Source organism: Lissotriton vulgaris, chromosome 2_1 (assembly GCF_964263255.1).
Source record: "Lissotriton vulgaris chromosome 2_1, aLisVul1.2, whole genome shotgun sequence".
Taxonomy (NCBI): domain Eukaryota; kingdom Metazoa; phylum Chordata; class Amphibia; order Caudata; family Salamandridae; genus Lissotriton; species Lissotriton vulgaris.
This window is the reverse complement of record NC_141687.1, coordinates 1,889,813,818-1,889,885,906: the sequence shown is the minus strand read 5'-3', so window position 1 is coordinate 1,889,885,906 and position 72,089 is coordinate 1,889,813,818.

The window sequence follows — 72,089 nt, the reverse complement described above, 5'->3', positions numbered from 1 at the left end:
TACGACAAAAGGATTCGTGCTACATCTTGAACTTAAGAACTTTGCATCCACACGGCATGAACCAATCGGAAGAATTGTATATTCATCTGTAAATGAAACCACTCTAGCTTTGAGCAGAAAATGGTCGAACAAAGGGAATAAGAATTAGCCCCACTGGAGGGGAAAACCAAAGAACACATGAACAAAACAAACAGACATCTGTGAATAAGGGATCTAAAATTTATGATTTCAAAGGGAGTCCACTCTATCCTTGAGCAGGAAACGGCTAAATAATGATTAGTCCCACTGGAGGGAAGTACAAACAATGCAAGTATAAAACAATAAAGTTGTTGTTGAAGTTGTGGATAAAATCGAACAGATACCTGTTGATAGAGAATAAAAAAACGTAAGAATTAATAAATCAAATCCCAACCATAAGAAACTCAAAGTCTTATTTTGGAAATGAAAACTTGGGAGCAACTACAAGCACCACAATTCCTGAGGCCAGAAAGATGACAGGAAATAATGTCATGAACTTTTGAATGTTTTTAAGGCTAGCCAATGGAGGGGCCAATTGATCGTGACCAAAGTGTTGTGTAACACTGAAACGCGTTGATCAGACACGCTATCAGCCCTTTCATAATGAAACTTATGTAAAAAATAAAAATTGTTAAATCCCACTTCGGGTGTGCGGCCCGTTTTTTCCTTTGAGGAGGAGAAGTGTTCGAATATAAAGAGGAGTGGTTCAGCCGCAGGAGATCGCACCGGCCAAGGGCTGCAGTATCCGGAAAAAGGAACCAAGAGTGCTGATATATATATATAGACCGCCTGCAACCTGCTCAATAAATGCGTTTGCATTGAAGTTTCGTGTGCGGCTCACTTTTGTTCCTAAACAGGAAGAAAACTACAGACATATATATATATATACATATATCTCAAAGCTCCAAGTTTCTCACCTGTGGAGATGTACTCTGACATCCACTGCAGTAACCTTCATGAGGTTAAAGCTGTATCGGCGGGCGGATCCAGTTTACAGCATGCCTGTCGATTCACGCCTGATGCGTTTTGTGCTCATTGCAGTCTTCAGAGGCTCGACAGTCATTTTGGCATAGAGGCCACACTTCCCACTTAAAAATATGAACTCTCCACTGGGCGACTCAAATGAGTGGGCGTTGGTTTAAGGGTCTTGTAGTGTGTGCCTCAGTTAAGTGCCGCTGTCTGAGATGTTTCAAGCTTACCAATGGGACTCCACTCTCACATCCGGCTTATCAATCCTCGAAGTATGCCTCCACATTGAGACTCCATGATTCAGAGTTCCGTGGCCCCAAATTTCCAGGTGGTGCATCTCGCGTGGCTGGGAGGCTGGGTATGAATCAAAGCTCCAAGGTTCCGACCTGTGGAGACGCACTCTGACATCCACTGCAGCAACCTTCATTAGGATAAAGCCGGATCGGCGGGCGGATCCAGTTTACAGCATGTCTGTCGATTTACAACTGAAGCGTTTCGTGTTCATTGCACTGTTCAGATGCGCGACAGTCATTTTGGCATAGAGGCCACACCTCCCACTTAAAAATATGAGCTCTCCAATGGGCGACTCAAATGAGTCCATGATGGTTTGTGGGTCTTGTAGTGTGTGCCTCAGTTATGTGCCTCTGTCTGAGACGTTTCAAGCCCACCAATGGGCCTCCACTCGCACATCTGGCTTAGTAATCCTCCATATATATTGAAGCTTCCGTCCACCGAAATGTGCAGTCAACACTCCGGACTATATAAATATATATATGTATCCTCGTTCCAACTTGCCCATGCTTGAACAGCACACAAACACAAAGGTCGGTGGCAAACCTTTATTTCCTGGGTACAACTGGTCTATTGCTGGCAGCTTTAATCCGACAGTCAGTTACGCGATGAGCCTGACGCGTTTCAAAATTTTCTTCTTCAGAGGCATTCGCTTGGCTGATTGCGTGCACCTGGTTCAGTTTTTCACACAATGTTGATGCCACGCCCCTGGATGGGCCTGTCTGATGACAGTGGGGCATTGTGGGAACTGCAGTCCCGGTTAATTAGGTGTCCTATGGTGGCACTAATGTCTGTCATTCTTTTCAAGCCCTCAGATGGGCCCCGCAGCAGTGACCAGTTTAAATCCCTCCTTTGTGTTCCTCATTGCAGCTCGATGATTATCAGCCACGAGGCTCCCGATTTTGGGGTGGTGCGCGTTCGGCGGCAGGACAACCACCCAAATATCCTCGCTCCAACTTGCCCATGCTTGAACAGCACACAAACACAAAGGTCGGTGGCAAACCTTTATTTCCTGGGTACAACTGGTCTATTGCTGGCAGCTTTATTCTGACAGTCAGTTACGCGATGAGCCTGACGCGTTTCAAAATGTTCTTCTTCAGAGGCATTCGCTTGGCTGATAGCGTGCAGCTGCTTCAGTTTTTCACACCATGTTGATGCCACGCCCCTGGATGGGCCTGTCTGATGACAGTGGGGCATTGTGGGAACTGCAGTCCAGGTTAATTAGGTGTCCTATGGTGGCACTAATGTCTGTTATTCTTTTCAAGCACTCAGATGGGCCTCGCCAGCAGTGACCAGTTTAAATCCCTCCTTTGTGTTCCTCATTGCAGCTCGATGATTATCAGCCACGAGGCTCCCGATTTTGGGGTGGTGCACGTTCGGCGGCAGGACCACCGCCCAAATATCCTCGCTCCAACTTGCCCATGCTTGAACAGCACACAAACACAAGGGTCGGTGGCAAACCTTTATTTCCTGGGTACAACTGGTCTACTGCTGGCAGCTTTAATCCGACAGTCAGTTACGCGATGAGCCTGAAGCGTTTCAAAATTTTCTTCTTCAGAGGCATTCGCTTGGCTGATTGCGTGCACCTGGTTCAGTTTTTCACACAATGTTGATGCCACGCCCCTGGATGGGCCTGTCTGATGACCGTGGGGCATTGTGGGAACTGCATAGCTGTTAGGGTGCTTGCGCTGCATGTGTCTTATCATGGAATTGTTCCCAAATGAATATTTTTTATTTGGGTTACCCCTTGAGAGTTCTGTGTCACAGATAAGGCAAGTCACCTTTGCCGCATTCACTTTCTTTTTTCCCTCAGGGATGGAAAAAAACTCCCATACAATGTGTGGCTTGGGTTGGTATGGGGTATTGTGTTCTTCCAGCCACCTCCTCCTCGTCCCCTCCTCCTCTTCCTCCTCTTCCTCTTCTTCTTGACCACCAATGTGATGTTGTGGTAGTCCTCTTGGTGGTGGTGGTGGTGGTGGAGATGCTCCAGCTGATGCTGCAACTGTAGCAATTTCAAAGTACAAAATATACCTAAAAGATTTCAAAACTGGTCTTCCTCAGTCAAAGGACAAAGTCAGAATAGGGAAAAAAGGTGAAGTCTTTCATCATTTGGAAAAAAAAAATGTCCTGACCAATCAGAAGTGTTATTTTCAGGTCACAATACTAGGGATTTCATCATTATGAAACCAAAACTGTTCTGCACCAATTAAAAGTTTTATTTTCAGGTCACATGACCCGACGCGCTTACGTGATGCGCCTCCGGGCGCGCCCGTAGGCGCGTCCCGGGTCGCGTCGTGTAAGCACGTCAGATGTTTACGTTGCGCGATTGTATTCGCTCGAGTGCTTCCGGGTGCGCTTACGCTGTGCGTATCACGTGGACCCGGCTACGCGATACGTCACAATGTTGTTTTCGTTCGCGGCAATAGCCCTAACGGGACGCTCTCCGGAGCGCTACCTGGGGCGCTTCAAAAAACTACGCTTTCTGGGGCGCTCACCGGGGCGCGCCCCGGCAGCGCTCAAGGGCAAAAAAAAAATATGTACATTAAAAAATTTTTTAAATACAAATATAATATAGGATTCATTCATTTTCGAAAATATTACATTTCATAGCTATAGACATTTGCTATTAAGAAAATTGTGAAATTTACTGAAAAAAACATAGGTTTGGGGCCTTATATATAGTTAGGAATTAGCATTTAAAAAACCTATGAAATTCACTGAAAAAACCATAGGTTTCACACCAGTTATAGTTAGGAATTAGTATTTAAAAAACCTATTAAATTCACTGAAAAAACCATAGATTTCACACCAGTTATAGTTAGCTGGATATTTTACTGACATAAAACCATTGAAATTCCCACGTTATAGTTAGTTGGACTCACTATAACTTGCGCGACTGCAATGCACTGCTGATGGCGTCACATATTACATCACTCATGACATGGTCAGTATGTATGTATTGTCTCTTGCGTTCTTCTACTCTGTGGTTGGCTGCTACCATTTTTGCAAAGCATAATATAGGCACTATGTCGTGACACATGCTATGTTGCTTTCTCATTTATTTTCTTAGCCAGCCACTTTCTCTCACTTTTTTTGAATGCTCTCTCTGATCCTTGTTAGTATTTTACAATATACTATTTTCAGATTGCTTTGATCACTGATTCAAATGTGTAAACATGCATGGTACATGCTGCTGTTCATGTGATATTAACATGTTAAAAATTCAGACACTGTTGCTTTATTTCCTGTTTTACTTTTAGGCGTGTTTTCCCCAATCAAGCCCCTCCCCACACTTTGTATATATACCATCACTTTTCTCTGAGTGCATTTGTGTGAACAAGCTCCCTAGTGGAGTGAAACGCGTTACTTCCTATTAAACGTTTGAACCTGCTACTCACCTGAGTCTGTACTATCTGTGAGCTCTACATTTGGCTGTCTGCCGTGGCGCTTTGAGGTCTGCACCCTGCTGCTGCCTGTCACTCATTGACAGGCTGGGATTCCTTTTCATCTGTTTGCCGGGATTAGCTGCTTCTGGCTTGTGGACCCTCCCGCTGACTGAGGCACAGCGCCGGCGCGGCTGCCTGCGTTCGCCTGGAACGCAACTCTTCTTGGATTCTACAGAATCAGCTCTGCTGTGCCCCCCCGCAGGACTGCATCGCTCTGACAGCTATCTACGCCGGCTTCTGCGAGGTGAGTGTGTCCGATCAGGCGTGGTGCTTGTGTGCTCGGCTGATTGATTTTCTCGGCTGAACCACGAGGCGCCGATTCCTGCGGATCGCCACTGCCGTGTTGCCGCTTATCTGTCATTTACTTGTCTGTCCATTACATAGCGGGGTGTGGGATTTGCCGTATATGTCAAGACAGCTTGCTCCTTTTATACAGCAGGATTGGGAAACATATTCTGTCCCTAACATAAAACGTGACTGTGCATTTAAACACAATTATTATGTTATCGAGTGACGCACTCAAAACCAGTGAGTTTTGAGTGCAGTATCCCCTTTGGCGAATTTATTCGTATTCACAGAATCTGCAGAGATCCTGATTCCTTGGCAATGTGCCTCGAAGAATCTAAACAACGCTTCCTGCAAAGAGGGTACTCAAGAGCCATACTTGATCAAGCTTTAGCTAAAGCTTCGTCATCAGACAGGGCCACACTACTCAAGCCCAGGGAGCCCCGTACCACCAACACTAATAACAACCAAGATGATTCCCAACGCACTGTCAGGCTCATAACTACTTTTAGCTCACAGGAGCGCAAAATCAGGCGCATTATTGGCACGGAATGGCCCATCATTTTGACGGATCCTATTCTAGATCCGATGCTAAGTGAAACACCTACCATTACGTTCCGGCGTGCGCCATCCATGCGTGATGCTCTTGATAGGATTGCACCTGAAAAATCCTCCCAAACTCACTAAGACCACCAAAATGGGCTTTTTTAAATGCACCTCCTGCCGTGCTTGCAACTTTGCCATGAATGCCAGTCACTATGTTACAGCATTCAGTAACACGCCCATCCCCATCAAGGAACACCTCACATGTAGATCTGAGTTTGTGGTCTATAAGCTCAGGTGTACATGTGACTTGGAGTACATAGGTAGTACCAAGTTGCCTGTCCATCAAAGAATATTGCAGCACATAAGGGCCATTGTAAATAGTGACAGCAGTTACCCAGTGGCTAGGCATTTTGGAGCAGTCCACAACAAAAAACTTAAGGACCTACAATACACAGTTCTTTGTTCAGTGCCTCAACCCAGCCGGGGTGGGGACCGTGAAAAACTGCTCAGGCAGCGGGAATCCCAACTCATTCTGTCCCTCGACACCAAAGCCCCTAACGGTCTTAATTTGACTGAAGATCTGAAAAGCTTCCTGTAAAACACTATTTTTACAGTCTAGGTGGTCTGGTCTCTGTAGAATTTTTTAATTTTTTGCTTTTTTCTTCTCTAGCTTAGTCTTGGTGTCATCTATTGTTTCTGGCGCATTGCCAGATGTTCAATATGGCGTTTACCCTATAGTCATGTTTCTTGATCTATTTGTTCAGACTAGGATTTTTTTGCCATTGTTTCATTTGTATTTATGATGCCGATGTATTGACTATTTGTTCTGTTGCTTTTCCCTTTTGACCTTTTAAGTTTTCACATTTGTGGTTGGGCTCTTGCATCTTTTTTTACTTTTTCACTTTCTATAATTTATTGTGTTTTTCTTATCCTCAAGCGATTTGACTCACATGTTCCTTGTAGTATTTTTACTTGTGCCATTTGCATTTACTTTCTATCGTGATGACCTTTTCTCCGCATCTGAGAAATTGTGGCATTGTTAGATTTTTCAGGCACTATGTCTTGATTGTCTCTTGCGTTCTTCTACTCTGTGGTTGGCTGCTACCATTTTTGCGAAGCATAATATAGGCACTATGTCGTGACACATGCTATGTTGCTTTCTCATTTATTTTCTTAGCCAGCCACTTTCTCTCACTTTTTTTGAACGCTCTCTCTGATCCTTGTTAGTATTTTACAATATACTATTTTCAGATTGCTTTGATCACTGATTCAAATGTGTAATCATGCGTGGTACATGCTGCTGTTCATGTGATATTAACATGTTAAAAATTCAGACACTGTTGCTTTATTTCCTGTTTTACTTTCGGGCGTGTTTTCCCCAATCAAGCCCCTCCCCACACTTTGTATATATACCTTCACTTTTCTCTGAGTGCATTTGTGTGAACAAGCTCCCTAGTGGAGTGAAACGTGTTACTTCCTATTAAACGTTTGAACCTGCTACTCACCTGAGTCTGTACTATCTGTGAGCTCTACATTTGGCTGTCTGCCGTGGCGCTTTGAGGTCTGCACCCTGCTGCTGCCTGTCACTCATTGACAGGCTGGGATTCTTTTTTATTTATATATATATATATATATATATATATATATATATATATATATATATATATATATATATATATATATATATATATATATATATATATTACGTACTCTGGACCTAGTTTCCATAGGAAAATAGTTTGTTGACTTGCCTATATATTTATATAGGACACAACTACATCCCGAACTGCTGGACAGAATTACACAACATTTTTTAGAAAGCTAGCTCCTTGTCTGGAAAGAGTGCTTTTTGTTATTTGGTGAAAATCCATTCCATAGTTTTTCAGATATTAAACAAAAACAAGATTTGCATATCTAGAGTGGTGGATCCTTTGAGGATCCAAAAGTCCACCAGTCCCCATTCTGATATTTGTTGGCTGCCAACACTTAAACTAGGAAGTGTTAGCAGCAATTTTGGGGCTCGGCTTCATCCCAGTTCCCCCCAAAACATTTTTTTTAAAGAAAAAGGGGCAGGGTACGTACACCCAGAACCTCTATACCTGGAACACACCAGGGCAAAAAATAACTTATATAAAAAATTGCCTCAAAATCACGATGGATTTGTGAATTTGTGCAAAAAGATTTACAAAATGAGCACTTGCTTCTAGTTGAGCCCCTCAGTGGGAGAAGACCTGGGGACATATAATTATATATATATTTTCATTTAGTTAAAAATGGAGAAGTGAAAAAAAACAATTTGAGCTTGCACATTTCTAGCATGATCCGAAGTGTTCGATCCTTGCACCTTACTCAGATGCCAACACTTGAGCAGCACTTGACTTGAGATGTTTCCTGCATCTTCAAACAGCCCACGGTGGAGACGCCCCAGTGTGCCTCAGCCTCAGCCTAGTGCTGCGCTGCAAGGAGGCTGCATGCTGTGGTTTGATGTAAGTGAGCTCAGTGTGCAGAGGCCCGGGTGCAGTTCCTTGTGCATCCAGTAGAGGACTTTGGTGATTACGCTTCGCCCAGAGCATTGGCTTTTCCCCATTTGCTACATGATTTGTTTCTCCATGAAGGGATGTTTATCCGCTGCTATAACAGGAGCATCCCCGAGCAACAGAGGACGCTAATTGACCACACCTCCTCTTGCCAATGCGAGCATCGCTGGAGCACCTGGGCAGTGGGGAGGGCAACTCTGGACTGCAGCTGGTTTTCTGTGGGTCCGAGGGGAGTTCCCCTTTGAGCTACAGTTACCAGGGGAGCGTCCCTTTGAGTTACAGTTCCACAGATGGCTTCCTGCCAGGACATGCAGGGTGTACACGTCCAAGCCCAGAGATGGCTCCCCATGAGGCTGGTCTAGGTGCTGCACACCATCGGGCACTACCTGCAGCATGGAGTGGTGTATGAAGGCAGAGGATGGCATCATCTGAGAAGCCTCGCTTTGGGCTGCTGGTTCTCTGAGGACTGGAAGCTGGTAAGACACCTGCGCTGGCTGTTCATCCTCTCTAGCAGTCTGACATAGATACACTGCGGCTGTGCCAGGGATGCACTAATCATGGACAGCGCCGTGTCCAACACCCGGGACAGGGATGTTGGTATGTGGACACTGCTGACAGCATCAGCTCAGCCTGTGATACCCTGGGCAGTTGCATGCTAAGTGCACAATGTGATTCACAGCCCTCTTCAGAAACATGAATGAGCATGCCAAAAAACACACTCAAACAGCTTTCCAAAAATCACAAATGTGTGTGCATTTGTAATACCCAGTCATCCAGTCTCTCTATGTCGAGTGTTGGAAATGGTGTTATGACATCCGCGGTCGATGCATACATGCTATATCTAACGTTATCATGTCCCTTTGATGCATTTGAGAATATTGGCTGCAGGTTTATTCAAGCGTGACGGTCAAATGGTTCCTATTGTGCATAAAACCTTATCTCAGTTTCTGTGTCAACATAACGTGCGAATGCAGTGGAGGAAGGGGAACAAGAAGGTGAAATAAACATGTCAGAAAATGTCAGAACTGCCATTACTTTAAAACTAGCAGACTACGGAGTCACAGCTAGGGGTGGGTCAGTAACATTAGTGATTGAGGCACACAAGAACTGAGGTATTCTATTCATGTGTTAAATTCCCACAAGCAGATGTACGCACAAATACATTTCATTCTTACACTGAAGATGAAACACCAGAGGAATTCTGTCCATATGAGGACATTGAATTCCGCTCACCTACCAGGAGAACATAAACTGGTTTAAAGACGCCCTCCCACAAACCACATAAAAAGTAACACTCGGTCCACTTGGCAGAGACGGAGCGATTTGGCCGGTCCTAGCGGCTTACACACCGCATCCAGACATTGATACAATGCCTGTAGCAGACTTATTTCCACTACACAAAGAAATAATAAAACTTTACAGACACCTGACACAGTTTGTGATGAGAATACTCACACTTCAGTCAACAAGGGCTACAGAAGTAGGCCAAATTCAGGGGTCTCCAACTAAAATAACTCCACAAATGCTACACAAAGTTATGGGTAAAATGCCCACCAAATGTGAGCAAATGCCATTCTGGATAGCCCAGAAAATAACACAGTTAGGCAGTATTTCCACACACAAGCCCTCAAGAAAAACACAATATGCTAACAATCTGCTTACCAATGAGGATAACTCCCCAGATAGAGGATCATACCTATTGGGGTACAGTTTTTTCGCTGCCATATATTCCAGAACTCATGGTATCCCTTCAAAGCAGTAATACCAGATGTATTAAGACAAATACAGAATGAGTATGGGGTAGAACCTACTCTGAACTATAAACTATTATATTAGCAAATATAAAAGGGGGGGCAGCAGCAGTAGCAATACGACAACAGCTGAGGGATTCCACTCCTTTACAACAGGAGCGTGAATTATCTGTAATTATCAAAGATACCTATGCTGAATTAGGTAGAGATAGTTTTGGAGCTAGAGCAGAAAAACCTCAACGGGTGGTCCTGAAAAGGATAACACCAAGCAGGCACCTGATTCTTCCAAGAAGAAATGGAATAATAAAAAAAAAAAGAATAGAGAGAATAGGTCACAATCCAGGAGTGGGTCTCCTCAACAGGAGCCCTCCGAAAGGAGGTACAACCTTTGGAATCGTGATAACATTAAAAAACCTGACAGGTATCAGAATACTGATACACGCTCCTCTCGTTCCTTTCAGGGCTCATCAAAAAACTAAGAGAAAGAAGGACGGTCAGAACACAGACAAGTAGAACAGACAATGTCCAGAGACACACATCGTACTTCGGACTATAATATCAAAAAATAAGATGAACCAAATTTAAATCCTCAATTTGAAAAGAAGGTAGCAGGTCTTAAAGTCAGACATGCCAAGGAAACTGAGGACTCATGTTCTGAATGGGAATGGGCTCTGACAATGTTAGACAGTGCAGCAGAAGTAACAATAGCTCGCCAGAACCTGATGTAATTCCTGGTGACAGCGGTGTTGAATGAATATATCACTGTTTAAACACCTGATACAAGGGTAAGTGTCCCACACCTGTTAAATGAAATAACACTCCAAATGGAGGGGGACAAACTCAGGAAAATTAAAGGGCTCTTTTGGGAGAACCTGACTTTTGGCTATGACATCCTTTTGGCTGCCTGATATTGTTATGGAGTGCCCAAAGGGAGAAATGGTGATTTTATCAGCTTTTTCTAACCTTGTCCCAATATACTTAAAACACACATATACATAGGAGTGGGCAGTAGCACTTGCTCCAGCATTATATCGCACCCATGTAGGGTGGGATGCTGGGTCACCTCACCATGTAACCCTAGTAAAAATTACTCCAACTCCACAGAGGCAATACCTTATTAAACATGAAGTGAAGAAACAGGTCAGGGAGATCTTAGATCAACTTGAATACCAAGGTGTAATAGAAACGTGCACCTCTTCAATGAATAATCTTTTGTTTCCTGAAATGAAACCTGATAATTCATATGGCTTAGTGTTAGACTACAGACATCTGAACACATGCATAAAGACATTTGCAGTACAGAACATACACAGTGCTACATTAATGAATAACATTGTACAGAAAAAATACAAATTGACACTAAATATCTCAAATGGATTTTTGCTGCCAAAATATAGCACCTGAAATCAGATATTTGACAGCATTCTCAGCACTCTGGGTCAATTCTGTAGACTGCCCCAGGTGTATAAGAATAGCTTGGGTAACTGAGTTACTTCAAAATTTAGATGAGGAGGCATTGTGCTATGTAGATGATATTTATCTAACAGATGAAGATTTAAAGGATCATTTGACCAGGGTGAGCAACAAAATATTGGCGTTCGCGTCTGAGGGCTATAAATTCAGCTTTAAAAAATAAAAACTAGCCCACCACAATGGCCTATTTAGGGATACGAGTTAACAAGTGAAGGGAAAAGCTCAGCAGCTAATTTTATAGAAAAGTGTGCGCTGCTCCAACCTCCAAAACTCTGAAAAATGTGCAATCCATATTGGAATTCCTATATTTTGGCAGAACATACATTTTGGGTTATGCAGAAAAAGTAAAACCTTTTTTATTACTTAATCAGACCTGATTTTTCAATTGGATACTGGACACAGGAACACACGGATATCCTATGTTCCTTACAAGCTGACATGATAGCTTCAAAACACCTACACACATGTGTAAATACCCCAAATTTGGTGATCCCTGTAATCGCGGTCAGTCAGGGTACACTTACCTAACCTTTAATGAAGGCGAAACAGTGCCCATAGCACACAAATCACACTTGTACACAAACGCTGCAATGCATTTTGCTTCCACCGAAAAATTCTGACAGCATAACAGACTGCTGTAGTGAGAGAAAGAGCACTGGCTTAGGGGAAACGAATAATTGTCATAACTCCAGTACCGGCCTTAGAGGCTGTTACAAAGGCAAGTTTTCCCAATGCTAAAGCTTACCTCCAAGATGGATACAATGGGCTAATTCAATCTCTGCAACAGATGTAGACTACATATTTGATTCAACACTAAAAACGCAAGCATTCCTGCAATACGAACAAGAATATCCTCACCCGAATGAAATAATGTCTCTGGATCAGTATAAATACATTATTTACACTGACGGTTCTGCAGAGCGCAGCTTGAGCGATTGTAAAAGGATGTATGCAGGACGGCAAGTTCCATCCAAGCAGAACGAAGATGCAGTCTCTAGGTGATTGCACAGCTGGCAGAATTATAAGCCCTATTACTGGCACTAATACAAATGGATCCGAAATTCCCCACACTTATAGTGTGCAATTCGTTTTACTGTGTCCAGTCATACAATGAATATTTTCACAATTGGGTTCAGAGTGGGTATAAAGACTCAAAAGGTTGCACAAAAAAGCACTAAATGCTTTGGTTGGGAAAAGGTGGGAGAGTTGAAAAAAGACTTGCCAATAGCTCACATGATATATAAGCTGAGTCATCAATGTGATGGTATTCCTTTGAAGGGAATTCATTGGTTGATAAAGCCACAAAAGGGGCAGTACAAAATGATGCGATAGCTGCAATCATTCGTTCCAGCATGAGAATAAACGGAAGCACAATGGTAGATGTCATTAATTCACGCAAAAACAGCAAAACCTTGCCAAAAGGTCTTCCACTCAAGCAATCCTTCAAGTTAGCTGCAAAAAATATTCTATATGCTCAAATTCCAGGAATGGGGGATAGAGTAATACCAAACATGGATCGCAGGTTAGGTTTAATTGTAGCTGCACACAAGGGTCTGGGTTCTCTACACACAGGGATTACTGCGACTATTTCATTGCTGAAGCAATGCTATTGGTGGTCAAGTCTAACTAAATAGATGAAAGCTTTTGTACTTAATTGAGATATCTGTTAGTAGATGAAGGGTTCGACTGTTGCATGCCTACCACAAACACCATTACTGATATCAGACAGACCTCTCGCTTGTGTCTATTTGGACCACTGTAGTCCCTCACAACCAGATGGGGCTTACAAATACATCTTGGAGGCAGTGGATTCATGTTCCAGATTCCTGTGGGTTTGGACTCAGCACTCGGCTGAAGCTTCAACTGTTAGAAAAGATATGCGAGTCTTCTCAGGGACATACGCAGTTGGTACATTACATTCTGACCTTGTCCCCACGTTTAGCTCTAGGACTTCAAGAAAGCCATGGCAAGTTTGGGTGTTGCATTGCGGTGCTCCTCTTCCTACCTTCCCAAGGTAAATTCGGTAGTGCAGAGGAAAGACTGGGACTTAAAGCAATCTTTAACAGCCAGGGAAGTAGATCCGGTGGGTAGTTGGCTCAATCACCTATATGGGGTCCAGAGGGCACTAAATAATATGCTAAGAAGTTCCCTAGGAGCTGGCTCCCCTTATGAAGTCCTTTTTGGGATGAGAATGTGGTCTCTGATCTCGATTATAAAGCACAGTGGCAGATGAAAAACATTTTGACACCAATAAACGTTTGGCCATTTTACAGGATCTTAATGAATTGAAGGCACTACAGAGCAATGTGCAAGTAAAACACACAGCCATTGGACAAGTGAAATCAGTCATGGAAAGACCTACCTAGATCCCAAAAGTCGGGGATCTGGTTACAGAAAAGATTGGGGACAAGAAAGAATTTGGGCCATCATACAAAAAGACTGTACCTGTCTTGGCTGTCAAAGGAACAAGACCAGTACTTCTTCTGCCTCTTGTGTGCAAGAAAAAAAAGGCATTCATCTCAATAGATCTGATCAAATATTTATTCATTATTTATTTATTTATTTTGCATACTTATATAGCGCTAAAATCTGTCACCCAAAGGGCATCCTGGCGCTTTGACTCAGTAGGCCGAACCATCGATGCAGAGCTTAGGCTACTCTAGGAAACAAATGAGTTTTCAGCCCTTTTTGAAGGCTGGAAATACACCCTGACTTCCTAACGAGAGCGGGAAGGAGTTCCAACCAAACCACACTATGTGGCCGATCCTGAATAGCAAGCCACGTGGGCTCCTGGGTAGCCGCCGCTCTCCTCTTGCTACCATACAGGAAGTTCAGACAGAAAGACCAATAACTAACCCTGGGCGAAGGACTTCGCTACGCCCACGGAGTGGGCATAGTGTTGCCTACTTCACCCTTTGCAAAGTAAGCGTAGCAGGCAACACTACGCCCACCCCGTGGGCGTAGCGAGGCTGCCTGCCACCCGCCTCCCTCCCACCCTCCCCTCCATACCTAATTTTTGAAAATAATGAAAGAAAAGTAAATAAAAAGGCACTTACCTTGTGCGCTGTGTCCCGGGGCGCCCTCTGCTGGTTCGCGCCGCCGTCGCCGATACCAATGCGCATGCGCAGCAGTCCGCTACGCATACTACGCCCAGGGTTCCCAATAACATTTAAAGAATCTACAATTCAAAGTAATGGAGTTACCAACAATGAAATGAAACTTGTTTCTATTGAAATTGAACAACAAAATTCAAGTGAAACACAAATATCAATTCGGTCTAACACTGAGATCTACATCAATATGCCGCTAGACGAGATATCTGCCAGCTCATCAAAACCTGGTGAACTACCAAAGATAGATCGAACTGCACCTGGCTACTTCATCAATTTCTACACATTTTCTCTGGATTCACAGGAACCTGAGTCATCGCCATTTTCCAGCAAAAAATAACTTCATGAGTTCTACATTTTTCTGAAAAAGACATACCTAGTTTCACCATGGCTACGGCTCTGGATAATCACTGGAATACTGTTCCTACTCTTCTGGATAGGTTTAGTGACTGTCTTTTCCTTGATCATGAATGGACACTATCTCCCAGAACGCTCCGCAGTATCAAAGTGAACTGAAACTTCATACGTCACCTCATTGTGAACAGAGACCTGCCCTATATGAACATTACAGTAGTTTCCAGTTCCTGATGAAATAGTTCAGGATAGAGTTTCACATGATGTATTTGGTCCCACAGAACTTTTGAAAATACTATACATATTAAAAATGTATTAAAATGATATAATTGCTTCCAGTACATACTTCTGAGGATTGAGATTTTGTAACTGTTAATAATATGTTGTCTGATCTAGAACTGTCGGCAGCATTTTCAACAAATTAATTTTTTGATGATTCTTCTGATTTTAATGCAGTGTACTGTTATCAGCATTATGATCATTACGTTTTGCATAAAATGAGTGCACCACATAATGTTTTCACATACCACCAATGGGAAAATTGCCCGACACCACCTAAAGGTAGTTCACAAACTTTTGCACAAAAGTTTGCTTATTTTTCTGGATTTAATACATCAGATCCACGCTCATATTATTATAAGCTTGCACCTACATCTGCAAGGAAAAGTATTCTTTCTAACACAAAACAGATGCATCCTTTATTGCCCAACTGTCTGAACAAGATTTCGGCTTATGGAAAGACACTATAGACATTAAATCAGTCTGGGAGACAAAAGAAGGGCAGGTTCAGGGAGCCAAGGCACCATTTAAAGAATGCCTCATACCCCCAACAAATGATTTTTCTGAACAACACTGTTCAACAGATTTTCTGTATTGGGTTAGCCAAGACTAAGGACTTGAACACACCGGTATTCCCTCACTTTCACACTTGAGGAAGGGAAAAACTATACAGAAAAGGGTGAGGGTATACTAGATGACATCATGCATGGTGTTTCCTATAATTCAACAGACCCCAATTGGAAGGGATGGTTAGTTTGGCCTATCAACACAAATAGGTGTCAGTCAAGATTCAGGGATACCGTCAAAGGGTTTAGTATCCATAGGCCTGACTTACGCTATGTACAATGAGAACACTGGGGTGGTGAAATCATACGGTGTTGGGAATTTATGCCTGGACTGGCTAATAACCTCAACACTGTCTCAGGTGAAACAGCATTTGTCCTAACTCTCAGAAGACATGGATCTTCGGGATTTTTTGCCCGGTCCACGAATGCCATGCTGTTTATAATGAAATTTGTAAAATCTCTCAACAGGAAGCGACTGAGAGATTACATGAAATTGACAGAATTCACTTAGAACAAAAAAAGTGCGCCAATGGAAAAAAGTGAATTCTGAGACCCTAGCCAAAGTCCTGCCCAAATACAAACAGAATTTTACAACCCCTCCTGATAGTACTGACCTAGACTCAAAGTATGATATGATAATAACCACCCTTAGGCAATCAATCGATGAGCTAGCTCCTGAAAAGACACAAAAAGTAAAAGGTGCAGAGAAAGGAGCCCCCTGGTTCACCGAAGGTCTACGTGAACAAAAAAGAAAGCTTCGCTACCTCGAAAGATGCTGGAGGAAATCCAAAAAGGATACCGACAGGGAATCATATAGAACATCGTTTCAATTATACAAAAAGCTTATTATATCAGCTAAGAAGGATTATTATGAGACACGCATTAACAATGCTACTAACATTCAGAGAGAGACCTTCCAAATCCTGAAAGAGCTGAGTAAGAAGGAGGAAAAGGCAGATATCCTGATTGACTGCGATACCTTTCAAGGTTATTTCCTCAAAAAAGTAGCGACCATCTTGTCTGATATCAAGAAGGATAACCCAGTCTCCCACATCGAACAACTGCCTCTTCCAAACTCTTCAATCCCTGTCTTCACCAGCTTCCCCGAAATTGATTCCACCATTCTGAGACAACTTGTAGTATCCACCAAATCAGGTTCCCCCGCTGATCCCTGCCCGCCCGACATGCTTCGGCTAGCAATACCGATTCTAGAAGACCAGATTTTAGATCTTTTAAACACCTCATTAGCCACTGGATCATTACCATCTACCTTCAAAGAGGCACACGTCAGACCCCTGATAAAAAAGCCTGAAGCTGATCCAACTAGCCTGAAGAACTACAGGCCAATCTCCCAGCTGCCATTTCTGTCAAAGGTACTAGAACAGCATGTACTAAAATCCCTGTCATCCCTCCTGGAATCTCACCACCTTCTCCAGGAGCGGCAAGCTGGTTTTCGTGCCCACCATAGCACAGAACTAGTAATGCTGTCGGTACTGGATGAGCTAAGATGCATGGCTGACAGTAAAAAGCCAAGCGCCCTGATATTATTAGATCTTTCAGCGGCGTTTGATACTGTCAGCCATGCACTGCTCCTGGACAGACTGGCTAGGTTTGGGATAGGAGAGCAAGCCCTCAAATGGTTAACAGCTTTCTTGGCAGGAAGGTCGCAGAAGATCCAGTTGGCAGACCAGGTCTCAGACGTGGGCATGTTAGCCTGTGGAGTCCCGCATGGATCAGCGCTCTCTCCGCTCTTATTTAACCTTTACCTACAACCATTGATAGAGTCCCTGGCTAACATGAATTGTAAAGTTTTTAACTATGCCGACGATACTCAGCTGTTGCTGAGTATCGACAATACACCATCGGCTCAGTCCATGGCCCAAGACATACTACGATTTACAGTGAACTGGATGTCGTCCAATTTGCTGAAAATCAAACCAGATAAAACGGAAGTCCTCGTAGTCTCAACCTCTACTTCCCCCTGGAATGATTTGTTTTGGCCACAAGAACTAGGACCTACCCCAAAACCGTGCCCTAGTGTCAAGAGTCTTGGGATGAAAATCGATCAGGAACTCTCGATGGCCAACCAAGTATCCGCTGTAGTTGGTTCCTGCACCAACCTGATCAGGCAACTACGTAAACTCGCCCCCCTGCTCTCGAGGAATATGCTGCGAACCATCGTTTCAGCCACAATAGTGTCTAGAATAGACTATGGCAATGCGTTGTACCTCGGCCTTCCAAAAAACTCCATCAACCGTCTTCAGGTTATCCTGAATGACGCAGCACGCTTGATCTTTGGAATGCCGAGGAGGACTCATGCCTCCTCTCTGCTCTATAGGCTACATTGGCTGCCTATAGCGCAGAGAGTCGAATTTAAGAGTATGTGTATCTGCCACAAAGCAATTCACGGACAGGCGCCAGCCTACATAAAAGAAAGGCTCGAAATATACGAACCTAAGCGCGCCCTGCGATAGTCCGGATCTTTTCTACTATCCTGTCCACGTTTCAAGTTAACAACAAAAGGAGGCAGATCTTTTTCAGTTCAGGCTCCTACCATCTGGAATAAGCTACCGGAGGCGCTTCGCAGAGAACCCAATCTTCTCCATTTTAGGAAGTCCCTGAAAACCTTACTCTTTAAAGACGCATTCCCATCTCAATAGTCGGCTACTAGATCAGACACCTCTATATTTTATTTCATCTTTGTTGCTGTACTTGGTCAGTAGCGCTTTGAGACCTGTCGGTGAGTTGGCGCGATACAAAACCCAGTTACAAATTACAAATTACAAATTACAGAAAAGGCTTTAGTTGACCATGGCATGACCACATTGACATCCAAGATTTATTCACTGGGCAACATTGCATCTTCTGCTACAGACGTCATGGAACAGGATATGTCCATCTTACAACACGGACAATTACAGTTAAGTTCTATTTTATCATTAAGCTACGTGCCCTGGCGATATTTCAACAGTACGTCTCTGTTCTCTGCATATAATTTGACTGAAAAGCAGACAACAATGGCACAAAGGGATGCAAAATGTACAATTCTGTGCAATGAAAACTAGACCCCTCACTTTTCACCGTGGCAGGGTCACCATCCACAGCATGGTTAATTCATGGCCATATAGCATTGCCAGTAGCAACTTTCCAGTTTCAATATTGCATAGAACACCACGAGGTGGGCAGGTATAAAGCAATGGGTAGGGAATTCATCCTTGAATTTTGGGAACTACTATATAGATTTAGATGCGGGAACAGGGACACTGAAGTGTTTCTCAGCTGTAAAGACTGCCAGAATTCTTTATTGGGATCTCTCATCTGCCATAAAACTATGCTGCACAGGGCCTGTAATGGTTCAGTAACTAACTTATCATGTCATTTGAAAGCTGCTGTGATTAATCCAGTGAATGGGAGTTACTTAATGCTGAATAATCAATGTTCTTGTAGGATGCTTCTGAGCATCACATATGTTGTCATTGTAAGTTACAGGGTTACTTGTTGTATGCAAGTATTGTTTCCACCGACCCACACAGTGAGGGATGCGCCTTTATGGCCTTTGTTGAATGTTTCCTTTATATGGTTTGATACTCCGAGCCGAATGAAAGCCCTGCTTTTACAGAAAGATGTGCCCTGAACCTCAGCCTGAGAGACTTTTGATCTCCAGGTTGCAAGGTCTTCAGGTGAAATACAGGCACACATCTGAACTAACTGCCCTTTCCATTTCAGAGACATGGTACAGCATATCTTTAACATGTCTGATATGAAGGGTATGGTACACCTATTTAAGACCCTAGGATCTGGACTCTTAAGCACCTTTCAGACATTCTTCAAAGTGGTTCCAGCCTTCATACACTCCGTATTTGCATTTTTGGAGGGCTTCTGCTAATCCTGCTACTGGTAGTGGAAATCCTGATTTGAATTTTTCTGCTACGCAATGGGTGTCCCATTCACCAAGGAACTGAAAAAAATGCTCTTGGAACGACTTTACCGTGATCGAGCTCTTGGAACGAATTTACCGTGATCGAATGATACTCCATCTTGGCACACCTCGACTTCGGGAGCTAAGTGAGTCGTGATTCATATAGTTTCGACCAGTCTGGATTTACTTTTTTTGCCTGTTCTCCACTGCTTGTTCTGCAGCTATGAATGCGTGTTGGACCTCTATCTAACACTTCCATTGGTTGTGCCATCGGACATGGATGCATTGCTGGATCCTTTAACAGCCCACATACTGCAGTGTCCCAGGCATATTCCATTGTTGATGTTGGCATTCTTAGAGCCACCACGGGACGTTTCAGCTCCTGTTGGATCTGATATTGGTTCTACTACAGGTACATAGGCTTCGGATACTACAAATGCTTCCCAGGCATCGGCTGTGGGAACTGAGGAAGATCCTCTTTGCTCAATTGACCTGATCAGTGAGGTGCTAGAGGGACCGTCAACCTGCGAAGGCAAGCAGCAGTGATGTTGCTTCTTCCACACAGGACACATAAACATTTGGCTCTTCGTGTGCTGGGAAGAATTTAGCGTTATTCTAAAACAACCGAAATTGGAATTTAAACAAACAATTTATTTTTTATACTAATACTGAGCTCCATGGCTTTCAGATGTACTCAGTGGCTCAGACTATATATATATGAACACATTTTAATGACTAATAGAGTTTATTTTTTAGAGATTTTGTGAATTTGTAAAAGGTTTTTTAATACCGTTTTAACAATGTTTAAAGCTTGATTATAAGGGCATTCTCTTTTTAGTATGTTGTCCAGTCGGATGCGGAGTGGGTTTTATGTTTCATAGGGTACCCCAATATAGGCTTGAGTAGTCCCCTAACCCTTCACCTACATTTACGGTACCATTACACTACACAATGGGTTTTGGTATTGACTTTTTAACCTAGTTAGGCGCTGCATAAATGTTGTGTGGTTTTACCCGAAAACTAGCCTCCTTACTTATGCATGAATAATCTCAGAATCACAGCAGGAGTACTATTTTCTGCGTAATAATTATGTAAAAGGGTCATCCCTTCCGTCATTTTCGACAGACATTACACAGCAAGGTAGAATCCCCTGCGGGTACCTTTTTTAGGGTTATACACACCATATCTTTGCCAAGGGGGAAAGAGGAGAAAAGAATTCCATGCTGACACACAGATGTGCGACACTGAGGTACCTGCACACAGACACTCTAGTTCGCAGTGGTCTGACATCCCTTGCGGGGTGTCCATCTCGAGACCAAGACGGGGTCCCAAAGTCTGTCACTTCAGGTAATGGGGTTGGCTTCAGCCTAGTGGTTTTCCTGGCTCTACACCTACATACATGCTAGGTACATTGAGATACATCTAGCTAGGGTTGCACTGTAGGAATAGCGCACTATTATTGTCATGTATTTGTATGCTTGCATATATTCATTGCTTTTAGCACTATGGTAGGAATCTACCATCCTTTTACTCTGTTGGTCCTTATAATCATTTATATCTGTATCTGTCTTATGGTTGTTTCAGCACACCTATTTTATGCTAGAATGACACTGGTTCAATAAATGCTTATTGAAAACGTACCCACTGTTTATTCTGTGTATCTCTCTGAGACAAAGTGATCACGAGAGACTGAGCAAAAAGTACTGAACTGTTTCCACGATCCCTGATGGGACAGAGTTGTCATGTTCGATAGTTGCCAAGAACTATAGTCTCCTTGGCAAGAGGAGTTTACAGGGGCACTGTGAGCTAGCTTGGTATACAGGCGAACATACCCGGTCGGGGTGTCTGGAATCAGTCTGGACACCAATCCCACAGTCTATGTTGTCTAAACATGCAGATACTATATAGAAATATGTGAACTACACAACATTTTGCGATGCAGGGTGCGTTACGAAATTCGTTTTATTAATTAAATTGTTTACTTACCTTCAATTATCCATACTCCAGTTTTTAGCACCCCCCCACCCTGTCCCTCAATCAATCAATCAATCAATCAGTGACACTTATAAAGCGCGCTACATACCCGTAGGGTCTCAAGGCGCTGGGGGGGGGGGAGGGGGGGGTGCCGCTACTGCTCGAACAGCCAGGTCTTCAGCTTCTTCCTGAAGGAGAGGTGGTCTTGGGTCAGGCGCAGGTCGGGAGGGAGGGAGTTCCAGGTCTTGGCGGCCAGGTAGGAGAAGGACCTTCCTCCTGTAGTCGCTCTTCGGATGCGGGGGACGGCGGCGAGGGCGTGGTTGGCTGATCGGAGGTGGCATTTGGGAGCGTAGAAGTTGACTCGGCTGTTGAGGTAGCTCGGGCCTTGGTCGTGTAGGGCTTTGTGTGCGTGGGTGAGGAGGCGGAAGGTGATTCTTTTGTTGACGGGGAGCCAGTGAAGGTCTCTCAGATGTCCGGAGATGTGGCTGGTTCGTGGGATGTCGAGGGTGAGTCTGGCTGAGGCGTTCTGGATCCGCTGGAGTCTCTTCTGGAGCTTGGCGGTGGTACCGGCGTAGAGGGCGTTGCCGTAGTCCAGTCGGCTGGTGACGAGGGCCTGGGTGACGGTCTTCCTGCTCTCGGTGGGGATCCACCAGAAGTCCCTCCCCCACCCCGCCTCTCCGCCCCACCGAAACTCCCTCCACGGGCCGTGGCTGTTCTGCATTTCTCAAAGAAAAGTTACATGCCAAATGAAGCCAGCACAAGAACTCTCAAGAGACATTCTGCACTATTAACCCTCCTCAATTTTAAACAAGGCATGTTTAAAGAAATACGTCCCCATATACATAAAATTTTCAACAGCAGTAAAGAACATAGATCCCTATGTAAACATATATGTGATTTCATAATAGATATACACCTTCAGGCCATCTTTCCAAAAATATATAGGATCCTAGCATCTTTAAGTAAACTCAATGAGTGTCATTCCACATATAAATATCTGCAACCACAAAAACCATATCTCACCATCTTCGTGTACGCAAACTGGTCATATAAGTTAAAAATGACATTGACAAACACTTCCTAATACTTACCTAACAAGTATTACTACTTCAATTTATATACAGACACAGCACATTTACTTATCTTTTATTTCTGACTACACTACTCCTGTTTAATAATGTGACTAAAACTACCACAACTGAGAGGCGTGCCTGCAGAGTGGTGGAGAAAGGGGGTGTGGCCTATGACCACATGTCAGCAATCCCACTGAGTGGGTATTACTGGAGGAAACAGGAGGTCTTGTTGACCCCTAAGGGCCCTCAGCAGAGGAACCGCAGGAGGAATATATTCCGAGTAGTCGAGAAAGGGGTCAGGGCCTTTGGTGAGTTGCTGGCTTTTTGATTCTTCTTTTTTTATATTTAATACGGCCCCCCTTCCATGGACCATTTGGTCCCCCGGGGAACCATTCAAATAAATGGGAGGGGCCCCCATCCACTGGGGCCCAGCCTTTATTTTAATTTTTTTATAATTAAAAGGGAGGGGGCAGAGCAGCCCCCCTCCCAAGGGCAATTTCGGGCAGAGGGACCCCATCCTCTGGGGGCAAGCCTGTATATATTTTTTTTTTAAAGGGGGAGGAGGGCAGAGCCATTTTTGGCCATGGGGATCCCAGCCATTCAAAGGAAGGGGCTGGCATGGCTTTACACATAGGGAGCTGCTGACATGCAGCTCCCTGGGTGTAAAAGCAAAGTGCTTTGCTTTGAGCAAGCGAAAGCAAAATGCTTAAAGCAGAATAGAGTTTGCTATGGTATGGCAGGAGCAAGATATAGCAAACTGCAATGTCCCTGGAGTGGGCACCCCAGGACATTGCTGGAGCCAGCACTGCCCCAGGGGGACTGCTATCCCCTCCAGGAACCCTATATGGGGGACTGCCATCCCCTTATAGGGTTCCTGGAGGGGTGGCCATGCAGCCCCCCTTCTTTGGACAAATTTCGGGGAGGTGGTGGTCCACAGACCTGAGCATCCACAATGTAGGGGTGGGCGGAATTTGCGTAGTCACGCTACGCAAAGTTCTGCAAAACGGCAAAAAATCTCCATGAGGACGCAGAATTCCGTGAGCTGGCGGAATTGCTTGCGCCGCCAGAAGAATTTGGTCTCTCCAGTGACCATGTGTGTCTGTAACTTTGCCACTGAGCCGAAAGGCATCGGGCTCCCTTGAGTGAGCTGTCCATCATAGTGGCTAAAGGGCAGGAAGGACGTTGCATACCGCTAGTGTGTGTGGGGCGGGGCTTCTAAGCAAGTTCACATGCCTCTTGTTTATAAAAGGTCAGAGACCGATCAGAGCAGCAGATGAGGAGAGAGAACCTCCTAGTCACAGGAACTGCCACTGTTTTGTGCAATACCTCTACTCAACTGGAGTACTACTGGCTAATCAGTATGTGCTACCTCGTTAGGTAAATGTATAGTTCCTTTCCTACACTACAGCTTCATAAAGGGCCAGAAGAGTTGTCTCCAGTGACCATGTGTGTATGTAACTTTGCCACCAGGCACGTCCTTAGAGTGTGCTGTCCTTCATAGTGTGTAAAGTGCGGGAAGATGTTGCATATCGCTAGTGTGTGTGGGGCGGGGCTTCTATGTGAGTTCACAGGCCTCTTGTTTATAAAAGGTCAGAGACCGATCAGAACAGCAGATGAGGAGAGAGAACCTCCTGGTCACAGGAACTGCCACCGTTTTGTGCAATACCTCTTCTCATCACCATGCCTCCGAATTCCGCTATGCCACGGTTTGCAGAATTTTCAGCAATTCCGTGTTTCGAGCGGAACACGGAATTGTTGAAATTTCAAAAATTCCATGAGCGGAATCGAATTTACCCCCCACCCTTCCCACAATGGACTCCTTTAACTACTGCATTTGTGGGGAGGTGGTGGTCCTCGGGACAGAGGGGGCCAAGATAATTTTAATTGGGCCCCGGGAGGTGGCGGTCCCTGGGGCAGGGGGGTCGTGAGCCTCCCCCACATCATTGCAATTAGCCCCGGGGAGGTGGCAGTCCCATGGCCATGGGTGGGCCCAGTGGGTCGGCCTGCATTCATAATTAAAAATCCTGCCGGGAGGTGGCTGTCCCAGGAGCTTTGAATAGCCTGAGGAGGGAGCCTGGGTGCCCCTCCTATATTTATCAGATGCCCCTGGGACCTGGCCCACCCAGGGGTTATTCTGAAACATGCGCTGGAGTCCACAATTGCTTTTTAAAAAAATGATACAGTGCATTTGTGCGTCCACCTGCAAGTCCGGGGTAAAATAAACAAAAATTCTTTACAACTGGCGGAGTCCCTGGGAGGCTCCCCCACCATATCTTGGGGATCAGGGTATGCCTACCCTGCCCCCTTTTCCATATTTGTAACTTGTTTTCTGGGACTCGGCTCCAGGACGAGTGCCAAAATGACTTGCAACACTTCCTGGTTGAAATGTTGGCAGCCAATCAACTTTTAGTAAGGTCTGCAAGTTCACTGTAATGACTCGCGTCCTCATATATCTATATTGGGGAAAGGAGTTGGCCTAACGGCTAGGGCGGTCGACCTCAAATCTAGTTAACTGGGTTCGAGTCTCGGCAACAACGCTAAAAATCCTGTGACTCTGGGCAAATCACTTAATCTCCCCGTTCCTAACAAAACCAAAAAGAAAACAATGTGTCCTCATGTAACGCAACTGGTGCTATATGAAGCAATGTGATACCCGATACCTTCGGGCCAAGTTTGCGCTTCATAAAACTCTGTAAAATATATATTTTTTAAATATACATATGGGGTGTGGCCTGAAGCGTCAAGATGGCGGTCACACTCTAAGAGTGCTCTGGACCCCTTCGTCATCCGCTTCACATCTCAACACTTCTGGCTGCCACCTATCCCTCAAAACTGACCACCGGCATCCCCTGAAACTGGCACTGTGCTGGGTGATACACATGACTGCCTTATTGGGCAGGGTACCTGCTCTGCCATCTAGATCCCGAGGCCTGTGGGCCACAAGATGGTGGCTCCCACTGATTGAGGCATTGGTGAGTGCTGGGGGCCGGGCACCCTCCACCGACATGGCCCCTTTGTGGTCGGGGGCCCGGCGTGCTGGGTGACTTGCCTGAGAAGTGCGAGGAGGTAGCGAGGCCCACGGTGGCTCCGGCTTCCTGACGTCCTGCATTGAGGAGCACGTCCTGCTGTCAGAGGTGGGACCGCGTCTCCTCAGGCAGGGCCAAATGCCGGGACGGACTCCCGCGCCTCAGGATCATTACCAACCTGGTAAGTGGAGCCGGGGCTGGGGTTTCGCTGTCGTCTCGGTCAGCAGGGGAGGCATGTGACATGGCCTCCCGCCCGGGAGCTGAACACGCACTTAAATGGCTTGCCTGCGGGGAGAGTGCAGAGGAGTGGCGTAATCCCCGGTGGCTCTGGCTTCCTGCCGCCCTGCCGCTGACTGAGATGAGACTTTGTTTCACCTGGCTGGGCCCTGGGATCGGGATAGACTCCGGCGCCTTGAGATCACTGCCCAACTTGGGGTGGCTTGTGGCATGGGTCTCCCCCCATGAGTGCTGAATGGCGCTGATTGTGGTGATCTGGCTGCGGGCCTAGAGGGAATACACTGGCCTGAAAGCAATCTGCGCGATCCCCTGATAGATGGACGGTGTGAGTGCTTGGCCTACCGCAGCGGGGGGGGGGGTGGAGACCCTCCCAGCCTGTGCATACTGGGCAGTTGTGGCGCTGCCCCAGAAGTTGAAACTCTGCTTTGGCGACCATCTGCTGTGACTAAGCAGCGGGGGCCTCGAGACGTGCTCTCTGGTCTCTCTCTCCCCGTCCTATCCTTCCCACACCTGCGACCTACCTCCATGCCTGGCATTAAGGGTGAGGCGCGGGCTGATAGGCTGCTGAAATCGAGCAGGGGTGCCTTGAGAGTGGCTGCCCAGCCCTCGCCCACCCTCCTTCTCTTCTCGACATATTCTTAACCCATACTGACCCTGGGGCTGGGGACGGGCCGTTCGGCTGTGGTAATCGAGCGGCGGGCCCTGGGGGTGACTCTCTGGCCCCCCCTGTACATAGTTGCCAGCCAGTGCACTAGTTTGGGGCACACCAGCCTGCCCGCCTTCAGGATCTTGAGACCCACGGAACCCTGCAATATAGCCTTAGCCGCGCACAGAGGGAGGTCTCCCTGACCCCATACCTGAGCAGTTGGGGCCTAGACCAAGGCAGAGAGGCTTCTGGCAATCCAGAGCCCTGGAATAATTCAGCAGATGGGACCCACAGAAATATCTTGCAGGGCTGGGAGAGATCCCGCTGTAGACAGCATTCCGCTGCCGCTCTCTGGCCCAACTCAACATTTAGAGCCCCCTTGGCATTGTGCTCCCCAGTCGCCTGACCTGTACCAAACGCACTTGAAGTTGGGAGAGTATGCCCGGCCTGAACCAGACATAAGATACCATTGCGCCAACATTGAAACAGATGCGCACTCCCCCACCCCTCTTCTTGGAGTCCAAGATAGGGAGAGACTGTGTCCCTAAATCGACCGCGGCACCGACGCAAACCAAAATGGACAAATACACCACTAGTGATCAGGGCCTGATAGAGGGGCACCGGGGGACACCCCTTTCCAGGGTCTAACCTCTCGACTATCCTGCAGATCATTGGCGCATCCCAGGCCTCGGTGGTGAACAAGACCGGTGAGGTCCGGTTTGATATGGAGCTTATTTGCCTGGACTTGCATAACACCACAGCTCGTATTTCTGAAGTTTTTCCAGGACTATACTAAGGAGGCACAGGCACAACCTCACTTTTACAATGAGGTCAAGCAGAAGCTTTGTAACTTGGGCTCGGGATACGGTCGCCTCTTCCCGGCCCGTCTCTGTGTTGTCTTTCAAGACAATTATGACAAGTCAGAAAAGGCTAATTGAAAAGTACGACCAGTAGTGGCGCCTGCTGTGTGTCACGTGTTATGATTTCCGTAATTCAATCTGCGACGGTGCCCCAGAAAGGAGGAATAGCCTGAAACTCCCAAGTTGGACCTTGGTCCTAAATACAACAAAACATGGGATCTGTGCACACGTCAATTATTAAACTGTACAATATCGACAGTTGAGTTACACAATTCAGAGACAAAACATTTTGATTCAGTCTTGATTGTTGTGATCTTCAATTTTAATTTGCAACGCCCAGCCAACACGTGTTTCGTCAGGGTGGTATACCCTCGACTTTGTCAGGGCTCCAAGTGGGCAGCGATAGTCCAATAACTGTTGCAACAAGTTTGTATGCTCTCCGCCGGTTGCACTTCCGTCCCGGCTGCCAGGTTCAGACGAATAAAAAGATTAACACCGCTTGATATCCAGCAGGCTAAAATCAGTATCCAAGTTTCTGAGTAGTAAGGCACTTGTGTGTGTGCAAGGTAAAGTTCCGAATCCGACGCCGCAGCTCCAGTACTGCTGAGGACGCAACCAGCAGCCTCTTCCTCGCGCGATATGGTTTGGAGCACACCAGCCTGCCTGCCATCAGGATCTTGAGACCCACGGGACCCTGCAATTAAGCATGGGCGAATTTTGCGAATCTCGCGTTCGCGAATTTTGCGGATTTGCGAACTCGCAATCCGCAAAATCCACGAATTCTCGCGAATTTGCGGATTTTTTTTGTGTGTTCGCGCGGGTTTCTGCCAGTTCGCGAGGGTTTTGTACAATTTCGCAAACACGAACTTACCTGTCGGGTCGCAAGTTTTGCGAACTTGTTGTTTCTACGTGTCCAGCCTGTTTGGGACACTCTTCTTCATCACTGCCACTCTCTGTCACCACTGCCACTCTCTGACTACTCATGCCACCCTCTGTCCCACCCATGCCACCCTCTGTTTCATCACAGCACCCTCTGGTGTACATTATTGTGTCAAAGCAAAGCACACCTTCCCTGCCTCAAGTGACCTGAATTAATTTGGGGCTGATTAATGTGTCACAGAATATTTTTTTAGCTGGCACCTGCTTCCTTAGTGCTTCCTGATTAGTGATCTTTTGCACTTGCTAAGGGCTTTCATTGTTGCAAAATTAGTTACAACACCTGCCCTGCCCCAACTGACAATAATGAATTAGGGGCTGATTAATGTGTCACTGGATTTGAACTTCCAGCCTGGCTCCTGCTTGTCTGCCTTAGCTGTAATTCAGGACCTTTGTGTAACTATTCTGAGGGTCAGAGCAGGGTCACATAATAGTTGCAAGTAGGCAACTGAACTCTGGAGGGGCCCCTCAGGAAGAACTACAGGAAATGGCTACTAATGATGAGCTTGAACTTTTGAACCTGGTAAGTAGTTTCAGTTTTGCTAAGATCGTATGTCTGCAATTTAGCGCTTATTCGCGGGGCGCAAAGTTGAACTGGGAAGCCGCGAACTCACGCGAACAGTGCGAGCAAGCCATAAAATCCGCTGCTCGCGGATTTTGCGGGAAATTCGCGAATCTCGCGGATTGCGAATTTACCGAAAATCCGCAAAGTCCGCGAGCGTAACGGATTTTCCGCCCATGCTTACCTGCAGTAGTAGTAGTTGGGGCCTAGACCCAGGCAGAGAGGCTTCTGGCAATCCAGCGCCCTGGAATATTTCAACAGATGGGTGGCACTCTGGCTTAGAATCCGGTTCGCAAGGGGTTGCAATCCTACTGCGACGGGAACTCCCCTTCACTCCTGACCATGTTGTGATGGATACCCAGGGCAGGTTTGTTACTATATCTGGGAAGCTAGATTGAAACGTGCTCAAGCTGGCATCCATATATGTCCCACTCGCCACGCTCGCCTCCACCTTACAGCACTTCACAGTGCACTCTCATCCCTTTCCCCTGGACATACTGTGATTGGGGGTGACTTCAATGCCGTTATGTAACCAACGATCGACGCAACGGGCATCCCTTCCCCAACAAGGTTAGCCCATGCAAAGAAGTTGACAGACTGGGTGGCTGCCCTTGGCTTGTGTGATGTTTGGAGGACCTGGAATCCCCACAGCATCCAACTCACCCATACCTCAGCAGCCCACCTTACGCATTCCAGCATTGATCTGATCCTCCTGCCATCCTCTGAGTGTCATAGGGTATCCAATATAGCCATTCTTACCCGGGGAATATCGGACCACTCTGCCTTGTCCATCCACTTGGGTGGGACCTCAACCACAATCTGTGAAGTCTGGAGACTTAACGCGTGGTTTCTGCAAGATAAAAAATTTTAAAAGGCAATAGCGGTAGAATTGCAACAATACTTCCTCACCAATCAGGAATCGGTCCCCTCCCCGGGCACCCTCTGGGAGATGAGCAAGGCCACTTTCCGTGGCATAGCCAGGGGCTGGGTACACTTGAAACGCTTGGCACCAAATGATCGCCTGACCCTCCTTGAGGTGCAGGCCATACGGTTGAAAATAACCCAAACTGAGACCTCCAACAACCACCGAGACAGGCAGCTCATGCTCATTCTGTAAGAGATCAGGCAGATCTCCTTGGAGTTGGCCCAGATGCTGTGGTGCTCGTCCATGACCCGAGTAATTGGCTGGGGCGACAAAACCGGTAGTCTTTTACACAAGTTGATTTCCTACACACTAGCTAACAGAAAAGTCCCCGAAATCCAAGACCCCTTGGGTTGCACTCATCAAGCCTCACCGGCAAGCGCACAAGCATTTGCCGACTATTACGCCCGGATGTCTTGAACAGCCCCATTACCTCAGAGGAAATCCATGGTGCTATCTCCCTGTTGAAAGCCGGGAAAACACCGGGACTGGATGGCTTCCCACAAGAATACTTCGCATCGTACCAGGACTTATTGGTGCCCCAACTAATGCACCTCTACTATCACATTGCCAAGGTCAGCTCCTTCCCCTCTGAAACCGATGTGGCGACTATCGTTGTTATCCCCAAGACCCAGCCCCCTTCCCCTAGATGTGTGGACTATCGTCCGATCTCCCTGATCAACACAGAGATAAAAATATACGCCACAATCCTGGCTCAGCGACTTCGTCCCTTTCTCCATAAGTTGGTCCATGTGGACCAAAGAGGCTTCATGCCAACGTGAAGTACCAGACACTGCTTGCAACGTCTCCACCTGGCCTTTGCCAACCGCCAGACTCTTACACCCTATCTCGCACTCCTCCTTGTTGACTTTGAAAAAGCTTTCGACATGGTGGACTGGAATTACCTGGTGGAGTCCTCTACTTCAATCCCAGAGCCAGGGTGCTGACCAATGGAACCATCTTTAGGGCCTTCCAAATTCAGAGAGGCATGCAACAGGGTTGTCCCATTGCACCCCTTCTATTCATGCTGGCGATGGAACTCTTGGCCTGTCTCATGTAATCTGACCACCGGGTCCAAGGCTGGAACTGGGGAAGCCACCACACCAATAAAATGTTCCTATACGCAGACGATGTCCTGCTTTATTTGTCGGACCCGGCCAACTCCGGACCTAGATGCCTTAAGGTTCTGCAGGTCTTTGAGAGTGTCTCAGGCCTCCGATTCCGGGAAGTGCTTCGACTGGCAGTCCACCATCCCCATTAGGAGACAGTCATTGAAATACTTGGGGATATGGGTCGACCTGCTTCCAGAGCTGGGGTGGGCAATTAATATTACCCCGCTGGTCCATACAGCTAAAGCAGATCTTAAGTGTTGGCAAACCCTGCCCCTTAACCCCCTTGGGAGAATAGCACTGTTTAAAATGATGGTCTGCCCATGTTTCCTATACCTCATTCAAAACACCACCTTTCACTTCCTGCGCAGCTGGTTTAAGGAGTTATACGGGGCAATCACAAGATTTTTTTGGGGTGGGGTGAGGTCCTGCGTAGCTCTAGCCCGTTGCAGGATCCCGCCCTTCAATGGAGGCATGGGTATGTGTTGTATTCACTTATCACCTGTGTAGGGTCTTTCCCTTTAATGTGAATGTTCCACTTAAGATTCTTGCATCAATTGTATTCCATATATGCTGTTTGTCGGATACGTTTTCCTGATAGCTTTTATGGGAACATCAGCTTATCTCTGTAGCTCTTATTAAATAGCCCATCCTCGTCGCCATGTGTTGTAGGGGAAGATAAATCGTCACATAAGACTTGTTGCTTGAATGAAAGGATATTTAAAAAGAGCTACAGAGATAAGCTGATGTTCCCATAAAAGCTAACAGGAAAACTGATCTGACAAACAGCATACATGGAATAGAAGTGACGCAAGAATCTTAAGTGGAACATTAACATTAAAGGGAAAGACCCTACACAGGTGACAAGTGAATACAACATGTATGACCGACCTCCGTCTACATTATATGGCTACCCGACTTCTTGTGGTTCACCGTGGGATTGTCTGACCCAGCCTACATGACGGAACTCAGAGATATGGAACTCCTCCAAGTTCAGGCATACCTGTATGGATTCCCCATACCCCAAGCGATTCCTCCTATCATCAGGGCAGTCCTAGTGGCATGGCGTACAGCTCTGAAACATACGGGCTGGGATGCCCGACTGAGCCGACACATGCCTCTCTGGCAGGGCACATGGTTGGGGGAGGTGGCGGAATTCTTGGGGTTCAAGCAATGGGACCTCATAGGGATCTCTCTGCTGGGGAATGGTTGGACTAGTATACACATTAGGACATTCCAGGACCTACAGGGACGCTATGTTCTCCACACTTCGGTTTATAAATATTTACAAATTTGTCACTCTCTCAACACACATTCCAACAGGCACGTCCCTTCCAGAATTCAGCCTACTAGAGGCCCAAGTCATGATGGGGAACATGGGGAGGGGTGGGGTCTCCCGAATATACCGTATACTGGTGAACAATGGACCAGCGACTCTCAATTCCCTTTGGACCCGGTGGGAGGGGTGGGTGGGTCCTCTTGTGGAGGAAGATTGGTGTGACGCCCTCATGGCCCCTAAGACCATCACAACCTCAGCCAGGCTCCGTCTTACTCAACTATACTACCTCCACGTGGCATATATCCCCCGGCACGCCTCCATAAAGCAGGGCTGCGTTCCTCCCCAAACTTTGCACGTTGCGGTCATGCACCCACAGGCTTCTATCACATGACATGGACATGTTCCAGCCTCGCCCCATATTGGAAAAATAAAGACAGAACTCATACAGTTCTTGGGCTGGTTGTTTCCCCACGATCCCGTGCATCTTATCCTGGGAGTGATGGACGGCCTAAATGGGTCATGAGCAGACAAAGCATTTCTTGGGATGGCGGTCACGGTGGTCAAAAGAGACATTGTTGCTTCCTGGGCGCAACCCCCACCATAGCAAAATGGCGCAGGGGATTGGACTGGTGTGCTGCACAGGAGAAACTTTTATTCAAAGCCAGAGGATGTCCACCAAATACAGCAGAGTCTAGGGCAAATGGCTGAACCAACTTGACTAGGAACACTGAACCTCCCCTTTAGGTGTGGGTGTAGTGCTGGCGAGCTAAGATGGTGATTCTATTCAATACTGTATGTACCCACATTTGGTGTAGGTGGTCAATGTCTGTAGTATCAGTCAAATGTCTTATGCTGTTATTGAGTTTGATCTAAAAATCAATAAAATTGATTATAAAAAAATATGTATATATATATTTTTTTTGAAGTTAGATATCTGAAAAACTGCTAAACAGATTTAACCAAATTACAAAAAAGCATGCTTTCTAGACCAGCATCTAGCTGTCTGCCAAATTTGGTGTAATTCTATTCAGCAGTTCTGGCTGTAGTCATGTACAAAACATTTTTAAAACTCATAGAATTAATATTTGGAAAACACATTGTGGGGCCCTCCCTTTTTCTCAACCCTGCTTGACGGATCACCCTGAAACTTTTAACCTTGCAGCTGAACCAAAAAGGGGAAGTTTTGGGGAAATTCCGTGGAGATTTGTCAAGTGGCACTAAAGTTATTGGCAAAACAAAAAACGCTTGTAGGTAATATGTCATGTTATGTTAAGGTATGATATGTTATGTTATCCGACCTTTATAGCACGATACTCAGGAGTGTCCCGGCGCGAACATATATATATATAAATATATATATGTGTGTGTGTGGCCTCCGCTCTTTCCTTGGGAGGAGGTGTTTTGGATGTATTTCACATTTGCCAGTAATGTGATATGGAGGCCCCGGCTTTTCAAGTTTGCCACAGACTTTGCTGGCTGCTGCTTTGACAGGTTTTGTTGTTTCTCCGAGGGATCGGAAGTTCAGTGGCCTGCCACTACCACTACAATCCAGGACACCAGATGGCGTCGAAACGTAGGGCAGGATGTATTCACACTCCAGCCTCTGCCTACACAGGTACCTGGAGTGAGGGGCTGAAGCTATGTTTGGGGACTCGAGGAGATGCTGGGAGTTTACTTCACGTAGGAATTTGGCATTTTCAAAATCATCGTGTGTCCAGCATCCCGCTATTTCACTGGGACAGTATATCCCCTCTGTAGTATCAGGTTACACTCCAAAATGCATTGCAGGCACCATCAGGAGAAAACGGACTCTTCAATATGCTGGTTGCTGGTGAAATAAATTCTTTTATTTTGAATCAATCGGTGCAAAGTGGTAAGACGCGTTTCGGCGCTCCCAGTCACCTTGCTCACATAAACACTGTATATATATATATATTTTTTTTTTTTCACAAATCAAATCTGTCTGAAATGATAGCCCGGACACCTCTTCTGTGCAAATATGATAGATTTAATGGCAACAACAACGCGTTTCGGCGATTAAGCCTTAATCGCCGAAACGCGTTGTTGTTGCTATTAAATCTATCATATTTGCACAGAAGAGGTGTCCGGGCTATCATTTCAGACAGATTTGATTTGTGAAAAGAATTAATTGGGACCGCTGGTGCCCGGCTCGGACCGCCCGCCGACAGTGCTTCTCCACTACCAGCACTCGTGAAAAGGATATATATATATATATATTTATATATATATATATATATATATATACTGGCAGTCGCGAGTAGGTAGTTATAGTTAGGACCACGTTTCCATATGAAGAGCATTTTTTGTTTTGCTTATAACTTTGGCGTTGTTTGATGAATCTTCATGAAAGTTTCCAAACTAATTCTTTGTTCATATCAGCTCCTATGTTGAAAGTTTGGGGGCGATTTGTCAAGGAGGCCCGAGATAAAAGTGGGTTTCCAAAACATGCTTTCTCCATGCAATTTCCATAGGAAACTTTAGACAAGGCTACATGTCGAACGGATGAACGGAATTAATACCCCAAATTTGGCAGGGAGAAGGGTCTTGGTCTAGAAAACACTCTTTTGTTTATTTGGTGTAAATCTGTTCAGTAGTTTTGGAGAAATATCAAAATTTAGAGTATCAATATTTAGGAATTCTGCCATCTGATTGGCTGGCGCAGTACAAGCACAAGCTTGCTGCTTATTGGTTGCGAGCGCTGCAAGCGTTTGCAACTTGGAAGTGTTGGCTGCCATTTTGTGATTTCATTGAAATGAGTAAGGGAAAAAAGGGCAAAAAGAGGAGGAAAGAGGAGGATAGGAGCACTGTAACCTCTATGGGGGAGTGCGAAGCGAAGTAGTCACTCCTACCATTCTCAAAGTGCGGTGTTACTCAGAGTGAAATGATGATGAGAAGCTGCTACACTCGGTTATGAAACCAAGAGCCTAAACTGTGAGCTCATTAATGTAAAATGATGTGCTCTGGTCTTTGTAGCAAACGTGTGCAAGTAGTGTTAGTAGGCGTTTATACCATATATAGTGTGGGAAGCGAACTATTGACCACTACTGTGCGTTTATACTATATCGGAAGTGAAGTACTCACGCCAACAGGCGTGGAGACTCGGGAATCAAAGTGAGCTGATTGCTGTAAAATGATGGGCTCTGGGTGCTATAGCATACTGGCCGCTGTAGCATAACTGTGTAAGTAGTGATAGTATGCCTTTATACTATACAGGGAGTCGAAAGCGATCTACTCACCCTTACTGGTCTAAAGCCTCGGGGATTAAACTGTGAGCCTAAATCGTGAGCCCATTGCTGTAAAGTGATGTGCTCTGGGCACTGTAGCATACCTGTGGAAGTAGTGTTAGTTTGCGTTTATACAATACAGGTAGTGGGAAGCGAAGCACTCAGCCCTACCGGTCTCAAGACTCATGGATAAAACCTTGAACTCATTGCTGTAAAGTTATGTGCTCTATGTAGAATTCTAATGTAAGTCATAGTAGAATGTTAGTATGTAATGATAGTAGAAAGTAAGTATGTAATGTTAGAATGTAGGCCTGTCATGATGGGAATGTTGGGGAGTTTGTACACGGTGCTGGAGAAGACTGTTGCCTTGCTGTCTGTGCATGTGGGTGTCTTTAAGCTGGTTTGTTTTCCTGCAAAAAATCTACTTATGGGATCCACTGCTGTCTGCCTCTTCAGTACATAAAGTTGGCGACGAGCGGGAGAAGGTAAAAAGAAGGCAGCACTCACCAATATTTCGAGCTTGCTTGCGTTGTGCTGAAGAACCATTTGCCTTGTGAAGCTGTTTCTACTCATCCCAGGGTCGTCGGATCATTGAACTATGTCATCCGAACTCTGGTAGGATTTATATTTTTAGATTTTGGGCTTCCTCCGCTTTTTCAGTACACTCTGGTTGCTGCACTACACGTGTGCATGTAGTGTTAGTATGGGTTTTACTAATTCTTTAGTTATGCAGTAACCAATGCACCTTCCAAGCGCAGCTCATACAATGTCCCGGGGTGTGCGTCAGAGGGACAATTTTGTTTGCTATTAGAGGGCGGGAGCATGGCTTCCACCCTTTGATAGCAAATCCTTGTTTGCCTCGTTGAAGCAAGGGGAGAAAAACCTTGTAGGGCTTTAATAGAGCAGTAAAAATGGATAGAAGAAAAGAAGCGGGGTCTCACCCGTTCATTTAAATGAGCCCTCTGGTGGATAATGTTCCGGGGCCAATCCTATTATTACATTGGGGGGTCTCTGCAGCACTGGGGACCTTAATCTCACAGGTAAATTAGGTGCCGTAGTGCACAGAGACGTTTCACAGCCTAGGGGATCACCATGGGTATTGTTTACTAATCTTTCGGGGGGCTCCGAGGCCAACTGAAGTCCGGGGGTCGCCTCCCTTCGGGGCTTTACTTAAATATGCAGGGTGGGCCTCACCAGTCTCTGAAGCCTTGGTGGTCCTAGGCAGTGCCTTATTGGTTCTGTAATCACACGGGCATTACTCATGGAGTTATAAAGTGATACACGCATAGAACCCTTGCAGCTGTAGAATTACGCAGGCTTCATTTATGTACTAGTCTGCTGGTTTATATGTGGGAGGTGCACCACAAAATTACAAATGTTTTCCCTCATAACCTCCTATAAACAGCCAATTTTCACAATGAACTACAGACAAGTGTTGTCAGAAAAAGAAGAACTATACACGCACTTATTTATTGGTAAAAAAATAACCTTTATTAAAACAACAAAAATAAATGGAAATGCAAGTTGATTAGAACAACAACAGTATAACATGAAATAAGGGGGTGGGACTACTCCGAAAGCAGCATACAAAACCTGCAAGACAAAAAAGAAACATAAGTATGTGTGCATGTCCAAGAGAAAAAGAAAGGTAGTGAGAATGAAAGGAAGATAGTGAGAATGGGACAGAGAGGGAGTCGGTGGAAGGGAGAAGGGGAGGGAGAGTCAAAAGAATAGAGGGAGGAGGAGAGCGTTCGCCTACTGCACCCAGCCCTCACTGTTTCGCACCCGTCACCAGTGTGTCTAGGACACTGGGGTCTGCGAGAAAGAGTGCGGTCCAGCAAGTCCTTAAAATAAAACAGATACGAATGAGGCCAGAGATTACATTATTTTCTACTGCAACATCGCTTGTGTACCCAGGCTGCTGCACCCCAGCCCCTTCCCTCACACTGTGCTGTATTGCATCTCCTGCGCCCCCAGGCTTCACTGCTCACCTGCCACCACTGGTGTGTCCAACAACATGCCGGTGCAAGCTCCGACTCCGGGGTGCCTCTCTAGGGCGGCACAGCAGGTCTCCGTTCTAGGACGGTGTCTTGATACCACGATGGAAGGCGTCAGAATGCCCAGGGTATCATCACGGGGTGAGCACCCACTCTGCCCATTTTGGTGCAACAAATTTAGTGTCTCAAAAAGGAGAAATAATATAATTGTGGAAAGGTCTGGAGGTATATTCAAGCTTAATAGAGAACACCAGTTGAGTGCATCCTTCCTTCTTGAAGTACGATGTACCAACTGCTAGTGGTAATCGTGCTTCAAAATGGAGTTGGAGTGCACGGGAATACACAAGGTTAAATAATAATATGTTATGCCAACGTTCACATACAAAGGAACAGAGCGCATGCTAGAAGCATAATGTGCGCCTGTAATGCAGTGGTGCAAGCCTGTGCGCCAGTACACTTAGTAATCAGCTCACTACAGTGTTCCAAAAGCCAGCACCACTTGTCTGTAGTCCACCGGTGCCTGCTGGCTCAGGCCTACAGAACGGTCCAACAGATCCTTAAAATGAGACATAGATGTGACTGAATGAGGTCAGAGATCACATCATTACGTACGGCAACACCGCTTGTTTGCATCTCCACACAGTAGGGATCGGTGGTAGAAGTAGCTGCCGGGCAGTGACGTATAAATAAATGAAACAAATGCGATGCAGTGCATGCAACGAAATTAGTTTCATTTATTTATATGTTTACTGACCTGTAATCCTCTGTACCCCATAGATTACTACCCCCCACCATGCCCCTCCCCAAATCACCGCCCAGCAGCTACTCCCACCACTGACCGCAACTGCCTGCCCACCCAGACTAATGCACCCAACCCTTCCCGCCGCACCGTGCTCAATATCAGCCCCTGCGTACCCAGGCTCCACTGCTCACCTGCTGTCATTGTTGTGTGTCCAAACACAATGGGCAGCAGTGTTCACACTTCATGTTCAGTGTTGATTGCAGGATGGTGTACACCTCATGGATCCCTTTCGAAACACGACGTCCAATAGGGTTCACAATTCATGTCCAGTGTTGATTGCCAGGATTGTGTACACCTCATGGATCCTTTTTTTTTATTGCGCATTGTGATATGCGAGGTGGATGCAGCTATATCATCTGAGGCAGTGTGGAAGAACTGGGACATGTGGTGTCGTCGTTACCCTATTTATACGTACGCAAAGTGGGCTGGGCTTGCGTACGCCAGGCCATTGTAAGGGTGTGACTAATTGTTCCGGGGACCTGGGCGTTGTTCAGATCCTGCCTGGCCAGGAAGTATACTTATGTGTGTTTCTCTTGCAGTTTTCATGTTGCAGAATGCGCAATTTACATTAATGTAGCATGTACCGGGAGGGCGGCAACTATCGCTAATGAGATGCTGTTCGAAAACATTGAATGGACAACATCACATGTCGTTGTCAAGCTTGTGGATATGCGCAGACACGCATCTAAATGGTGTGCGGTATTATTGAAAGTGTTGCTATCACGAAGAGCACACATGTGAATGTGCTCGGATGGAGGGAGGATCAGCAGTGAGGCTACGTCATACATAGTGATAACGCTCATTGCAGTCAAGCAATGCATGTCAATCGTGAATCTGAATGTCTCACATATGACACACTATTACAGTGGTAAAGCATGACATCAGAGCATACAGCAAAACAAATGTACACATTACTCTTTACTGTTTGTCACATATGATCCAGGATGTGCACTCTGCCCATGGCTGACAATACCCCGTCGAGCCACCAATACCAAGGCCGAAAGGCAGCACAATAATACACACACACACACCAGGGGCATCATGTAACACACATTTGTTTTTTAATATAACGTTTCAGATGCATGGCCATCTCACATGGAAGGCTAATGTACAGACCATGAATATTGATCAAGATGAACGTTGCATGTTGTGTGTAGTACAAGATATGTGTACACATCAAAAACACTTTTCAAAAAAGGTGTCTAAGCAGAAGGGGTGTGTCTCATCAAACACTGTAGAGAGAATGACTAAAATGGATGGGGTCCTCCAACTGTTACAATGGGAAATGTTATGAACTAATCAAATGCTTTTTTTAAGGTTACATGGCAATTGAGCATCGAGGGCGCAAGGAGGCCGTACCCAACGCGATTTTGAGAAAAATATATTTATCATGATATAAGTTTATTACAGGTATATATATATATATATATATATATATATATATATATATATATCCGAAAAGCTGCTGACACAGATTGGGTGCAACGACAAAAGATCCAGCCAGCACCAAAGAAGCAGACACGAGCCCAAAGTGAGTGCAAAAAGCTTGTAGCGTTTATTCCTTCAGAAGTCCGCCATAACGCGTTTCACCACCGAAGTGGCTTGATCACATGACAACGTCAATAGATTTTACTGGACCTTTTAAACAGCTAGCACTTTAGACACGTGATGCTAGTGTGAGTGACATAGAAAAAAGTGTGACTTAGCAACATTTAAGCGCTGTTTGGAAGATAGACTGCGCTTTGTAAAATACCACAAAAGTTACAAAGTTGCTTTGACCAAACACGTCGAAGGGCAAACAGTTAATAGTGTACATCAATGCCAGTAATGTCATAAAAGAAATTTTGCATTTAAAACGAAAAACGGAAAATTAATCTTATTTTCACAAAAATATATCCGCATAAATGCATGACTTTCGGTATGAATACCCATGGAAAAATATATGTATAAATATAAATGTGCATATATTTTTGAGGTAAAAAAATATATATATATATGTATGTATATAAAAACATATAATTACATTGAACCATATTTACAAACTCACATAATCGCGTATATGTGGACAATGTCAAAGTTCATATATTTACACAATGCATATTATAACATTTACGGGACACTTGGAAAAATATCGGCATAATGCCGTTTAGTCAGACAAAAACCCTTCTGTTATAATGTAAGGCAATCAATTGATAAACATAGTTGGATAATGTTGCAAATAGTGCATAAAGTGCTGTAAGTGCTCAAAATAACAGTGAGGATAATCCTAAAAATAAAATGCAATTCTTAAAAAATCCTAAATAAGAAGGATTGGGTGAGAGGCAAGGGGCAGTTGCATAGGGCAGTTGGTATAAGGTCTATTTCTAAGTTAAAGCGAAATGTAGACCTGGGTGTGGGGTGCCACGTATCAGTAAGGCACGCCCGATGCGAATGTGATGCATCTGAAAATTGGAAAAGGATACAGGGGGCTGGTTAACAAAATTGGTGGGGTAACACAGACCGAATATATATATATATATATTCACTGAAAAAACCATAGGTTATAGACCATATATAGTTAGGAATTCGCATTTACAAAACCTTATTTTACTCACACAAAACCATTGAAATTCCATATATAGTTAGTTGCACTAACTATATATCGCGCACCCGCAATCCACTGCTGATGATGTCACATATTACATCATTCATGACATGGTCAGTGACATCACTGATGACATCTCAAATGACATCACTGATGACATCTCAAATGGCATCACTGATGACATCTCATTTGACATTACTGATCATATCACTGATGATATCATTCATGTGATAATACGATGAACCTCTTCAGACTCTAATATAACCTTAGATACAATCAGTGTAAACAGACACTCACAGACTGTCACTCATCCATGGAGTTACTCACACACCTAGTCAGTCATGCAAAGAATCAATCACACCTCCATTTCCTCAACTACACAGTTATACAAACTTTACTTATTCAAACATATACTAACACATATTTACTCTCTTATACAATCCCTGATACAAGTTCACAATGATCCATACAGCCACTCACACATTCACTGGCTCTTATGCACAGTTATTTATATGTCAACTCTCACATGTACTGTGTTTTACATATGTACTTACTTTGACATGTAGCACTGAGATATCCATTCACTCACCAATACACTCATGCACACAGTCAACCGCCCATACAGCTGTTTCCACATGCACTTTTGAAACCATACATCTAGTGAATCAACTGCTCACACATCTATGCACAGAGTCATACACCTCCCAGCCACCCACACACACACTCAGTCTCCCATACAAATACTTGGGCAACCAATCAATAACCCATATAGTTACTCATATAGCTACTTATCAACACATGCAACAGTTTACAGAACAACAGACATAATGATGCACAAATTATGACAGTTTAGTCACTAACCCATGCACTCAGTGAGACACATTTAATCACTCACTCATACAGTCAGTCATGCACCTACTAAATCCTTCATCCAGACACTTATACATCCACTCATTCTTCAATATGTAAGACATATTTTAACTTTACAGAAACATACAGTCACTGGATGTTGTCATCAGTGATGTCATCAGTGATGTCATTTGAGATGTCATCAGTGATGTCATCAGTGATGTCACTGACCATGTCATGAATGATGTAATATGTGACATCATCAGCAGTGGATTGCGGGTGCGCGATATATAGTTAGTGCAACTAACTATATATGGAATTTCAATGGTTTTGTGTGAGTAAAATAAGGTTTTGTAAATGCGAATTCCTAACTATATATGGTCTATAACCTATGGTTTTTTCAGTGAATTTTCAAGGTTTTGTAAATGCTAATTCCTAACTATATATGGTCTATAACCTATGGTTTTTTCAGTGAATTTTCAAGGTTTTGTAAATGCTAATTCCTAACTATATATGGTCTATAACCTATGGTTTTTTCAGTGAATATATATATATATATATATATACATACATATATAAACATATATCATCTGTATATCTATATAAATACAAACATAAATGCATGCATACATATACTTATATGCATACAGATGCATGTTATTTACATGAAAGTTGAAAAAACACTAATAAAAGCAAAGCTAAAAAGCCACCTCATTACAAACAGAATGGCTTTAACTTAAACGAGGGCGAGATCTATTGCATTTTCAATGCTTGTTTACTTTGGTTCCATCAAGAAGGCATTCAGATGTGTCACACATTTGCCATAAATTCTGAATGTTAGCACTCTAGTTGCACATTAGATCACTGTAGTAAAGCTACTGCTCACCAGGGACGTCTGCTGCTGGTATTCAAAGTGCATGTTTCAGTCTGCATGTCAGAATTTTTTTAATGAAATAGAAGAGGATTTGAGAAGTCACTCAAAATGATCCCTAATTTTTCTTTCTGAAGCACTAATCATACTTTCTATGGCAAAATTAACCCCCTCATGTTGTTCCTTTTTAAATTGAGTGTTTTCAGACTTACCACTTCATTCCAATCAAGATGGCTTCTGGTGTGCCATACTTTTGTCATAAGTAAGACTGTTAGCGCTCTAGTTGTTCTTTAGAACACTCTGGGACATTCTGTCATTGGGCTATACTTGGGGTACATCTGGGTGATATTTGGGCTACATTTAGGCTCTTTTGTCTCTGGTGGCCATCTTGGGAGACTGTATGTCAGAATTTTTTAATGAAATTGAAGAGGGTTTGAGAAGTCACTCAAAATGTGCCCTAATTTTTCTTTCTGCAGGACTAATCATAATTCATATGGCAAAATATACCCCCTCATTTTGTTCCTTTTTAAATTAAATGTTTTAAGAGTTACCACTTTATTCCAATCAAGATGGCTTCAGGTGTGCCATACCTTTGTAATAAGTAGGACTGTTAGCGCTCTAGTTGTTCTTTAGAACACTCTGGGACATTCTGTCATTGGGCTATACTTGGGCAACATCTGGGTGATATTTGGGCTACATTTGGGCTCTTTTGTCTCTGGTGGCCATTTTGGGAGACTGCATGTCAGAATTTTTTAATGAAATAGAAGAGGATTTGAAAAGTCACTCAAAATGTGCCCTAATTTTTCTTTCTGCAGCACTAATAATACCTTCTATTGCATAATATACCCCCTCATTTTGTTCCTTTTTAAATTAAATGTTTTAAGAGTTACCACTTTATTCCCATCACGATGGCTCCAGGTGTGCTATACCTTTGTAATAAGTAGGACTGTTAGCGCTCTAGTTGTTCTTTAGAACACTCTGGGACATTCTGTCATTGGGCTATACTTGGGCTACATCTGGGTGATATTTGGGCTACATTTGGGCTCTTTTGTCTCTGGTGGCCATTTTGGGAGACTGCATGTCAGAATGTTTTAATGAAATAGAAAAGGATTTGAGAAGTCACTCAAAATGTGCCCTAATTTTTCATTCTGCAGCACTAATCATACTTTCTATGGCAAAATATACCCCCTCATGTTGTTTCTTTTTAAATTAAATGTTTTAAGAGTTACCACTTTATTCCAATCAAGATGGCTTCAGGTGTGCCATACCTTTGTAATAAGTAGGACTGTTAGCGCTCTAGTTGTTCTTTAGAACACTCTGGGACATTCTGTCATTGGGCTATACTTGGGCTACATCTGGGTGATATTTGGGCTACATTTGGGCTCTTTTGTCTCTGGTGGCCATTTTGGGAGACTGCATGTCAGAATGTTTTAATGAAATAGAAAAGGATTTGAGAAGTCACTCAAAATGTGCCCTAATTTTTCATTCTGCAGCACTAATCATACTTTCTATGGCAAAATATACCCCCTCATGTTGTTTCTTTTTAAATTAAATGTTTTAAGAGTTACCACTTTATTCCAATCAAGATGGCTTCAGGTGTGCCATACCTTTGTAATAAGTAGGACTGTTAGCGCTCTAGTTGTTCTTTAGAACACTCTAGGAGGCTGCAGTAGAACACAAAGGAATCAACTGACAGTCTCTGTCCTTGTTGGATGTACATGTTTTACTGAGAATGTCAGACTTCATTTTCACATGACTGAGAAAGATAATGTGAATTTACAGAAAATATGCTTTCAGTTTAGCTTATAGATCCCCTTCCAAACCACTGTGGGAAAATCATGAGATATTAGTTTTCTTTCAAACAATATTCATGATATCACAGCAGAAGTTTTTTTCACATGGTAAAATCCCCTTAGAACCCACCACAATTCCTAAAACGAGTATGGTACCATCAACAAATGATTTATAATGGCACTAAAGTCCTAAAACCCTCTATTAACTACAATGCTTTTTAATGAGGTGCTATCATGTATATTGGTCCCAAGATGGCTGCCAACACTTCTTGGATGAAGTGCTGACAGCCAATCAGATCAGATGTGTGGTTAGGCTCCGCCCAGATATATATCTTTTTTTGAACCTAAATTACTCAAAATCCACTGTAGCACATATATTGAGACCTAGCAAAGGCACATCGGGCTAACAGTCCCTACAATTTTGCCTAGTTTCGTGCAAATCCATTCAGCCGTTCGAGCTAAAAGTGAGGCCAACCGCCCTATGGAAATTAACATGGGAAAAAGCGTTTTGGGACCCCCCTTTTTTCTCGGCCCCCCCTTGATGAAATCCCCCCAAATTGTCAGGGGCTGCTCAGAAACAAAATGTTCCATTTTCCTGAAAATTTCAGCCAATTCCGTCCACAAACGCCAAAGTTATTAGACATAGAATTTTCAAAAGTCCCATAGAGAAAAAATCCTAACTATATATACCTACTGGCGACCGCCAGTAGGTGATATATATATATATATATATATATATATATATATATATATATATATATATATATATATATATATATATATATATATATATATATATATATATATATATATATATATATATATATATATATATATATATATATATATATATATATATATATATATATATATATATATACTCCACTCTATGAAGCAAACTCTACGATTTCAAAAGTGTTTTAATGAAAATAAAATAACATTGAAATTCAATGAAAAACCAAAGGTTAAACTTTTCTTATAGTTGAGAATACTTTATTTATTATTTCTATACAAACCAAACCTAAAAGATAGGCAGGATGCTCAGTTCTGATCATACAAACATTATAACTTTTCCACTTATAGTGTAGCTTAAACTTATAATTTAGGTAACACCTTTAAATTATTAAAACTTTATTTATTCATTAGCTACAAACAAAAGTTAAAGTACCCAACATTTTTATTTCTAAACTCATACTTATAAATGTAATTTAAAATATACACAACACCTTCAAATTATTATCAATCAATCAATCAATGGGTTTACAGAGGCGCAAGCTACTCACCAGGAACGGGCCTCAAGGCGCACAGAGAAGGGAGGTGGTGGGGGGTTCTTCAGATCTTGGAGGTTCACTGAGTTCCATCGAAGAGCCAGGTCTTGAGGTCCTTCAGGAACTTAGGGAGCGATGCAGTCTGTCGGAGGAAGAGAGGTAGGGAGTTCCATGCCCTGGCCGCGAGGAGGGAGAAAGAACGCCCTCCTGCAAAGGAAATTTTGGTGTTACTCAGTATACAGGTGTTTGAACTACTATTTGATAAATCTTCTGTGTAGAATCAGAAAAATATAGACAAAATATAACTGCCTCCTATATAACTCACTTCTCCCTACATCCTCAGGATTAAACTAACATGTATGTTCTCTTTTTAAGAAGAAACTGTGCATATTTATCAACTAAGGTGGTCTCCATCCCTGTGCATAAAAATGTAGGCCTTTAAATGGACAATCAATCCATCAATCAGGATTTATAAAGAGCTACAAATCACCTCTGAGGGTTTCAAGGCGCTGAAGTTGCTAGCAGTTTAGTCGAACAGCCAGTCTTAAGACCTTTCCTGAATTCTCGCAGTGATGAGGTGGTCATGAGGTGCAGGTAAAAGTTGTTACAAGTTTTGGCCCCCAGGTGTGAGAAGGAGCATCCTCCGGTGTTGCTTCTGCAGATCTAGGGAGTGTCTGCAAAGAAGAAGAGGGTGGATCATAGGTGTTGGTTAGTTGAAAGAAGGTCATGCTTTTGTTAATGTATGCTAGTCCTTCATTGTACAGGGCTTTGTATGCATGGGTAAGCATCTTGAACAATGCAAAAAACAAAAGATGGACCCTGAAGCCTAAAGAGGATAAAGGGAGGGGGAACAACCCACCAGGGCAAAATATATATGGAACAACATGAAAAAGGGAGTTCCCAATTATATAAAGGACCAACAAATTCCAATAATAAATAGAAAGCGCCCATAGAACAGCTAAATATTTTTCAAATGTTTATTCTCTTATTTATTTTCATAGAAAAATATATCAAGTTTAAATAATAGAGAGCAATACATACTTCATTTCATATAAATACATATCAAATAGTGCAACATCAGCCCAGGGACAAGCAGAGCAATAAAAAATGGCACCCAAATCAATCACTCATTCTATCAACCACTAACTTATTCTCAAACCATAGGGTCCTCTCACGCCGGCCGAACACCTCGCTGTATACGCCACACGGGTCCGTCACTCAGACCTCCGGGGGCCAGGAAGCATTTGAACAGGCATCTCTTCTGGCTCGGGAGCCACTGTAGCTTTTTGAGGGGTGGAGTGCTGTGGGTCTGTCTGGGGAGGTTGAGGATGAGTTTTGCCACTGAGTTCTGTATTACCTGTAGTCTCTTCAGTAGGCATGTAGGGATTTATATGTAGAGTGTCTTCCCATAGTCCAGCCTTCTGGAGATAACGGCATGTATGTCAGTCCTTCTGATTTTGAGTGGAAGCCATCTGAAGATCTTGCCGAACACGAGTAGGGTGTGGAAGCAGGCAGATAAGACTGTGTTTACCTGTTTCTTCATAGATAGCTTGCTGTCCAGGATGATGCCAAGGTTTTGGGTGTGGTCTGTCGGGGTGGGGGATGGGCCGAGATCAGCAGGCCACCATGCGTTTTTCCATGGAGAGGTGTTGTTACCAAAGAAATGGTGTAACTTATTCCTGAAAATAGACATTTTGAATTTATCTACCTACCTGATATTTATTCCCTTAAATCTTGACTTCAGTTTTATTCAGTTAAATGTATTTCTCAGTACACCATTCCAGTCAGCTGATCTAAAATGTCACTAAGGCACCATTGCCCATGAACAAAATGTGGTGAAAGTGGCAAGTGCCGGATGATGGGAATATATAGCTCTGGAATGGGGGTGTAAGCTTCTGAAGTACAAATGTCTTTGACATAGACACTAAGGAAAATATATGTGGGTCTATGGTCAGCCAATGATACTCTGATTGCAGAACTCTGCTTAGAAATAGTTTTCACAAGCATACTAATATGTAAACAATGAAATACATTAGTAATGCTAAATAGTAAAATATGTAGTAATGATTATTGTTATGGTGGTTTTGGCGGTAGTGGTGGTTGTAGCGGTATTAGTGGTAGTGGCCATGGTATTAATGGTGGTGGTAATGAAAAATCTCATTGCAGCAGAAAATATGAATTATTGCTCGTTGTATACAATGCATTTATGGGATAGCGTGTTCAAGGAGTCAGGAAATAGCCACAGGCAAAGTATTGTCTTCAGAGCTTAAAATATAAAATAAAACAGGGAGGCTTAATGTACTGCATGAATTTTGTGTTTCTTCACTTTCTATTAATGAGCCCACTTCCCCCATGCATCAATACCTTCAAAGCAGTCTATAAAATTATAAATGGGTATCAGTGAATAAAAGGAATAATTTTTACCAATAAGTTCTTAGAGACATGAAATAGACAACAAGGTTGAAGCTCAGGCTGTCCACCATCTCACTCAAAACCCAAAGTGAAAAATGACTGTTAGTAGATGTTTCCATCTATAATTTTATGTTATGTATGGTCTTCAATCTGCACCTGCTTTCTCTGGCTTCACAGGGTCAAAGCAGAAATTAGGGCCTCTTCTTGTGGTCCAAGATGTTAAAAAATGCCATTTTGCCACCCACACCCACTACCCTCGGTGCCTTTCTCACTTTGCTCTCCTGAAACTGAGCTCTGCTCTCTTCATTGAAGCAGAGATCCAACGCTGCCTTGACAAGATTTCATAGATCCATGATAAAGTAGCGTGGCATTCCTTCATAATGGAGCAACAATAGTAAACAGTGTTTGTTTTCCACCCAACTTCTATTTCCCACTTTCGGTACACATTTAGGATACGTAATTCACAAAAGTAGTGCTCAGTGTGAGCCATATATAACATACGGATTGACCCTGAATAAGGATGTCATTGCTGACTCTGTTCAATTTTTGACAGCACATGGCATTATTGAATATGGGGGGAACTTTTTTTAACTACATGCTCGTCCAACGTGCTGTAGTGGCTCTTCTCTTCGTTCATAAACCAGTTTGGATGTGTTTTTCTAACTGCCCTTTTTTTAATTTATTCCGCTCACACTCAAATTATTTGTTTATGGCTATTCATGTCTGTATAACGTTTGATATCCTCTATCAGAAGATACCTGCGTAGTTCTGAAGGTAATTCATTACATTATACCACCTTTTTTAAATGTAACTGTCATACAAAAGTTTCAAAAAGATTACAGTTCGGATTTTTAGACTGGGTTCAACATTTCTTTGCATATCCTCTAACAAGTAATTTTGAGGTTTTTCAAGTAATCACAATATTGTTTGATCAGATTGGTCAATCCTGCTGCCCATCAACCTCAGCAGTAACAGTGCCCATAGCCGTTTTCCCCAAAGGGCCTAAGAACATACTCTAGCAACTTGGTTCTACGTTACATAGCCTAAAAGTAACAAATCATATAATATGTCACCCACCTAGGTTGTGTGGGTGGTTTCAGTTGGTGTGCACTGGTACTCATTTGTTTGGGGACAAGAACTTATTTTTCATCATCATTCTTTGAGCCAGAGCAAGAAGAGAAGACAGAAAATGGATAAAGAATGGACATGAGAAACCTAAGAAAGCAGAATGCCTAGTATGCGAAAGAATAAGTGCTGCGGCCCGAACTGCTCAGAAGCCAGAAGTCTGTGGTACAGAATGCTGGGGCTGCCGAATACCATCCAGTCCCAGGATACTTGTTTCCAGTCCAGGAAATATCTGGCTTGGCAGTTCAGGCTGGACTGTTCCCATGAGGAACAGGGTCAGGACAGATTTGCATATGGCTGGGTCTGAACTGGGGTGACGAAGTGAGCTAAAGAATGATTCAACCAGATCTAATAGTTACTGGGGGTGAGAGTCTGAAATGTTTCAGCGCCCCGTCCATCATCTCCTTGTGTTTGCTCTGAATGCCAAGGTTTCCCAGTCTTGATTACACACCCTGGGACAATTTATCAATCTTTTTTATGCAGCACAATGCAGCAAGCCACCTTGCTGCGCTGCACTGTGTGAAAGGTAAAAGGCAGTGCTTAACATTATATGGCACATTCCTGTCCTTTCCTTGCGCTGACGCACTTTTGGCTGCGTAGCACCAATGCAGGCACCCTTGCGTCATGGTGCAACCGTGCCTCTTTTGTAGGCGGGATTGTTTTTGTGCAAGAAGGGACACCTTCCTGCACAAATATCATCCTCAGGGGTACTATTTTCCTCTTTCTAAGTGTGCTGCAAAGTGCAGCACACTTAGAAGAGGAAAAAACGAGACGCCAACATATTTCTTCTCATTGAGGAATTGCATTTTGACACATTCCCAGGTCTTCCACTTATTGTAAATCTGGGAATGTCCCAAAATCCAAGGGTGGATGCATGGGAAAGAGTCTGATTTGAAAAATAAGTGTGGGTCCGAAATTTAAGACCAGGTAGTCCCGCCTGGAACCACCAGCTCATATTAACCACTGGAGAAGCAGAGCCAGAGGGAGAATGTAGGAGGGAAAAGGGAACTGCAAGAGTGAGATAAAGAGACAAGACTCTCTAGGTGTTGGAACAAAAAAGGGTGAGGTAGAATGGAAACTCGGCAGTCTTGGTGTTGAGCAACAACGGGAAATAATGTAGCACTGGCTGAGGGGCTTCCATGGAAACCTATTATCATTATTTTCATTGTTATTTTTATAGGGAGAGTTAATATCATTATTTACAAATTAAGCAATGCACACACCTACTTCTGAGACGAACACATTGCTTTTTCTCTTCAAACCATTGTATTGAACGGCTCTACCCACCCCAAAACCATGACCTCTTTCGTTAGATAATGGAAAATATGATCTCATTAGCAGCGGGCTTTTCATTTGCTCTACAACAGAAAAAGAGTGGGTTGCAGTGTATTAATGCAGCTAGTGTTACTTTTAATGTGCACTAGGATGCAATAAAAGGTTTTATTGGGGAAATGCGATGGTGTGTTTGCATTATGGTAACCGGGGTCTGAGAGGCAAGCCAATCGTAGTACTCTGTAAGGCACTCTTATAATGAGGCTATAAAATTTGACTCTGAAATAGTAAAATCAGTTTATGATGAAGCTATTATTTTTATACAACATACTATAGGGGAAAGTGGGCCTGGGCGGTAGACTTATAAATTGGCAGCCCGAAAGGCGGGCAGGATGCACTTAGATATATATATATATATTCCACTCATACATTTATTCTCACTCAGAGATCTGTTGCAGAGTGTATTCCTGGCTCCAAAGATGCTAGTCAATTTTGTTATTTACTCGAAATACCGAATTCTAACATAAATATGTAGCAAAAGACACCTTCAAACATAGAATTAGATTTATACCAGTGAAGTCGTTTTGTATATGGATCTTCAAAAGACCGTCTTCACCTAATGTGTTGTCTGGGAGAAATACTTAACAACAACCACTGGCAACGTCAACAATGTTGGCTTTTGCATATTGAAATGATATTTGACACGTTAGATAAATACACGGAAGAGGCTACACTTGGATAGCAGTTTCAAACCACTTTTCAGACATACAAGCTAATTTGCATTTGTGCTGCCTATGTTGTAACTGTGCTGTATTTCTGTGAAGCTAAAAATAAAATGATGGCCCTCTTAGGGACTGATGCAACAGCAGTGGGGTTCAACAAACATCAAGGGCTGATCAGTTCCGTGTCCAACACAGATCTCAGGGCTCATAGCATTTGAAAGGAATTGGACCATTACAGGGTCCCGCCCATTGAGGTGAGAAGTGCAAGGATTTAAAGGTGGAGGGAGGCAGCACATGGTGCAGACAGGAAAGCACAGGAAAAGGGGAGTAGCATAAGGTCTTGAGGAGGGAAGAGTGCATGGTCCTCAGAGTAGCAATGCAGCCTATGAGATGGTGGAGAAGTGGCTCATTAGCCAGTGGGGGTGAGCAGTGCAGTGCCAATGTGGTGGCAATGAATGGTTGAAGAGGGATCAGTACAGGTGCAAGACAGTGTTGAGCAACACAAGGAGCCATCCATGGTCTGGAAGGAAGAGAGAATGGTATTGAGCAGCCGCACGCCATCCAGGAGACAACCAGTGCCAGGTCCAACAAGAGGACCACTAGATTCAGGAAAGCAGCTTTGGGCAGCAGGGAGCACCTCAATGTCCAAACTAGGGGGTAGAGAAGGGTCCAGGGGAATAGGGCAGAGCGGGAGCCAGGTCTGGGTCTCCAAGGAGGAGGAGGTAGTAAGGGTCAGGAAGGCATGGCAGCATAGACCTCTCATGCACACACACTAGCTATATGGACTGATACACACACAGTCTACAAACCTGAAGGTACACACGTCAGCTCTAAAGGCCTGTCAACAGGAACTATAGTCCGGCACTCGTATGTCAAGGCTACACATTGGCAGGTTCAATTAGATGGATTAATGATCTTCGGTAGCACCCAAAGGCCTTAGGACTTGCAGACATACAAAGTGCTTTAAGAGGCAATAGGACATCAAACAAACACACCTGCGCATCAGAATTACAAATCCATACACAGACTGTCATTAGAAACCTGAATGTACACATACAGTGTCCTGTTAGGCCTACAGGCAGACATTATCTGAGATTACAGATGGAGAGACACAAACTAGAATCACCTTTTTACTACTCTCACTCTGTAAGGGCAAAAGGCCCGTTTGCAGAGTCCTTGTGGCAACCTGCTCTTCATTTTATTTTTTTAGTGAGCCTGCTGAACCCCTTGCACAGAAGAATAGTGTCATGAGTCTTAACGAAAGTGCTCTACATGGTGGTTGTAGGTTGTTTGACCAAGAGTTTTAACATATGCTGACTCGTTGGGGTAAACAGTGGAGCTGCTTTGAACATGGATGGCTTTTGATCATACAATCACCGTATAACATTACTAACAATTGTTGACAGCTGATTTTAGTAGTCAGTTATAGGCATTTTTACTTGAACTTCTCTGGGAAATCCACCTACTATTGCTTTCTTGTAAAACAATGTTGTAAATGATAACATAGCTTTCTTCATCCCCCACGATTGGGGATTGTAGTGTTGAGGAGGTTGTTAGAGAAACATGTGAGGTGTATCTGTGTACCTGTGCTGGGGTCCCCCTCTGCACGTGTGGAGCACTGAGGGGACTAGGGTGCGCCATAGGTCCACAGTCTACTCTCTCCCTGCATGTTTACACTACTCTACGCTTCATATTACCCATCTCCCACTACAATGTTTGGCAAAGCCAAATGCAATGCCTGGATTCTAATACTTAGCTTGGTGTAAGGAGAAGGCGATAGTTGTTCACTAAACAGTGTACACCATTTATAGTTGTACAGACTGCCTCCTAGTTTGATGAATAGCTACAAAAAATGCGGAAAAAAGGCAAGACCTGCCTGCGCACTGCTTGCAGTGAATAGGAGCTGCCTTCCCCACACTTGCTCCCTAGGCTTTGTGCTGATGGCATAAAGAGGTACAGGTGGAATACAGAAAACACAGACACTGTTTTCACATGAAATTGGTTGCTATGGAGATGTGAACAACTGAATAGACAACATACGTTGAATTAATTGTTTCCCGACAAATGTTTTGAGTTAACTTTGAATCTACATGGCCGGTTCAATTGGGCCAACTGCTGTGAGAACTAATGTAAACTCAAGCATATCCAGTTTTCACACCACTACAGAGGAAGATGTGTATCAAAGAAAGGAAACCTAAGCAATCTATTTAGATGTCCTGTTTTAACCTACTAGATTTGCTTTATTCAGCACCAATATGTCTCCATGAGTGTAGGTTGTGCTTTAAAAATATTAAACTAAATTACTAATGAGATTACAAATTATTGGGATCGTTACAGATACAATAGACCAATAAGGAAAACCCTTTCTCAGGTGTAAGGCACTTTTTCATGTCCATACTCTGATGTTGGAGCCTAGCGCTGATAGGCTGATAGAATGGGGCTGGAAATTCAACTAACCACTGGCACTAATCTCTTTACCTACGAATGCCAGCTTGTCCACGAACAGGAGAACTTTTGATGAGAGCTAGAAAATGGTGTCCCCTTCTCTCAATGCCACTGAAGAAACTGCACGTGGAGCATGGCCCCACCCAGTTATATCTGTGACATGTTACTTCCTTGAACAATATCATTGGCAAGTGACAAGGTTCAAACAGATTCCATGTGTGCACCCCTGATTTGTGTGAACTCACTGCACTCTAGTGTGCCCATAACCGTTTTGGGATGCAGCAATCTTTACACAAGCTGAAAGATGACACTCTTCCACAAGATGGAATATTCTGAATATTGTGTGCTCTCCTTCACAGTTTGGAAACACATTATCGTGTGACATAGGAATCAATCATGTCCTGCAACAGACAAACACCTTAGAGTTTTAGGAGTTGCAAAAAGTTGCGAGTTTTTCTTGCTCTACCATACATAAGTTTCCATTGGTCAAGCCACAACAGTATTGCTGTGTGACAAAACAGACGCCATGGTGAGCTACCCACAAAATACTTACTTTGTACTCTGTCGCTACATAGCATGAAATGCATGTTTGGCCTTAGTATAGTTGTTTATTTCACTGACCTGGTGTGTGTCTACATCTCTCAGTTTAATCATATACTTGCAACAACATGTATCTTGGACTAAATGCTGACCTTAATTCTGTGATTGTGCTCAGCACTTGGCATACTCTGGAACAAATTATCGTCTGTGTTAACCTCCTTAACAGTACACCATTATGTCTCAGACATCCACGCTTTCTCCCCATGTAGGGCTTCCACCTATGTGAGGCCAATATCACTATCAAACATGATATCACAGGAAATGTCAAATGCACCACCAGGCACAACAGTATAAAAGGAAAAGAGGTCAAAGAATGCCAATCAGCAAAGCAATGGGCGTGCTGGGATGTCCTGGCCTTACTTCAGTCCTTCAAGGATTCTATGATCTATAGTTGTCTCTCCTACTCATTGTCACCATTGCCTGTGTTCACCTCATGCATGTGATCATTGTCACCTACATTTGCAGGCTCCACATTCCCTCTATGATCAAGGTTTGCAGAGGGCTGTGTGCCTAGTGCGAATGTAGTCAAATGGACACCAAAGCAGAGCAGGACACAGATGAAGACTGAATGCAGTGAAAGGGGACGTGCACTCCGAAGTAGAAGAGCAACAGAAGGACAGAAAACAGGGAGCGAAGGGCAATATCCCGATGACAGATAAGGTATCTGCAATGCAAAGTGAATGTGTGGTAGTGTTGAAGAAACTGCGGGCTAATATGGAGCAGCTTTATATTGTGCCCAGGGCACTGGTGACAGAAGAGTGCCTGTTCTTAGGGATCCTATATACCTTATGGGTTTAGTGAGGGAACAAGTACTCAAATGTGATTCAGTGGGTTTTCCCTATCTCCCTCTGTCACTGTTGGACCAATCCTCCCTGGAAACCTGCTTGTACACACTAACAAGGCTGCATTAGCTGCTAGCAGCACCCTCCCCCCTTGCATCTATGTTTGCTCTAGGTGATCTGAGCCTTGCTATGTTCGCTGTATGTTTTCCTGGCTTCTGCAATCCTTATGCCAGCTGAAGTCAGGATGCTCAGTCCTACCCACATGCTTTAGGAGGCTGGGGTCCATAGGAAAAAGTAAAACTGCAGTCATGCAGCTGGTATCAGCATCAATGAGAGGCCAAAGTAATATTAGTGGTAACCTACACTTCCATACAACATCCTAGGGTCTGCGGAAACGATATTTTGACACAGCAGTAGGAGATTTAGCATTGCATGCCATAGTGCATGTTTTGATGATAATGGGAGTGATAATCAACCATATCTTCATTTGATAACTGCAATTACGTGTGTGAAGATATAGATAAGAAAATTGCCAAAGCGAGTTGAGGTGCAAAGTCAATTGTGTCTATGCACTATTCACCTACAAAGAGACACACCCTCTGTCTGGTTCTTTGTCTTTATTGCAACACTTTTGTGGTATTAATGAATGCAGCATCATGCCGGGAACCCAAGACTGTGTTGAATCATAGCTGTGCATCACCCACCAGCCATATTATGAGGCTGGTGTATGTTTTTTGGTTGGAAAACGGAATGGAACATGAGTGATGTTTCACTGGTAAGGTGTATACACTTGATAGCCCCTATGGCATGGAGAAAACCACAGATATTACAGAAGTCCATCTGTGCATATCCTACTTGCTTTCATGCAATATTGAAGGTGATATGGTGAGCGGGTGAATTTCCTCACTTGCCATGTAGCCTTGCAGATAGAAAGTTGTGAAGTACAAATGTTGTCTATGGAGGCTGTCTGGTAGAACACAATTTTTAATGCAAAAAAGCCCCCTCACAGTGCTAAATACAACAGAACATAAATAGCAAGTGTGCGCAGCAGCTTGCACTCGCTAAATGTGCTCTTGGGGTAGGATTTTCTCCCAATTTGCCCCAGGATTTAGCACTATTTTCTTATTATAAAATGAGCATGAGAAGGCATTTTTTGCTATAAAGTAGCATTAAATGTCCTGTTGCAATTGAATTTTCCCCCCAACTTACTCACAGTATCTAGCATGATTTTTGTAGGGCAACATGGATGCAAGGAGGATGCATTGCACATTAAGAAATAGTGCTAGCAGAGCATAAATAACAAGTGTGAGCAGCCACTTGCAGCTGCTAATTGTGTTCCTGTGGTAGGATTGTTTCCCCCAAATTACTCTTAATTATACTAGCAGGCATAATCTCGTTATCATCAATAATTCCGCATCAAAAGTAATACGGAATTACCGAAATTAATCTGATTACACCTATGTAATTAAAATTGGGGGCACAGGACATGCTGCTGGTGACAGCTGACTCTCCAAGCGTTACAACCCATGCGACTTGTGTTTGTATGGTACATGAACCGTAGGCACATTCATTTGAAAGGGACATTGTCAGGTGACCCTCTAGGCCTCCCTAGGCTCCCCAATGCCACTTATGCCTTTCCTTTCAATCCTGAACATTGCACCTCTTGTGGTACTCTGTATTGTCCCTTCTGCGTCCTGTTCCCTTCTGTTTTTGTGCCCATATCATGTGCAAGACATTGTGAGAGTTCTTACTCACGCATGAGCTGGCAGCCATCTTGAATGCAGCACTGTTTAAATGCTGGGTCCTAGTCTGAAGCCACGCTCAGCTTCAAGTTCACTTACAGGAGCTTGTTTTACTTCTCCCATTTTGATATTCCGTTCCCAGTATCTCGCATTGTGGTATACCGTTCCCAGTCTCTCATATTTTGATATCCGCCTCCAGCCTCCTGTGCACCGCTTTCTGCAACCCACTCCCCTTATACTGCCTAGTATACACCTGTATAATGCCAACCTGACACAAAGTAACTTTGCACTGCATTGCATCACTTTGTATTTACTAAACCACACAAAGTAACACAAATCGACTCTACGTGCCAACAAGGATTTTGATTGGGGCTGCACCACAAAAGTGATTTAACCCCAAAACAAAATCATCGTAAGTCTGTGACTTTGTTCTTTTGGGAAGGGGTTTGATTGCTAGAAAGGAAACGTTGGTTTTGTTGGTGGGTGCAGTAATACAAATATGTTTATTTCCTAAAAACAAAGGTTTCAGTTGGAGAAAGGGGACACTACAGTAGGCAATATCATTCTTTTCCTTAAAGTAGAGAAATAATTGTTACCCCCTAGAATCTCTAGTGTTTGAAAATCCTTCGATCTTCTGGACGGTGGAAAAGGATCCAAGTGTTTACTTTCCAGCCACCTCTCTGTTCCTAAGGCTCTTACTAGGTGTCCCATAGGACCGCTTTAAAGAATAAAACTATTTTCCCGGCTCGGCGGGGTCTTGAGTCCTAAAATGTCCAAGGACTCGACAATTCGCGCTCCGGTGCCTACTCAATTCACAGGTTCACACTCTGCGACTCTGGGCAATAGCTTGCTTAATCTCCACAACGGCCCCTCGTGTTGGGATGCCTGGCTTTCACCTTGTGGATAACCTCTGCCGGGGTTATCTCACAGGGGAATACCAGGACGGGTTCCCTAAGCAAGCGCTTAGATACCGGGTCGGTGATTTGCGCTATATAAATACATGTACATTTACATTTACATTTTCTAGCCCTTACCTTTAAATGAGCTGCAGTTGAGCTCTCAATAGCATTTCATTGCCCTAAAGATGAGGGAAACATTTTATTTACTGAGGACCACATTGTCTCTTGTTCCTTCTTCTTTATCATCCTCTGGAAAAGGCTATGCTGCTGAGCCATTGTTTTGCCTTATATAAATCTAGCTGCACCCTTGCAGGTCATTCCTTCAAACTACCTAGGATCCAAGGCATACGTCAGTGTTTAGCCCTAACCAGGTGGAAATTGGTCAGGGGTTGCTTGTGGTCCCTCCTGTTGGGGACCTTGCCTGGCATTTCAGGATGGACTATTCCCATGAGGTACAGGGTCAGTAATCATTTGCATAATGCCTTTGTCTAGATTGGCACAGTGGGTGAAAAACAATGTTTTGGAATGTTATCCCAAGCAATTGCCAATAGTTACACTATTTGCAGGCATTCCTCCCATCACATTTTGAGTTTTAAATCTACTTCAAGAGTATCGCAAAGAAATTGTTAAAAAGTATTCTTCTTGATATAATCATGGCTTTCTGAGTCTGTACCTCTTGAAATTTGTGCACAGCCCAGCACTGATGGATGAGTCATGTGTGAGGTCCTTTGTTTCCTCACTGTCAAGGTGTCCCTGAGTAGATGGACATATGCATGTAAATTTTCCCGACTATTTCCGCGCAGACTGAATGCCGGGAATCATTCATCTCAATACCGGGTGCATGAGTGCCGCTCGCAGAGGAGTCTTTGATCCGTTTTGCCTGCTGTCTTCTGGAGCCCCGTTGGGCATTGGCATCTTTGAACCTGTGTGCAAGGAGCCCCGTTGGGCATTGGAAATCGAGTGGGGAGCTGCTGTGCAGGAGGATGGGACTGCGAGGCCCAGCAGGCTGTGCGTGTTCCATCGAGCACACCTGCCGCCTCTTCCCGTGACTCTGCCCCCTGCTGACCTGCTGACCCGTGACTCCGCCCCCTGCTGACCGCTGATAACCCCTCGCGGCCCCCGCTTCGCGGGTGCCGCTCGCAGAGGAGTCTTTGATCCGTTTTGCCTGCTGTCTTCTGGAGCCCCGTTGGGCATTGGCATCTTTGAACCTGTGTGTAAGGAGCCCCGTTGGGCATTGGAAATCGAGTGGGGAGCTGCTGTGCAGGAGGACGGGACTGCGAGGCCCAGCAGGCTGTGCGTGTTCCATCGAGCACACCTGCCGCCTCTTCCCGTGACTCCGCCCCCTGCTGACCTGCTGACCCGTGACTCCGCCCCCTGCTGACATGCTGACCGCTGATAACCCCTCGCGGCCCCCGCTTCGCGGGAGCCGCTCGCAGAGGAGTCTTTGATCCGTTTTGCCTGCTGTCTTCTGGAGCCCCGTTGGGCATTGGCATCTTTGAACCTGTGTGTAAGGAGCCCCGTTGGGCATTGGAAATCGAGTGGGGAGCTGCTGTGCAGGAGGACGGGACTGCGAGGCCCAGCAGGCTGTGCGTGTTCCATCGAGCACACCTGCCGCCTCTTCCCGTGACTTCGCCCCCTGCTGATCTGCTGACCCGTGACTCCGCCCCCTGCTGACCTGCTGACCGCTGATAACCCCTCGCGGCCCCCGCTTCGCGGGTGCCGCTCGCAGAGGAGTCTTTGATCCGTTTTGCCTGCTGTCTTCTGGAGCCCCGTTGGGCATTGGCATCTATGAACCTGTGTGCAAGGAGCCCCGTTGGGCATTGGAAATCGAGTGGGGAGCTGCTGTGCAGGAGGACGGGACTGCGAGGCCCAGCAGGCTGTGCGTGTTCCATCGAGCACACCTGCCGCCTCTTCCCGTGACTCCGCCCCCTGCTGATCTGCTGACCCGTGACTCCGCCCCCTGCTGACCTGCTGACCGCTGATAACCCCTCGCGGCCCCCGCTTCGCGGGGGCCGCTCGCAGAGGAGTCTTTGATCCGTTTTGCCTGCTGTCTTCTGGAGCCCCGTTGGGCATTGGCATCTATGAACCTGTGTGCAAGGAGCCCCGTTGGGCATTGGAAATCGAGTGGGGAGCTGCTGTGCAGGAGGACGGGACTGCGAGGCCCAGCAGGCTGTGCGTGTTCCATCGAGCACACCTGCCGCCTCTTCCCGTGACTCCGCCCCCTGCTGACCTGCTGACCGTGACTCCGCCCCCTGCTGACCTGCTGACCGCTGATAACCCCTCGCGGCCCCCGCTTCGCGGGAGCCGCTCGCAGAGGAGTCTTTGATCCATTTTGCCTGCTGTCTTCCAGAGCCCCGTTGGGCATTGGCATCTTTGAACCTGTGTGTAAGGAGCCCCGTTGGGCATTGGAAATCGAGTGGGGAGCTGCTGTGCAGGAGGACGGGACTGCGAGGCCCAGCAGGCTGTGCGTGTTCCATCGAGCACACCTGCCGCCTCTTCCCGTGACTCCACCCCCTCTATCCACAGTCAGCATAAGACCTGAAGTCATTACGCGTCAGCGGGACGCGTGTGCGGGACATCACCCGGGACAAAGCCCTGACTAAGGGCGGACCCTCTGAGACCCTCAGAGGCCCAAAGAGACTGGACTGGGCCAGAATCTCTGGTCGATTACTGAACAGCCTAGGACTATTGTGTAAGTGCTTGGGGGTACATTATATTACCAATCATTATGTCAATCGAAATACTAACCCCGGAGTTGCCTGGCCCTGAGAAGCCGGTGAGTTTGATAAATGGGAAATTATATAATTACTTTAAGAAAACTCTCTTGGATTCTCCAACTACCCCCACCCTTGAAGAACTTCGGGCTGAGCGACGGCGGTCGGTTGAAAGCCTAAAGAATAGACCAGTCCCGGTGTCACCAGTGTTAATTAGCTCTACGGGGGACGGAACTCTTACTGAAAATATCTGCACCCCCTCGCAGGACAGCATCCCTCTAATATTTAGAGAGGGAACACCTACGAGCGAATTTGAACCCTTAGGCACTACTAGTAAATTGTCAACCATTGCTACCACTCCCAGTACAACCAAATCTATTGTTATAACCAAAGCACAAATTACCCCTATCCCTAAACAAACAAAAGTAGTTAAAAGTAGGGCAAAAAAAGTCACGCCAGTTAAAATCTATGGCCCTCCTCCGATAAAAAGGCGTAAAAAATCTGACCTTCCAAAGAGGAAAATTAATCATGCAGACTTTGGCATTAAAAAGGACGACAGTACTAGGGGAGGACGGGTTAAAGTAACAGATAAAGGAAGGATAGTTATATCACCTACGCATCCATGTGTAACTCCCCTTACCGACCCTGTCATCACCACCGCCGACAGCTCCCCCGCGGTGGTGACGCTACAGGAACCTTCAAACAGGGCCTTGATCGATAGCATAGAGTCTATAATGAGGACCTATACTCTGGCTATCGTAGATAGACTTAGTAAACTAGAAGACAGACTTGGGAAGATAGAACATGAACTGGGAACCAAGATAGTGACTAATAAAGTGTTGCCTAATCCCCCTATACAAACCCCAATTTTACCTTCTTCATCAGGTATTCTTGCTATAACTACTATACCTACCCCTGTTCAGACTACCATTCTGCCTCAATCCTCAAATAATATGAGTGGAAGTACATCAGGGAGTAACCCTGTTGGACCTAACAGTAAACCCACATTGTCCCTGGCTGTAACGTCTAATGGACAGCGGAATAATCTTGGTCAAGCCCCAGGGAATAAAAATAGAGAGACAGGAAACGAGCGGCCGGCTCGAGGTAATTATAACAAGGGCCCCCTTCCAGAACTTCCACCAGAAGCTGTACCCTTTGTAGTAGTCCTTACTGGGGTACCAGAGCTGGAGAAGAACAAACGGGAGGGCTTTGCCCAGTTGAAAAATAAAATATCGCATTGGTTAAGTCTACACAGACCTATTGCAAATAATATCAATGGAGAAATTGTCCATGTCCGCCGCCTTCCTTGGCTGGGAGGAAGACCTAAAGATATTGAGGGAGACATAGTGGTCATTAATTTTAGAGATCAGAATGCCGTCCATTTTATACTTAACTGGCCGTCTGACCACGGAAGTAAATCTATTACCCCCCGTCCCCTAACATATTTTTATCCTCGCTCAGTGGTGTTCCCACCTAATCATCAATCACAGCGAGCCCCCCCGCCCCCGTTATTGAGGCAAATGCTCTCAAACCCATATCGTCCACCTGTCTACAATAACGGCCCTATATTTAACGACAAGCAACCACCTATAGCTGTAGATCCGTATGGGTGGAATACTATAGGCCCAAGGTACAACTCCCTAACACACAGGAGAATGGATCATCTCAAACCTTTTACACCCCTAGATACCACCAACAGGTTTGACGTGTTTAGTGGCCTGGAAGACTGTGACTGATGCCATCGAGCCACAGGGGAGGGGGATAAGGAATTCTGTGGAGACACAGGGGGAGACACGGGTGTAGGCACGGGGGAAAAAGGCTCAACTGATATTAACCCACCCAATGGGTACAATGCTACTTGTAGCTCTGGGGGTAATACACGTAATTCTGGGCAGATTCACTGTAACTCAGATACTCCTACCCCGGCCAATGGAAGTACAAGTCCGACCCGACTATCTGAAGACCCCGTGCCAGGGGAAGTAACCCACGTCCACACCCTACCCCCACCATCTATTGAGGCTGTTAGTCTAACAGAACGGGGATATAAGATGGCGAGTTGGAATATTGCTGGGTGGAATAACAAGATAGATCGTCTAGGATGGTTAGAATTTATAACCCTATTTGACATCTTGTGTCTCCAGGAGACTTGGGCGGCCGAAGATGTCTATCTTGATGGGTATGTTGCCTATAATTGCCATGCTCAGCCAACCAACATGGGGAGAGCCAGTGGTGGGATGGTGATATTGCTCTCTGTGAGGTTACCGGTTCGAGTAAAAATCCACCGGACCGTCGGTCTGCACTCTCAGTTGTTGTGGTTACAACACAGGAATGGGCGAAATGTTTTAGTTATAAACCACTACAACAATGTCTTTAACCACTCAAAAACAGATATGGTTGATGAACTTGAAGCGGAGGTGGAAAGGTTATATGGGCGCAGTGATGTGTCTTTTGATATTTTGTGGGGCGGAGATTTCAACATTCACATGTGCCCATTTGTTGGCAAAAGGGTGTGTGGGTATGGGGATGAGGTGGGGGAAGATCAGACCCATTTTTTACATTCGGTTTATGGGGAATCCCTAAACACTCTTATGCTTAAAATGGATTTATGCATTATGTTACCTGGCGTAGACAGTGAGGGCAATTCGGTACCGACCTTTATTGGTAGGAATTGTGCCACGGTTATCGACTACCTCATTGTCTCCTCCAGTATTACAGCTTTGTGTTCCTTACCCGTAATAGTAGACCCAGCCCTAAGCGATCATAACTGTCTAACAATGTATCTCTCCTTGTGGGGGGATAAAGTAAAGGCGTTACATGGTGCAGTGACAGATGTAGTTCCACATAGACCCAATGGCCCTAGAATTAAATGGGGTAGGCAAAATGAGGAACATTTACTATGTACCATTGTGTCTGCTTGTATAGATGAAGTGGAAGGCTGTCTCGAACCCGAAAAGGATAATGCTGATATTCTAGCTAGTTTCGACATCATTAATAAAAACATTGCAGAAATCTTAACTGGAAGAAAACCAAAGGTCCCTAGGATTAACGGGGGATGGTTTAACAGGGAATGTACTAAATCCTTACAAAGACTCAAAGTTGCTCTTAAGGGTAAACCCAGAGATAAGGAAGCAGTTAAAACCCTCAGAAGGGAATACTCAATTCATCTGAGGGATAGGAAACAGGAACTAAGGGAAGAGGCCTGGAACAACCTGACTAAGGCAGTGGATCTTAAGGATACCAAGCTTTTCTGGTCCACTGTCAATAGTCCCTTCCTCCAAAATGAAGAAGTCCCGGTAATGTCTGCCCAGGTATCTGAGGAACAATGGGTGGCTCATTTTACTAGTATTTTTAACCCCGAAGGACTAGCTGTAGGGGGTGATAGGGAAACCCTGGCTTTTATCCCCATACCTCTTAATATCACAGTCTCTGAGGTGGATGCTGCCATCCGGGTCAGTAAGGGGGGAAAGGCGCCGGGCCCTGATGGGGTACCCGTTGACCTTTATAAAGCCGAGGTTTCCATATGGAGCCCATTGTTAACAAAGGTTTTTAATGCTGCTGCAATGATTGCGGCCCCACAGACTTGGGGGGAATCAATCATTATCCCGGTGTATAAAAAAGGGGAGAGGGGTGAGGCAAAAAACTACCGCCCGATTTCTCTCCTCACTGCTTCCCTAAAAATTATGAGTAGGGTATTACTGAGTCGCCTGGAGGAATGGGTAGAAGATAAAGGGATCCTTGCGGATTCTCAGTACGGATTCCGCAAGGGGTTAGGCACCATAGAACAGTGCATTAATTTAGACCTTATTATATGCAAATATACACGGGCTAAACAAGGCTCGTTGTTTCTTTGCTTTGCCGACCTGACCAGTGCCTTTGACTTGGTTGACCATGGCCTTCTGTGGTCAACCTTTTTGGACATGGGTGCTCCACAGGATATTATCTATTTCTTGGCCCAACTTTATAGGAATCTGACGGCTAAGATACGATACGGGCAATCGGGGGAGTGTACACCCAGTATTAAAGTAGGTTCTGGAATTAGGCAGGGATGCGTCCTTGCACCTCTTCTTTTCTCCCTTTTTATTAATGCAATCGAGTCGGAACTACGGACCATCAGTGCAGATGCACCGACTGCTGGCGGCCTTTCCATCCCAATATTGCTTTACGCGGATGACGCGGTTCTGCTCTCACAAACCCCTCTAGGGTTGCAAAAACTTATGAATAAATTTGCAGATTTTATTAATGGGAGAAAATTAAAAATTAATAATTCGAAAACTTTTATAATGCCCTGTGGGAAGAAAATTAAAAACTTAAGGCCCTTCACAGTTATGGACCAAACTATAAAAGTGGTGGACAAATTTTGTTATTTGGGTATCACTTTTAACAGTGGGGGGATGTGGACACCTGAAATGATTAATGTAAGAGCCAAAATGGCCAAGTGTTCTTTTGGCATATTTAGGTTTGCATCCAAGTTAGGCTCAAGACGGATACCAGACATGTTGTACCTATATCGCCATAAATGTGTTGCTCTGGCCCTATATGGCTCAGGAGTGTGGGGCCATTGTAATAACAACATGCTCCAGGTTGAGGAAAACAAATTTGTCAAAAAACTCCTGTGTTTACCATCTTCTGCCTCAACAAAGCTGATCCATCAGGAGGTTGGTCTAGAACATCTATCTGACTTGATCAGATTAAGACCCCTGTTAGTATGGAGATCTATATGGGCTAAGGAACAGACTGGTTTTACAAGAAAGATTATTTTAGATTGTCTTCACATGGATAAATGTTCCCGCATCCCCTGGCTTAACTATATTATCCGAACATTTAATGATGTTTTTAATCTCACGGTGCGTGATAACCCTTCTTGTGTTTTAGATATCCCGAAGAGTGAGATTAAACATGAATTTCTGAGGGTTAGCATGGTGAAGCGTAACGCAGCTACTGCTCAGTTCTCCTCACATGTTTTTTTACGACAGATACACTAAGGAAGAAATGGGGCTTTCAGGATACCTTAAATTGGTTACTATCCGATCCCACCAATATGTATTGACAAGATTACGGATGGGGATTGTTCATTTGCTTGTTGCGTATCCTGTAATGAAGACCTATACTACTGCCCCCTGTCCGTGTGATGGGACCACAAAGCAAAGTACGGAGCATTTTTTATTGTTATGCCCTCTTTATCTCCACCTTCGAAAAGTATATCTGAAACCGCTTTTCAAAAAATATAATGTATCCACTATTGTATCGGCCATGGGGCTTTTATTTGGACTTAATTCACAGGACATCTGTTTTTTTACTGCTGTATATATTTTAAAATCGATAAGCTTGAGGAAAAGCACCCTTTTTTGATATGTGATTAACTTAAAACCTGCTGTACCCTCATGTTTTATTACTTATGTATGTATGTACTTTTATGATTATTAATCAATGATCGAATAAAGTTTTTGAATTGAATTGAGTGCAGTGACTCAACAATTGAGCCTTGCCAAGAAACATAAAGTAGGAGTTTTAGGGGTTTGAGATACAGTACTCAAATAGGACAAGGCAGTTCCAAGAATAAGAGGGAAAATCTGGACAGGCCCCTAGCCTGCACCTAATCCCCCAACACTAAGATGTCTGGATTTCTCATTTTGTTTATAGTTCTTGTTATTGATTTTGGATACAATTAATTATTAGTGTAATCTTGTAGTATAGCAATCAGACAGTTGATGTAAAAAAGGTTTATGAGCTGCAAAACCAAGGCCAAAAGTACATAATCTATGGGTCCCAAATCCAATCATCCTTATTTGGGGAGGCTCTAGTCTCAATATTTTTTCTCTAATAGGGCACGTCTGTCCATTCCAATTGGCTATACCTGGACAGTGGGTGAATGTGTCAGCATCTGATATCTAGCAATGTCTCATTTGGCTATTAACTATAGCTAGAGGGGCATTGTTCTGCATTGTCCTCAGAGCCTCATAAGGAAAAGGACTGCTATACCTACAAGTTAAGTTCAGGCAATACAAACAGAACACTGTGCACCAGGCTTACACCACTTATCATACCACTTTACCATAAGAAATCCGTAGGAGGCACTGCTTTCGTAGTACAAGCTATCAAGCTCTGGATCTTACTACCAGCCAACATTAGACCACCCAAGAACATATACACTTCCAATGAGAGTTGAGAATGTGGCTATTTCCTAGAATCTGCACCACCCACATCCTGGTAACAGAGCCCAAAAAACTGTTGCACCCCCTAGTTCAACCTTCAACCTTCAAATACACGCTACTTAACCAGCAAACTACTTTCATTATGCAGGTAAGAAAAAAGGACTGGCCTGTGGTTCGTCGTGGCATTATATAGTTACGTACTTCCATATATAAACGCTATAGCCCACAACAATACTAAAACCAAAACATGCGGCAGTCAGCAACAAATTCTAACTTATGGCTCTTAAATCGCATAAGGCATGTCTGCTTTGAGGGTTATCCATCACTAGCGCTGTACAGTGAAAAAACAGATATCACCAAATGAACAGGCATAGAATAACTGAAGAGATCTGTCACATTGCTGCACAATTCGGGAAACTTTAATATAGTCTACAATTGTGAGTCCCAAATGTCTATACAATCTGACTGATTCTTAAAGTTTCAGAAAGACACTCATATATGGGATAGTAATAAAAAAGCCCATCCTAACAGATCTCTCCAGTACTCTCTCCCTCCAACCATGCCAGCTGAGGACCACAACTACACACCAAATCTCAGATTGGAAAACCCAATGCAGAAACCAGCTAAGCAAACAATATCATAAGGAATAACATAAAGGGACCAGCAAAGCTTTTCAAAGCTAGTAGCATAGTGAAAAATGTAAAACTTCATGTCTGTCTCTCATACTTCATCATTCACCACACTGCTACATGCTGCATTCAGCTGCGGTCCGTGCAGGTAACAGTGGTGGGATGGTGGGGCCAGGTACGGGGGGATTGCAAGGGACGATGCTGAGGGAAAATTATTTATTTATTTAATTTTCCCTCTGCATCGTCCCTCGAAATCCCCCTTTACCCGGCCCCACCCCTGTTACCTGCACCGACCGCGGCTGGCTGCATTGCATAACATAATATCCACACCTCAGCAGTCATCATCCACGACAGGGAAAATCTTTCCACATAGGATCAAAACAAAGACAAAATCCTTCCAACCACACACCCTACAGATTGTAGCATGCTACCCATGTAGGCAAATGCTTCAGCGCCCTACATAGGGGTAGTTAGAGCTATATAAATGCTTCAATAAAATACTGTTACTTCCTTTCGAGAATGTAGCATTTAAAATGCACTTTATTTCTGTTCAATCGCATAGGTAGTGGAACAAAACAGTGACACAGCTGTCCCCATATTCTATCTACTGCATCAGTTACAAAGCCATCACAACCAGCACTGCATCCACAATTCTTGTACCATTCCTCTTATTCGTTTAGGCATGTCTGTGACTATTTACAGCACTACACTGCCTGTTGACTAGGTGTGCACTGTAGAAATACCATATACATACATATAATCAAGATGAAGAACAGGCAAACAGCCTAAGTCAAGCATTGACCAAAGTTCTTTGCAGCTATTTGTGTCAAAACCAACTCTTTTATGAAAACCCATGTTGAGAAAAAACGAATGTGCAAAAGCATCAGATACCCAGGAGTACTGTTCCTTGCACCTGCTGTCGTGAACTGTGCAAGCCCGGAGGGACATGAGATGAACTTTCTTAAAGTGAATATTTTTAACATGGTTAAAAGAAACACAATGTGTAGGGAATATAACTTGTGAATAAAAACATCTTGTTTTAACAGGTACAAATGCGTGTGGTTGTGAGCATTTCCTATTTATAATTACCTTTCAGCTTACTTGCCTATGTCAAATAATATGCGTATCTACTTCCAAAAACTTTATGACTGATTCCCCACTAATAATTGATCAGCATAAAGATAAGCGCGCACAAGCTACTTTAAAGGCCCTAGCCTAATTCACAGCACTCTACTGTCGATGTAACATCCGTTCATAATGGATCATTTTAAGAAATGTTCAAAGAAAGAACCATTTTCCCTTTGTAAATACAGGCCTGATATGTTTATAGGGTAGTTAATATCATTTTGTGCATCCGCCAATAAAAAAAAACTAAAACGGCTTTATGTTGTTCATAGGTGTAGCAGCAAACATGGGATTTCCCCCGCCCGCCTTTCACTTTGAACACGTTAATGTGAGTCTGTAGCCCTCGGGGCACCAACTCATGCTGGCTACAGCTGCATTTCCAGTTGCTGTAAAGTGCTCCCGCCTCCCGCTGCCTGAGGACCAATAAAACAACGAAACAAGCAAACACATTACAGAATGTTCAATTAACTTTCTAAATTGGGTGAAGTTGAATTGCTGGCGCGCACGTGAAGGGGCTACGGCTACCGAGTGGGACCTGCAGACACGCCGTTTGCGCCGCGTGTTTCACCCTCTTCAACTCGCATCTGTATGCCATGTGTCACTCAATTCTGGGCATTTCCTCACACGTTTGTTAGTATTATGTGCATGCATTGGGTTGATGCCAGCAAACATATGTACGTACAGCTTTACTCCTTTAATATAAAGCAGTGGTCTCGTACATACTGCCATTCCAACAAACGCCTATGGAATGTGGAGGGCAACCATTTTTTTAAAGAAAAAATATCCGTCACCCTTCCCGCCCCGATCCCCAGACCCTGAGATCTGTTTTCATAGATAAACGTGGAAGCGATGCGATGCCGCGGCATAGTAGTTTTTAAGCACAGCGCATGCCCGTCAATACTTTAGTCTTAAGTGATGCTTTAGGGTTACAAGTACTTAATTTGTGCCGGCAGTTGCAGTTGGCTGGCTGACTTTTGGACTCCATGGCTTATTTGTCATTAAAAGACTGACCACAGCAAGAGAGGGAAAGGAATGCAAGGGAGAAAGAGGAAGACAGAGGAAGATAGGGAAATAATGATAAACAGGGACTGTGAGAATTAAAATGAACCTGAACGATTGATATAAAGCTAAGGGACGGGTGGGGAGGTGCAAGAAAGAGGGAAGAGTTAGAATCAATTGTAAGAAGCCGTCAATCAGTGGCGATATGATAGGAAACACGTTGGGGTCCTGCACCTTAGTTTTTTTGAGTTAGAGAGACAGAGTGTTCCAGACTCTCTGTCTCCTCAGGTGTAATATTTCAATATTTCACTAGGAAACCATTATTTTCTGTGATTTGTTATTCTATCATCTCATTCACTAGCAAACCTCATACAAAAAAGTGTTAAAGGAAAGCCTAGCCCCGGTTAACAGGTGTACCAGTGACATAAAGTCATATTCTAATCATACTCACGTCACTACATCCTGTGTCAAAGGTATATGAGAAGGGACAGGGAAATATTTGTACATTTAGCTACCACTTAAATTCCCAAATCATGGCAAAATTTATATCTGACTCTGGTTAATTTTTTTCCATTTCCACCTTGTCTGATAAGCGCTGTCAAAACCTATCTACATGCACTTTATGGCATTTGTATATCTACGTCAATATCATACAAATGTTCCCGCTTTTCACGGCCAGTGGGATTAGTTTATTGACAGCATTTGTCACTGAATCCATAGTCGGGTAACTCCTTCAGATCAGGTATATCCAAGATCCATTTTCCTAATGGAAAAGCTACAGTAAGATTTGTAAAATATCTGAGAAAAATATATTGCTCATATGAACATAAAGCATGCACACATTCAGCGAAAAGAAGATCGAAAACATTCAGATAAACAAATACTGTGCAACTTGTGATAAGTATGTAATGCAATCAAACAAGTGTTTCCCATAATTAATATACAGACACTGTACAAGTACAGTTCATTTGACTCCCTCTATGAATCCTACATTCAGCCTGTGGAATACTTCAAGAAGGTGTGTGGGTTTGGATAAGGCAAGCTCCTTTCTGTGTGAATTCCTTCTGTCACTTTGCTAGTTTGGGTATGTCACCGATGTTTGTCCCTGTCAAAGAAAGAAAAGAAACGTGAGGATTCCATATTGATGAAGAAAAGAGCAGGGTATCATATTCACAAAAGGACAACTTCTATTTTTGATGGAATGAATTTACTTTGAGGCAGTTTCCTCTGATTCAGTAATTAATAAACAGTTAAACATGGTCACTGATGGACCATATATATTATCCAGTCACTCCATAGGCTCTATGTTAGCATCATGGATCTAAAAGGTAAAGTAATGTGTGCAGTTAAATAAATCAAGTAAGTAACAGAATAAATGAAGACTATTTGCGAGACTGGAAATGGGAAAACTAGATTTGGAAAACAATGTACTTTGCATAGTGGGATAAAGTCGTTCTGGGAGAGGGAGCAAAGAGTTAGCCTAGAGACAGCTTTGGTTGCCAATCCAGCCTTATGTAGTCAGTTAAAAGTGAGTACAAAATACATTCCTATGTACATATATAGAGTGCGTTCGAGAATTAACTCTGCATCCATTGGTCTATTAAAATATTATTCACGTTTTGCTTCTGTCCCCTCCACAGCCTTCAGCATAGGCAGCAGTACAGCCCACTTTCACTGTTGGCTCTCAGACTGTGAGTGATGCATTATCTCTAATCACATGGGCACATAAGCTTAAAAAGATGTCCACTTCAGAGCGATGGCTGGTGAGCCAATTCTTTAATTTACTAATGCTTTACATTCAATTTTTATATGTCTTTAAAATTGTTTAGTGGTCATTCTTGTGTGTTTAATCTAAACTTTCAAGATATAGTATTTTTGTACCGCTAAGTATTATATTTTCCAAAGATATGTATAAAAACTGAAAAGTGTCTCTGCTCTTATTCTAATTATACTTACCTACCAGGAAGCATCAGTACTATTCTATTAAAAGTATAAGCGAAGGTTAGTTTTTTAACTTTAATATTTTTATTGCAAGCATGTGGCTGCCATATGTAGGTGGATGTATGCATTCTTTTGATTTCTATAGCAAATGCTTGCAATACGATATCAGAAAGAAAAGATGGTAAATTATAATACAATGCCTTAGTGAGATGAGGTTTTTAATATTGTGCTTCAACAAAGAAACATGCTCAATAGACATTGCAAACAGAGAATACCGACTAGCAGAGTATACTTGGTTGCAGTGCTGAGAGTCTGTAGACAAAAAGGTTGTAAGTAGAATCTTCATGAAACAAGGAAAACTGTTCTGAGCTACAGCATAAATGAGGATTTGAGCATTGTAATTAAGGAAAGAGATACCTTTAAACCAAAGTTAGAAATGAGACCATAGAAGCAAGAAAAATTCACATCCATTAATTTAATGTTTTGATTGAAAGGAGCAGTGGGAATAGTGTACATGAAATATTATGTTGCAAAGGAAATGAACCTAATAAACACTTTACTCTTCTTAGCAATTCTGCTTTTGACTTTGAATGTTTTTACCTTGTCTTGTTAAATGGTGGATGCAGTTTGTAGTTATGTTCAGCACTGCTATTAAGTATTTTGCTATAATAATGTTTACAGACAGGGTGACAAGTACACTTTATGTATGGTGGTAATAGCATGATTAATCATGCAAAGAATATTTGTTTCATCCTTAATAACAAATGCACTCTATCAAATAGTATATATTTGCTCTTTTGTTTGTCTGAATTATCACTTCTGCAAGAAATATCAATGCACATGTATCAATTGAAAGAATATGAAAGTCTGTCAATAACAATAAATGCCAGATCAGATAAGTAAAGCCCACAAACCATTGAAGACTCAACATTAAAAAAAATCTAATTACCATG